Below are 70,172 nucleotides of genomic sequence, written 5' to 3' on the forward strand. Positions count from 1 at the left end.
CGTAACCGAAGAGTGCCTGCCGAAAACAAGCTCAGTCGATGCTGTTGTCCTTTTGGACCAAGGCTCACCATTAGGTGCGGGGGAGCCTCCGGGCTCGGGGTTCAGGAGCCCCAGCAGCAAGACAAACAAAACAACCGCCAAGAACAACCAGCACAAAGGACATTCAACATGCTCTCGCTCTGCCCGGGTTTGCGTTCGTTCGAATGCTTTCTTTTTACCAACAAACAGAAGCCTTTCGAAGAAGAAGAAGCAGCAAATAGGACAGAGCATGAACGGGGCAGGAATTCCACCACTCGGACAAACGAACGCTGGCTATGTGCTGTGCAGCATAGAAAAGTTATTGCCCACCCGCCCGCGTTTTTACATGCATTTTTCGACTAATGCAACCGGAATTCTCACTGGCAGTGAGAGTGTATAGGTGACACAGACAGACAGAGAGAAAGAGAGTAATATCAGACCGAGCATGGATGCCAGAAAGATCCCATCCAAACATTCTGTCGATTATTTTCAACCCAGCTGTTGCGGCTAAAAGCAATCCCCCATTAGGAATTATGAATACTTGCAGCAGCTGCAAATAACCGACCAATCAGAACTGAACTATATACATTTGAGATTACTTTTTAAATGCACTTTTTAGGTTTTAAAAATAAATACAAGAATAGATATCTTAAAGAGCTATAGGCTACATTTCAATCAAGCAATTTAAACGAATTATTTAAAACTTGATATCTAAAAATAAAATCCTTGAAGGTGATGACAACAATGATCAACAAATAATTGACATTCTTTGCCATTACTGGAATTGATGAGTACTCCATAGTTTTACCTCCAACACTCCTGCTCGATTCACATTGCACCTTTTTACTTTTGCAATAGTTTTCAAAATTATGCTATAGGTGCATTATGCATATTAAAGTCTGAAGAAATACTTTAAAAATTAACTTATTCTCATGAAGGAGTGTTCCTGTCTCGCACCAGGCTTTAGCCGATGTCGAAGGCACAAAGGCGGTATGGGACGGCTCGGTGGTGTATTGGTAGCGGCGTCGGCCTTCACAACCCCTGGACTGGTCCAAGATCCCAACCGGACCGTACACAGGGCCGACTATCCTGCTACGGGTTAATAAAATCAAAAACAGCCAGAAATGGCAAGCCTCTGGATCTCTCGAGGTTGTAGTGCCGAGAATGAAGACGTATGTGGGACTTTACTATAAACGAAGAGGGACAATTGCACCTTACGAACACGGATGTTACACAAGTTTCTTATCAAAATTCGGAATTCCTCCAATGATTTGCTGCTATGAAAGATCAACAATCGGGGTTTGCAACAACATGAATGTATTATACGATACCATTTCCCTAATTTCGTAAGCTAAAGAAAATGTAAGGTCTCCCGAGTGTAATGGAACCCCAACCATGGTTGCCATGGCAGCAATTTGCTGAACACTATTCCACAACCCACAAAATGACTGCAAGAGAAAAAAACCCAACCTGACATGTTCCAGTTCTACCGCCACTAGATCGATCGAAAGCGGGGGGGAGACTTTCATTTTTCGTTCCTGAAAAGTTTTCCCACCTTCATGCCACACATCCCCCCCGTCCCCCGTGGAAGGAATGAGGAAGTTTAATTTATAGCACATATAAATGTGATTTTTCCACGTTGAGCGTTGAGCGTTTCATGGTTTTGCAATGCAAAACCCCACTCTCGGATCGCAGAAGTGGCGCAATACACACCGCGGATATCGTCGAACAAGTGGAAACGAGAACAAGCAAACAGGTAAAAACGGGAGAGATAATTATTTGCCACAGATATGCAGATGGAAAACAGAAGTGTGGGTGGCCATCTCAAGGAAGGGATCGCGCACCAGGAGGGTATGTGCCAATCACTACTGTGCCTTTCCAAATTAGAGAGCCAAACAGACAGTGTAAGCGAGACAGTTGACATTGAGCAAGAAAGAGATAGTCTACTTAGGTTTGCTTTTGGCTGAGGGCACGGGATTTAATCATGTTTTCCCGGGCAATGTGGAAAACTGCCCGGGAGGGAAAAATAAGGGAGGGAAGGCGCGAAAACGTGACATAAAACTCGCTGTGTATGAATCATTCCACGCCCACGACCGTCGAGGTTCTTCCTACTCCGGATCACCATAGTCTGGAGTGTGTGCGGGGAAGAACGCACGCAAAGCACTAGATTGATTGACATTTGCCACCAGTTTTCCAAAACAAGAACACATATCTCCTTCCGTCGGGGGCCCACCTACGGATTCCGGGACGAGTCCGCTATCATTTCCACCGCACTATTAGCTCCAGAAGAGAGAGAGAGTTTTCCCAAGAAGCAAACGGCGTTCAGACGTTCAGCTTACATTTGATGCAGGTGAAAAACAGTTGGAAAACGAAGATGAAGCAAGGAAGAATATATCCACGGGACGTGATTTTTCTCACCTCTTCTTACACCTTTTCATTAAGAAATTGAGAAAATTTAAATTACATCTTTCTGCTCCATCCTGCTCGAATAAACAATGCTCAGACCATCAGACCCAGAGTGCCAAGAGCGTTGCAGCTGTTCCGTTCAATTCACACCACCACAGCTATGCACTTCATGCAAATTTCATAGTGGCTCTTCCTTCTGCTTAGTTCGCTCCACCGAAAGTGCTGTTGTTCGTTGCTCATCATAACCATCTTTGGATGAGGGACTGGGAGACCACCCCCGGGAGCTAGGAAGGGTGACGAACTGACGAACCAAACGATCGAACGACCCAACCACACACCGCTTCAATGCTTCTGTGTGTTGGTGGTTGTCCGAATCGAGTCGACGCGTCACATCAAACAACAACGGGTTTGCCCTCCCGCATGGGAACGGGGCGCGAACAGACGACCAACGTGCCAATGCTCGCATAAACCATCGGATTTTGTACGTTTTTTTTTTATTGGTGCCGTCCGTTCCCTCTCACTATGGTGCTCATGTACGTAAACACACCACCAACACGCGACAAACCTTCCACAAGTTCCACCGGGAGCAGAGTTTGGTCCACGTCAGCCTTTGGAGCTCTTGTAAAGGGAGAGAAATGAAAATATTACTTTGATGCAAAAACCTTTATCAAAAGCCCTTCCTAAGTAGATAAATAATCATATTGGTGCAATAGAATTGTGTCGTTATCTCTAATAGCATCAACAATTGCACATGCCATTTTTCAAAATCAGTCAAAAACAGTGTTCCATCAGGAAGATATCATTTTATTCATTCACTTAATATTGAAACGCATGCCCCAAACTGTCGAGATCTTCCGATGGACTTCTCGTTCCACTTTTCCAACGCCTTCCACCATCCATCACGATCGGGGGAAGGTTTCGTTCAGAGTGGTTACTTGGAAGGGTGGGAGTAACCATTTCCATTCGTTCACGCGTCCACGCGCAAATCGAGCATATTTCAGGCTAAACAACGAGTCACTACGTGTCAGAGCCGTGCGGTAGCCGGTGATGGTAAAAGTGAGCCTATCTCGCGACCATCGACCATCGGGTAGAAAAGACAAAAGCCAGATCACCACACCAACACCTTCTTCTGTTGGCCACCACACCTAACCCACCCCCGACGGGCACGTTGGGGGGGTGGTACTCTATCTCTCGTTGACTCATTCATGCCCCATTTTGCTTGTACACTCTTCCGCACGGTCGCGGCCCATGTAACAACGGGGCAAGTTGGCACAATAATGACCACACAACAATATCCTCCACCCTCCTCGGTTTTCTTTGCTTTGCCTTTTCTTCAGTTGGGCCCCGGTCCGTTACGAAACATCATCCGCGTACTAACTGTGGGTTAATGTTTGGGTCCGGGTCACACGCAAAGAAGTCGCTCGGTAGTACATAGGGGTAGCTCGGAGCTAGAAGTAGTGGTGCGAATGGACAAACACTCTAACGAACCTTACCGGTTCGTACCTTCACACTCAAAAGCCAGAATGTGCCACCGGGATTTGCGGGTATTGATCCGAAAAGGCAAACGATGAGTAACTTCCCTTTGTGCCCTACAGCCTATCCGTCACCGCCTTGGACATTTTGGACACGTTTGCTTTTTCATCAATCTTGGGGTATATTACCAGTACAATAAGCTGTACATCGTTGCCAATCGTGGATAAGTGCGTTTCGTTGGTAGTTTTGCACTGCAAGTCGTCAAAAATTGATTAAACGCTGGAATAGGGTGATTTGCACATATTTTATCTTATCAGAGTTCGGTTCTTTGCCTTTAAGGACCCCCATGGTGGCCCACTGTCTGTTCCGGATGCATACGTCAAAATGCAAATAGAGCGATCTGTGATTGCCCAAGTTGCTGCCAACTACGAATGATATTAGATGCATGAAGGGCCTTGCAGAAAAGCGTTTTATAAAGGCATACATATAAGATGCAGTGATAACAGCCAGTCTAATACAATAAGTGATCATGATAGCTTGGTGAATTCTTTTTCTACACATTCTAAGTCATATATAACCTGAAGTTCAATAATTATTAAAGTACTATTCCAAGAAATTACAGACATTCGAAACGTAAAAAATCTACTAAGTATAAACAGATTGAAAACTCCATGGTACTCGAACGAAAATACATCTATTTGATCAATTTCTTCCAGAATTACACCTCAAACGATTGTAATTGCAACGATTTTGCATAAAAAAGCATCACTTTGTGCCCTATTCCAACCAAAAAAATATCGCTCAGCTAGTTAATGGAGTACCAAGTCTCTTGAACTCTTTTTTCGCTACTCTACCACCACCACCAGCCACCCCAGAGCACGATTGTCTTTTGCATGTGGCTGGGCGAAGGAAAGCCTCAAACCAAAAAATAAAAATTTCCGGACACAAACCGATTAAAAAAAAATCACCATCAAAACCCTCCCCGTGTACCAGCGCAAAGGGGTTGGTTCCGACACGGCAACGAAGAGCGTGAAGGAACGATGGGTGACGGTGCTGGCCGCGGTAGAGATGTTGCGCACACACGGTAAAGTTGTTCTGCGACGCGCTAAAACAACAAAACGAACGAACCACCCCGGTGGGGTGGGTAGGACTGAGGGTCGACGAAATCGGGGGACAAGGGCAGAAATAGTGCGGGCGCCTTTTGCCGTGCCGATTCTGGTCGCCGTGTGGATAACGCTTTTACCAGCGGAAGCCCAACGATGGCAACTCGTCGGGCAGAGCAGGCTGGTAGTTGTTGTAGAAGAAGCAAGAAGGCGAGTGTAAAGAATGGCCCACGGAGCGGGGTGTGGGGTAAGACGAAGCATGAAACGCACACGAAAAAATTGGCCATTGCCAAGACACGGTCGAGCAAAAGGGTGGCAAAAGGGATGACAACAGCCCGATGGTGGACGAGGAGCCGGAGGGGAAGGGGTTAAAAGGGGGAGGAAGGAGGAAGCGAGGTATCCCGAAGTGGAGATGAAATGAGTGCGAGAACGTTTAATCGCAGCAAGGCATGAAAAGCTACAGCGAAGAAGCCAGAAAAAGATTGAAAGGGAGAGAGGGACAGAGATAGCAACAGCGAAAAAGGTAGCCAAAGATGTCTCGCGGTCCGTTCGATTGCGTTTTAAAGCAAACAACAACAACAAAAAGACACGGGGTTGCTTTTTAGCGGAACGGGTGGCGAACAACCCGAGTGAGTGAGTGTGTGTGTGTGTGGAAAATGAATGATTTATTTTTACTGCTTTTTCCTACTTGGGCTACACATACTCCACACCACACCTGCGCGCACACACACCCAACACAATGCCCAATTCCACCGGGCGACGACAAACCGACGATGCTGGTGGAACGCGCTTGGTGAGCGGATTTGAACACACGCTGCACCATTTCGTGTCCCTTCGCCGTACGGCCAAGCATTTCGATTCGTTCGCCCATCTTTCCCTAAAAAAACAGCGGGCGAAAGCGAACCACTAAAATCAATCCAAGCAATGCATTTACTTCGTTGACTGCGCGAATCGAAGCAGACTGTACACAAAAGGCGAAAGTAGCGAAAAGCCGTGGCAAAGCTGCTGCAGACAAGAGCTCATCTTCAGCAGCTTGTATTTGTTTGCTTAATTAAACATTCGTCTGTCCTAAAGAAGATTCAAGCGGCAGAGCAAAAGAATAGAAAGCAATAACACTCTTGACACTCTTCTACGTCACTTTCTTAGGTTTCATAATAAAGATACCGCCAGCCTCACTACACACGGATAGCCTTTTCACAGGAGAAGTGAACGATACAAAGTTGTTGTCGAAGTACAAGCAATTGAGTTGGAAATTGCTGAAGGACATTCTACCACAGAACATCCCCCCGCCATAGGAGATGCACAACAAACACTTCCCTCTCGGCTTGATGCATCTCACGAAGGATAATAGTTACAGTTGTAATTCTCATTGAATAATGGCGTGTGATATGGCAACTTCGCGTTATCAATGAATGTTTTGTTTGCCTTCAAGGAAAATAAAACCCCCACCGATTACCGTGAGTCATGAAATGGACAAAACGAGAAGAACGCACGCATACGCACGCAGAGGTTGAAGCGCACCAAACCGTTTATACCTCATACGTGCAGGGGTTCAACTGATGACGGTGGAGACGGCAACGGTAGCAGCATTCGGGAATGTTTTAAAATTACACTGCATCTCTTGTATGTGGTGTGCGTAGACGAAGGACTAATAAAATTCATTATGTAAAATGTATTCACACTCACCTGAGCAACTGCCGTGGTTGTTGCGTGGAAGCTTTTCCTCTCTTTGTAGGACGCATTGGGGGTTGTTTTTCTTCTGAGGCATTGCTCAATGAGGTACATTGACTCAACAACCACCAGTGTAAGTAATATTTTCGTTGTTTTGTTTGTAAACAATGTTTCTGTTTCCGGAACGGCACCAACACCGAGCACCAGCGTATTGCAGATTAAACCCTACCCGAACCCGCAACCCTTTTCGTACAACCTCAAGCCCAACTCAGTTTCCAAAGAAACTCACCCTAAAACACCGACTATTAAGGAAACTTCTTTCGATGCGTAGCAAGTCAACGGTTGTTCAGGTTGCTTCTCGTAATTCGTTCATCTGCTAACAGCGAATGGATGCCGTCTCTGACCACTGTCATGTCACTTGGGAAACGCGAAAATCCACGATAAAATGACACGCACACCATCAGCAACCGCGCGGTACGCGCATCGGTTCGCAGGGTTTGAAACACAAAGAGTACGGTTTGCGGCCCTTTTAACCGGCCCATCATGAGCGCACACACACACCTTACCGCACGCAGTCACGCACACTCTTGCACACAGGGCACGCGCAACATAACTGCGGGCGAGCAATGATTTTGTTTTTGCTGCGACGTCTAGGTACACGGCTGTGTGTATTGGATATTGTGTTCTTTTTTTTGCGCGAAACATTAAAAATTTGACCCTAAAAATAGAACGCCACCACACGCGCTTGTCCCTGTCGATGTTGGGGTCGCGCTGGGCATGATTTTACAGTGCCAAAGTTTGCATGTACCTCACGGTCACGGACGCGCTACCATATTCCCCCTTCCTTGCACTTCTGCGTCTCTTGAGTCCTTCTGCCGTGGGTAGCGTAATTTGGCAACGTTTTGTACGGGGACAGAAACATTCGCGAGCCGTGTTTCAACAACAACAACATGACAACAAAAAACAGGCTAAACTACAGTGATTATATGCGTACAGACACCACCAATGCACATTGGGAAATATAAGCACGAATCGTGTAATGCCTCACCAGTTTACGGTGTCACCAAGGAAACGACAATAGAGTTTTGCTTTTCCTCTCCACACACACACACACACAAACACACAGATACGCACGTTAATCGTGCGTGAATTTTTACACTTTTGCCTTAGCGTGAATCAAATTCGGCCGCACGCATACGCTTTCCGTAATGGTACTACACGGCCAAACAGGCAGAGACCGAATACAGTCTGGCGTCATCAGCGCAGGTCGTGAATGGCATAGCCCAAGCAGCAATTTTTACCTCGCAACAATTCGACCAACCGGTATCTATTCGCTCTAACCGGTATGTCCGTCCTGCTCGCTCCCACAAGGAATGGAAATTTCCCTCCGAAGCATTCTCGAGTTGAGTGGTTTTTCTCACATATCACACTTTTCCACCGTTTAATGAATATGTCCTCCTCGCACAGGTCTTTGTTCTTCGTCACACCAAAGCGAATCGTCCAGCTGAACGTTTTGTGGCCATGAATTAGTGTGTGAGATCCCATGTTATAATGCTTTGGCTCCACAGGATTTGCCTTCTTTAACTAAACTTTTTGAGAGATTGATTTTGAATAACCTCAAGAGATCTGGGCGTTTCTGGCTTTCTGTGATTTCATTAACCCATAGCTGGATAGTCAGTCCTGCGTCCGGGAGGTTTATCCGGTTGGGATTGGGAGACAAGAGATAAAATAGGGAACGGGATGCGGATATATATTCCTACCGGTCTGGCCGTACAAGTCATACGCCTTCAGGTTTTAGTCCCTAATGAGAATAGATTTTGCAATAGCACCATTGATATCTCTGACAGTTTGCTCTGGTGGGACTCCACGTTGGTGTCGCCGGACGGCATGGTCCTTATGTAGGTACAATTAAAGTCAAACCAATCAAATGTACCTTCCAGTGTAGTGATAACAGATTTGTTCTCATAAGTTGTGACGAACAAATTTAACGGTCAATACGTACTATGCATATGCCTTAAAACTTAAAGGTAACAGGATCGGACTAAAAGACAGGCAGCATTACGGTGGAAATGAATGGGTAGAAAAAGTGTGTTTCGACCATTTGGGTGGAGTTTTGTCGAGAGCTCCAAAACTGCGTGAATTTTTGATCCAAAGCTACTTTACAACCATTTTTGGGTGGTCGAAACGCGCTTGCAAACAGAGTCCAAAACTTTCTTTTTGTTCCCTTGGGTTAGAAGAGCAGTGCAAAAGTGCAATGAAAAGTGTGCGTGTGTGCATGGGGTAATCTTTTTTAATTATGTTCGTATGTTGAAGAACATAAAATTTTAATCCATGCACTATAAAATGAGCAACATATAACATAAAACTGTTGTATGGTGCGTTTCTGTTCACATTCGAGAACAGCTGTGATAGAGGCGCAATCCCATTGTGCGAGAGCGTTTCCATCACCGCTGTCGCGAGAGAATTAACATTAAGAGAATGAGCCCGCTCGCGGGAAACCGAACGACCCCTTCTTACTTCCTTCCATACTCACCCTAAAAGCATAACAATCCGGCTAGTGAGCCCGTAAAAAATGATTCGCTGCGGTGCACAGAGCAGGGTTCGGCAACTTTCTGTCGTTTTGCGCAATGTGGTTGGATCGAGTGTATCCAACCACATGTACAGTCAAAATTTTCCGTCATCAGTCGGTTTATATCAGATACTACAAAATAGCAACTGCTTTTTAATGCCGATCTACAATAGATCTAGCGAAAGATCATTGTCAAACAGTAGTCCTGCTCTGGTTACCCAACAACAAACATGTTCGTAAAATTGCCAACAGAATCTCACGATGAAGATCAAGACCTAAGTGATTCAAAATCCAAGACCCTATAAGTTTAGGCAGAATATTCTCGATAAATATAACCTATATCCTAGAATATCCTAGAAAAAGCTGAACGCAACGCTCTGATATTAGACTTATTTTGGGATGATTAAGGATAACGTTTTCTGCGGACCACCTACATTCCTAATAACACTTAGAAGCGATGTACAACCTGACAAAACACACTCACTGTACAGGATCACGAAAAACGTTTCTGGACAGTTGACGTATAGCTTTCTATAGTAACCCCACTGCGCCCAAATATCAAGGCCTCCAATGACCTAAACTCACCACTGGATGCCTCTTTAATTTAAGATCGAATATGTCTGGTCTACCAAATAGTTCAGCTGGATTAGATTATCCTTCTCCATAAACAAACTCATCAAACAGATGAAACGAGCTGGAGAATCGTCCAGGAAAAAAGGCCTTCTATTCGCGAAGATGCAAAGTGGAAAGATAATGCTTGTGAATAACAACCATTTTGTGTAATAGCACGGTTCCAGCTATGCAATTGAACTAGATAGCTTTTTATCAAATGGGGTAACTTAACGCAAACATTTTAAGGCCACGGAAGCATATCGTTGCTCTGTTGAGGGCTTCGAATGCGCGTTTTTAAACGCCCTCTCTCCCCTTATGAAGCGTTGTTTGCTAAACTGAGCTCACGCAACGATAATTAATGGTATGTTTGGCGAACGCGTTTCAAGTGGGGTATTCACTGAAGCATTAAACCCCACATGGAGTTCTCCCCCAGCTGTGTGTGGTCGTCAATGTAACATTGTAGTGGACGCCATTTTACGCTTGATTCTCGTTTCTTTTCATTCGTTATACAGCGCACTTCTCGGCGTGCATAACAATTTCAACCAATCGTGATCAGTTGATCGTTGGCCGTTTCACTCGTTCCTTCGTTCATATACGAGCAAGGTGTATCTACAGCTTACATAACGAGTGAGTAAATAACGGAATGGTGGAAACCGTTTTTGTATGCTTCAGGTGTCAGATTATCCGGATCGCCGTACAGCTGAGCAAGCTCTTGGTTCATCCTTCTCCTCCACACTCTATGCTCCAAAACAACGTCAAAGATGGTCCAGAGGATGCATCGTTCAAACACGTTCAGAGCATTTAAATCATTTGCTCTGATGGTCTAAGACTTTTGGCTTATCCATCTCGATCGTAGTATATGGTGAAGCCCGGAGTATACTCAATTCCCCTGTGCAATGCGTCTCCGGCCTTTGCTACTGATGTCGTTGTCCGAAGTCTGAAGGATTGTCGAAGAGTAAAAATTTGGTAGGTGGTCAGTTCATCTCCATCAAACCCACCAGAACAGCATCTAGGACATTGGCCGGTTCACAAATAGAATACTTAGTTTGTCATACGGAAATGATCTATCACAAACAAAGAGGTACCTATTGGCAGGTTCAGAAACATTTGTGAAGTGAACAAAACACTGAAAGGTGTGATAGGCTCGCCCCGGTTTTAGAGTCAATTCAATGTACACGTGGCTACAAAACATATTTACTCTATGTCTATGGTCAGACACAAAACAACCTATGTGGCTAGCAAACTTATATCAACTATAAACCGTAGTTTTGCTGCCCTGGAATAGACTTCAATAGGACCTAGAAATTATCCAGTAATATACCTCGAGGAACAGACATCTATACACCAACTTCGAATCTTTGCTAACCCCTGCTGTCCATTAGTGATTAAGCTCGCACGCCGACTTGTGGGGCCAAAGGGACCGAATTAGCAAACAAATTAATTTCCAACATTATGTCAATGCAAATCAATTAACCTCTTCGTGCCCTTTTTTATGCCTTCAACGCTATAAAACGAAACGCTTGAAAGCACCACCTACCGATGCTGCTTGCTTGCAAATGCGCATGTTCGTAGCAACACTTCCCCGTTAAACGCCACATCAAATAAAAATACCTTTCCCTTTCGAAGGTGCGCATGTGCCGGCTGCAGGCAGAATGATCGACCAATAACGTTCACCTTCAACGCACATCAGTCACGGATTGAACGGTGACAAGGGACCCAGCGCACATTAAAACAGGCTTGATTTCACCAGATGCATCGATTTTGCACAAAAAACGTGTGTCGTCTCAACCCCTGCCACTTTGAGCTCGCGTAAATATAATTACACAATCAAAATGAATACACTTATCGTTACTTTGGTTACTCTATCTGGTAGCTCATATCATAGGATTCGCGTACACTTAGGCCCACAGAAAATCCACGATGTCAGACAACATTTCGTACAAGTTGGTCCTGCCCTGGACGCGTCCACAAAGCACGCGCCTTCTCTGTCTATGTGAATGACCTAAACGGACATTACAATCCGGGTTGCCCGGTGTCATTCTCATGACGTGTTCAGGCCACCGGAATGTGATGAGTCTAATCCGCTGCACGACAGTGAGTTAATCGTACAGCTCGAAGAGATCTTCATAGCAGCGGTTCCTCCATTGTTCTTCCATACATACGAACAGATTCAGATCTTTCTATATGCGGACGAAGCGTTCGCTTGGGGCCCCGACAATAAGGGGTCACCGAGCACCACGTGGTTCCAGAAAGCATTACAATTCAATTGTATTTTTTCGAAGATACGCGGAAATCCGCTTATCTCGAATATCCTCGTATCTTCTCTAAAGCATCGTTTATATGTCTTATTAAAGGATTGAATACAGGAAGTCTCCGAGATACGCGGTTCCTCGTATACGCGTATGCGGAGATACGCGACTTTTGTAAATTTGACAATGAGTTAGCTTTTAGCACGAAATCTAAACAAAAAGTTAAAAAATGGGTCGAAAATACCTTCCTTTCTAATATATAATGTTGGTTTAATTTGATTTTAATGAATCTTTTCAAAAAGTCGCCTAATTCGCTGAATAAATTAAGTGCAGAGAAAGAAGTCGTCCCTGTGATTGTGAATCTTTGAATTGTGTGTTCTTTTCTAAAAAAAAAATCGGTGAATTAGGGAAAAATCTTTTACCATGAATGAATCACGCGTAGAGCAAATGTCACTGTCTCCCCAACCCGCGTTCGAACGATACAGCCTGACGAAGAATGTAGCTCGAAAAGTTTAAAATAAAAAAAAAGCTCACTGTCTGGCTGAGACGCTCCGCGGAAGTAAAAAAAAATCGAATGTTTCCTCAATCTGAGAGGAATCAGATTTCTCTACGTTGACACGGTTTGTCTTGCTACACCAACCACCAGTAGCACCACCGAGCACCGCCGGGCAAAACGGAAGCGACCGGTAGCAGCACACACCCCACCGGCGCCACATGCAAAGAATCGGACGTTCTGTGTATCGCAACACGATCGTCTGCTGGTCGAGACGTTAAAGTTCGTTCCACGCTGAAATGATGAATCATATTTGCAATACACCCGACAATAGCTGGACGCGAAACGGAAACGAAAAAGAGTGTCTGCTCTCGATCACAACAATAAACCGCTGAGCCACATACCAAAAAATACGGTTTTTTCTTTTTGTCGAACGTTCAGCTACAAAAAAATAACACTAGAATAAAAACATTGCGCAATGTGTTTGAGTAAATATTCCAACAAAGTGGCGATTTTTTATATGGCTGATGCATAACTTTACATTGCTAAAACAATCCTTACATGTATGATAAAAACTTTCTTTGGGCTAGACATGGCTTTCCTTCCCATCGCTGCCGAAGTTAAACGTTAATTATTGTAAGCGTTAGACTCAAATGCGCGTAATCCGCGATCATTCTCATCGGTTGTTTCCGATCTGGTGGCAATTGGAGCTTGAGATCTTCACAGGAACGAACGTCACGAATGCTCTCCGAACTTCACGGTGGTGTCACTTCACAATACTTCACATTCCTCCATCGTCAGCATCGTTGCTGGAATGCTCTCCTTTCATGATATCCATAATGTTTATCCACCGGATGCGAAACTGTTCCAGCAACCCAAAGTACTTGTTTACATTCGGTCCCAACATCACTAACGCTTTATCGATGCGATCGATAAGTTTTTTCAACTCGTACCACGTGTCCAGGGAAAACATTCCAGAAGCTGCCGCTTCTCGTACAGCGATCAAGCCGAGATCCATATCATCGATGATGGCGAGCATGCAAATATCCTGTAATTTCACAAACAACAATTAGTACCACATTCAATCAAACAAATGGCTACCTTTAAAAACGGCAAACGGCTTACCACATCGCGTTCGGTAATGTGCAACATGTTGCTGCTTCGTCGTACGTTATGCAAATAATGTGCCCGACGATCGGTTCAATACGATCGGCTTGAATCGGACGATACTTACTAGTAAACTGACACACGCACAGGGCAATCTGTACGGTACAACGATATTGAGACACGGTACGGTGGGGATATTTAAGGGACCCTCCCCTTAAAAAGGTGAAGAGGGGACTGTGGTAGGAGCGGGGAATGTAAGAATTCCTTCGCAGGGTCCCTTGTTGCAATTTTTGGATCTCCACTAACACACGGAATAGCTTATCGCGTTTATTGGTTCGTTGTTGTTGCGTTTTCTGCACAAAGCAGCCAGAGACAGTGAAGGGCCGGTTACGCATCAGCATTGTAGACAAAGATGGAACGAAACTTCACTAAACTTAACACACGTATACTAAGAGGCAACAGTTTTACCGGCGCTTTATCCTTGACCTGTTTAGCGGTTACAACCCTCTCTACTTCATTCGTATACAGTGCTCGTGCACTGGTGGTGTTGGTTAGCTTCCGTCCCTGTCGTGATTTATGTTTTATGTGTGATGTTCTGGAAAGTTGTTAGCAATTTGAATTCAGATATATATTTTAATGAGTTTTGTACATTTTTACGGACTGCGCTTTTTTGACAGTATTGACCCATACTCCGTGTAACATAGCTATAAGACTTACGAAAACCCCATGCTGTGCTAAAGTGCTTAACATAACTAGAAGGAGAAAAAAATTTTTGTTCGAAATTTACTAAAAATGCTGAAGAGGTAGATAAAAGCAGATTTATTGCCCGCTTCCGTTACAGTCACGGTGAAGATCACGTTTGGTTCAGCGGAATTTGAATATGTATCCGCTGCAATGATAATGGCAGTAGTTTCGGCTAAATAGATTGAATGTGTCATATAGGAAGTTTTATAGAACATTTTCATGTGGTTGAGAAAATGCCACAGCCAGCGCTGTCAGAAGAACGGAACCTACCACATTCGAGCATTTTGAAGAGAAGAGTACTGTTGCTTTCAGATTTTTTTTAGAATAATACAATGTTTAGTGAAGGTGAGTTTAGAGTCGATAGAGCCTATGTAATAATCCCAAATTTTGTTATGCCATGTACTATTGGAATGGTGTATTTATTAAATAGTAGCTTGGGCTGCGATCAATTGTTTTTATTCTTGGTTTTAAGTATCTGAAGAGTTAGCATTTGCTGGCGACAAAATCTCCCGCCAAATATGAACCGATCTGGAACAACAACAAAATACAAATTTGCAATAGAACATTTATTTTTATATTGATGATGTAAGCCACCTGTAGGTTAGCTCAAGTCACTCGTACTTCGGATCGCGCGATCAAAAGGAAAATATGCGGAGCGACCAAAGGAAGAGAGTGAGAAAGCATTGAGAGCAGAGCGTGAACGATTTTCCCGGAGAGGGCGAAACACATATGAAAGAGAGAGGAGAAAAGACTGTCATTTGTTGTGTAGAGACGACAGACAGACGGAGATCAAAAGAGGAAGAAAAAGTAAAGCGTTTGGAAAACCGCGACACATCTCTGTTGCTGTGCACACAGTGGAAATGGGAAACGACTGTGAATGGTAGACCGCAATCTATCAATGCAATCTAGTGTGTCGGGGAAATGGCGTCTGTTTACACCGGCCCCCGAGCAAATGATTCCCCCCTCCCTGGTAGCATGGGTTTGCGTTATATCAACAACATTCAATGCATGGACATCAAACAATTTAAACAAAATTTAAGAATGCCTTTTATTGACCATTCAAACCACTAATCCCGATGTGTACAAACGTTCCGATCTTTGTATGACATTCTCCAGGAATGTTTTGGCCCTTTCCCACATGGGTCGAAGCTGTTCCAGGCTGTTCATTAGCGCCTCCAGCTCCGGTGGATCATTGGAGTTGATCAGCGCGGTTAAATTTGTCCAGGTGTCCGTAACGTACTGGATGTTGATCCGCATAAACTCCCATGATTGTTGCCGTAAGTACAGCGCCAAAGTATCAAAGGATCCCCAGTGTTGGTAGTATGAGTACATCCACCCGATGTGTGCGTGCAGGCGCTCCGCTTCATCCAGCACGTGAAGATATCGCGACTCCTAAATACAAACACCCAGCCTCATAATTCCAACCGTGGTGAGCAAAGCAGATCAACGAGTACTTACAATATCGTCCGGTTGGCTTTCGCTCATCGTTGCCAGATTGAAACTCGAAATCAGACCGACGCTTCAAAGCGCGGAAATGCGACTGTCGCATTGTCGCGTTTAGGGCATGGAATGTGGAATTTGCAATAGTGTGCGTGACTCCAAAGGGCTGTCGGCTCCCCGCCGCTCCCCACCTCAAGCGATATGTTATTTTTGGGTTTTGCAGCAATGAAAATCGTGGAGGGGGTTGTTAGAAAGTGGGCGGAGTATGATTTAAGGGGTAGAAAAACGCTTCAAACTCATTGATCGCTCATTCAACCACATTTTTGTGATTGCAATATTCAAGGGGAAAATGGGTAAATAAAATTATTTAACCTTGTTTTTAGTTTAGTACCACGTTCAACTTGATTTATTCACGCAGCAGAAAAATAGTATAAACCAATTTGAGTGATATTCATCAAAAAGAATTTTGTGTGTTCGGAAAGCGCAATTGTGTATTAATAAAATCCTGGAGGATTGCAAATAAACAAATTGTTGTCTAATCTTAAGGCTGCAATTTCGTGCATTTCCAAGTTTATTAAATTTACGCTATTCTTCTGAAAAATTAATGTTTTTGCAACAGTTTCAGGTGAATGAGTTTATTAGTTGTGTTTTAAGTGTTATGCCTGTCGTTATGTCACAATTTTCTTGAACAAAATCATAATTTTTTTCCTCGATAGTATTGTTGTTTTGTGTTCTAAATTGTGCACCATTTATTTGAAAGAAACAACTCGCCACTCGGTTGAAGTGTAGATAATTGATTTGATTTGATTTGAAATTTAAAACCAACTTTATGCATAAAATAAAGAGCAAGTGAAATCCATTCGTTCATAGTGCAACGAACTATGGGATTAGCTGTCTGTCAACATATGGCCGTGGAATGGCACCTGTCAAAAGGGCTGTCAGTGTTCGGAAGGTTGCCGCTGTTTGCCGCTCGGTGGGCTTCGGTCAATGGAAAATTGAAGTTGTGCTCGCACCCATCCCTTTCCCATACTGGTACGTTTTCGGTTCATTATCCAAACGACCCGATAATAATAAACACGCTTGCAAACTTTGTTCCGCCGACTGTGCAAACCTCTGTGCCTGTTTGAAATCATTGCAAGTGTGCTTCGCGTGTGAGTTTGTTTGCTTAAACCCAGTGCACCCAGTGTGTTGAATCCGTTGTAATAGGCAAGGAAAAATCGAACGTGTGGAAAACGTAAAGTGTGTGCTGCCTGTTATTGCACCCCACAAACTCCCATCAGTTGTTTTCCGTCCAGCACGAGCACGTAGCTTCATAATCTTCCCCAAAACGCCCCGTAAATAGAAGCAACAGGAAGTGTACAACGCGGGTTTAACGGGCAACTAAGAGCGGAAAGAAAATTCTTCCTTCCGCAAACCGGAAACAGAGCGGTGGTGAGTAAAACCCCCGGTCACATGTGTGCTTGAAAAAAGGCAGCATTCGCAGCGAAGAAAACTTTTCCCAGGTTCACCTTCTTGTTCTTCTACGTCCGGTACAAACACCCACCCGCCACATGTTGCGCTGCATGTTTTTGAGTGGGGGAAGACTGATTTTGGCACTGTCTACTATTCTCACACCAAATTTATGGTCTACCAGTCAGCATAGCTACCCAGTAGAGAAACGATAAAACAAAATCGCACCCATACTCGCAGTAGGCCGTGATGTTGCTATGTTGCCGGGTTTTGTTTTTTTTCCTGATGTGTGTATATCGTTTCTCGTCAGATGACTCACGTGTGTCGTGCTGGTTGAGATATAGAGCGAACAGAAAACCAGAACAGAGAGACGGATCAAATTTAAGCCCCAAACGACAACAGCAACATAGAAACATATTGAAACCTTAAGATCGTGGAAAGAATACTCTCATCAATGGGGTTTCAGGTATGCAGATCATGTTGCAGATTTATGCTAAATGCGAAGAATAAAACCAAACACCGGTGAAAAGCTAAGAAAATATAAACGACCGTACAGCGGCAACATTGTGAAATATGCTACGGAGAGCTAATCGTAAAGAAATGTTATGATCGAACGTGAAGCACGTGAAGCAGTTTTCCTATCCGGGCTGGAAAAAGCAAGAGAAAGCTATATTGACAGTCCGGGCGTAATATGTGACTGATTACACATTCTGCACATCAACACGAGCGTCCCGCCGGGCACCGCATTTCTCTCTATTCCGTACCGAAAGCGGACCGCTACCATGTACGTGAAAATCATCCGATCCGATAAAAAAGGTCACAGAAGAGGCATACACGCACACACGCACGCACGCAAAAATGTGCGCACCAAACACGTGAACGCGCTGGCCGCGATGGCGCTACAAGTGGTTTGGTGTGCAAACAACCACCCTTTCCTATGTTGGATCGGCGAACACGAACGCGCTCTGCAATCTTCTCCCCCCAAACTATCCAATTTTATTTAGATTTTTCATTCAAGAATTACATTGTCGGGTTGAAATTTGAACGCCGGCCACGAACTGTGGGAAGGGTACTACGGAGATGGAAATAATGTCCACACGAAAATTTACCATAAAACACGCATTTTGAACAAATCGTTGTGAAAAGGGAACGCGACAACTATGAAACTCATACCACCGGAACCCGCATATTCGTGTGGCGTGGTTGTCGTTTTTAAAGGCTGTTGATTGTTCAGTTGATTAAAATGTAGCGTACTAAACATTGCACGTGTCAACACCTGCCCTAACCGACTAATGAGATGTGTTTTTATTGTTGCCCGTTGCATTGGAAAATGATTCATACTTTTCAAGCGTTCACAAAACAAAACACACGATCGGATGATCTATCTTTCCGGTGATTTTTGTGTCCCCATAGCAACGGTGGGGTATGCAAGATTGTGTCCAATTGATTGGGTTCAATTTGTTGGAATTTAATCGGTCAATGTAAATGGTATGTAGCTGGCGCTAGCTTTAAGGTTGGCTAAATCAAGGGCCCTATGGCTATTTTTATCTACCACCCCTATCTCCATCACGCGATCGGTAAGCCGCAGAACAGAAAATGTGAATTATTGGTGCATTAAATGCTTATCTAAATGTCTGCTGGTCGACAAAACTGAAAGTAGAGCAGTAATGACTCGACATGACTCGAATAGCTTTTATATATAGAACTAATCAAAATTTTTCCCCCTGTTCAGATTATTATAAGCTAGACTAAGCAGGGAACTATGCAAGAATTTTTGCTGTTTGTCCAGTTTGTCTAAAGCGATTTAATTTCCATCAAATTGCCTCTAATCGTACTGCCGCCGTGTTCGCTGGAACTATTTGCATTAATAATGATAACGTGCTTCAACCGTCCTGACTTATTTAACGGACCTTGATATATATAATCACTGTTTAAGTGAGAACATTCTCCCGTCAGTTTGTGGGGGCGCCCAATAAAGAGTTTATGCAAGGGAACAGGTTTATTAAACAAAGAATTCGAAATAATAGAGTATAATTTTCAAACGACAGAAGGTAATCGAGAGTGACATGCTCATACGAACTGGCCATGTTTTCAGTGGTTTCAAGTTCCATGTTTCACTGCCGTGGCAGAGTCACCTCAGCTGCATGTAATACATACGCTATACTGGCCAAATGTCCATCAAACAAGCTCGTACCGTGTGTTAGGCGGGTGAAAAATGAAACCAACGGTGGCATCTATTAGATACCACGCGGCAATAGGGGCTACCTTTTGACTACCCTTATTGCAACTCGTTTCGCTTGGTGGCCGTAGGTTATCTTGAGTACAGTATGTGTTCCCGCGTTGTACCTTTGGCTATGGTGTGCACACACTTTTCAATCGCACCCAGTATCTATTACACGCTAGAGTCTATTACACTGTGACACATTGACTTGTCCCATCCAGTGAGACACGGCTTGGGAATTTTTTTCGTTAAAAATTACCTTCAAATCGATGATGGGCTCTCAGAATACAGAAAGAAGTTATAGAGTGACCATATTTAAGGAAAATAAGAAGCATTGTAGTTTCACACTTCCTGGAAGTGTGGAAGCATTTTTAATCGTTGAGCAAGCATTTCAGAGCCTTGGAGAGCTTCGACCTATGGCTGAAGTGCCTTGCGATAACATCGATGCGCCACTTATACTTGGCCAAATGAGCTTTAACATTAATAGTCCGACTACGTAACCGAGGTAAATTTTGAGACGGCAACTCAAATAACTCAATATATCTATAACGTAAATATTATGTTGCTTTTTAAACATTAAATCGGTTACAACGTTGTAAATTTGTCAACTTACGAATTATAAGTATGACTTGAGCTACTAAAATTTCGCATTTATGCCCACATTATCTGGTCCTCTTTATTTCACTTAGTCTTATATTCACCCAAACAGTTGATAAGACGAGATAAGAAAAAGGTGTGACTAACGTCGCAAGTTCGTCGTGTGATACCTTTCGGTGTATTCTTTGACTTATTATTATTTAAACTCTGATTCTGACAGACTGATTTGCTGCCGTGCACGCGCCTTAGATAATCTCGTCTAAGTAACGATACGTCACCAAAGACTTCTTATGAAATATGTCTATAATCAATCCAATTAACACCTAGTATGAAGTCTTATCGTGTCTCTCTTGTTGCGGTCTTATCATTCCTCCAGTAAGCAGATAAGCAGTTTAATCACACGCATTAAGCTTGAGGCTACAATTGTGCAATCAATTTGCACCGTGATTCACGGTTTGTTTTATGATCGAGCGTTGGTATGTGCAGATGCAGCGCAATGCACAACGTTTGGCGAACATAAGCGAGATAAGATATCTTCTTTGCCCAGGTATCCAAAGTTTTGTGGCACGTGTCCATCTCGGCTGTCTTTCGGTAGGCGAAGACTTCGCTCTCGACACAACACATTTAGCGGCTAATTGCAACACACTTTTCATTCGCTTTTGCTGTTATTCTGTTAAACCATTGGAGGATTGCACCAAACGGACGGTGTGCTACGGTAGTAATAGTTGCTAATGTGCTAAAAAAGCGACCAATTGGCGTGGGATGTGTGAAACGATGTAGGGCATTAAATCATCAGCCAAAACATACAGTCCCTTTACCATCTTAGCATCAGCTTCAGAAACGTGAAGACTTAAGGATTAGATTGAGGATCAATGCGACGAAAACAAAGTACCTGCTTGAATTATGCCCTATCAGCCAGGTGAGCGTTACAGTAGTTTTTCTCGTGACCGTGTTTCCTGAAAACAGATTGGTGACCTGTGGAAGAAAAGTCCTCAATATGACGGGAGGTCCCGGTGGAGTTACCAACATACCACTATCATGGCGCAAAGACTAACTATCTGATTTATTTTAAAAAGTCTTGTAAGCCACCCCTAGCTGGCAATGACCTAGTAGATCGTTACGCCAAGAAGAGGAAGTTAAAAATCGTCTATATATGTTCTACGGGAACACGACGCTTCTGTTGAGTTTTTATGCATTTTGACCCGTGTGTGGGACGTACGTCGCGATGCTAAAAACACATCTTCAACAGGTGTTTTTCTCTCTTCTATTTAAAACATGTCCAATGCCTCGTACAGTCTCAAAACAACATTTGATGACGAATTGTCTCGAGTGTGTGCCCGGTTGTTGAGTGATTCTTTCGTACGGCCATCCAAAACATGACATACACCAAACAGCGTGCTTGGGATAGTTCATTACTGATGTGTTCATGGTTTCTTTTTCTCTGTTCCGTTGCGTGTTTTACGTGCTCAAGTACATTTAAATCTTTGCCATTGGGTATGCAAATAGTTAATAATGTCGTATTTCTTTTTTCTTCTTTATTTTTGCAGAATCTCACGTGTGCATAACATTGTCTTCTGCTTAAGACATCTTAAATTCTAACATACACACAGACACACAATGCCAGTACAAGAGGAATGTTCAGTGATACCGGATGTACCACGAGGACCACTGTGTGCATATCGTTCGAAGGCTCAGTTCAACTGGAAAGAATTTCGGCTAGTGCTAGAGGATAAAGAGCTGGTGAAAATAAAAGTAAGTTAGAAATGATCGCGATCGATGCTTCTCAAATTCACCACTAATCTCTTTCTCCTTCTTTTGTAGTATGACATATGGAGGCGATTGGAATCGGAACCGTTGTTCTCACCAGTTACGGCGACATTGTCCGTCGATCAGCAAAAAGAACGCGCAGCAAGGCAGGTGAATCGAATCGCCGACCTGGAGCTCGCACCACCAGAGATCTATTCAAAGCCGTACAAATATCGTGTGCGTTATTTGATGAGCATTAATGAAGCGCTCCACGCGGTATGTCCAAGCTTGTCCGTCAAAATTGCACTCGGCGTTGGGCTGTTCACGAACTCGTTGCTTGCGATGGGTACCGAGCGTCACCAGGACGTGTACAATAAGGCGTGGAACCGGGAGATCATCACGTGCTTAGCGATCACGGAGGTATCGCACGGTAGCAACACGAAACGATGTCGCACAACCGCAACGTACGATCCAACCACACAAGAGTTCATTATACACACGCCCGACTTTGAGGCGGCTAAATGCTGGATCGGCAATCTGGGCAAAACTGCCTCAATAGCGCTACTGTTCGCTATTCTCTACACCGCCGATGGGGAAAATCATGGCCTGCAAGGCTTTCTCGTACCGATACGCGATCCGAAAACGTTACTGCCCTACCCGGGCGTGACGGTGGGCGATATTGGCGAAAAGATCGGCCTGAATGGGATCGACAATGGATTCGTGATGTTCAACAACTATCGTATACCGCGAGAGAATTTGCTGAACCGCACCGGCGATGTGACACCGGAGGGTGTGTACGAGAGCACGTTCAGCGAACCGGGCAAAATTCTGGGCGCGGTGCTCGAATCTTTCTCCGCCGGACGGTTGGGTATCATGCAGGAATCGTCCAACACGCTGTCCCATGCGGCCGTCATTGCGGTGAGGTATGCCGCGCTGAGGAAACAGTTCGGAACGGACCGGAATGGACCGGAGCAATCGATCATCGAGTATCAGTTGCATGTAAGTTGGGGGAAGTCGTGTGGAAGGTCAGTTGAGAACTAACCTTTTTGTAACACGTTTATTGTTGCAGCAATGGCGCATATTTCCCTACCTGGCTGCGGCCTGCGTACTTAAGGTGTCGGTGTTTGCCATGACTGAGATCTATCTGGAGACGGTACAGAAATCTCAAGCCGAATCGAACGGATTCGAGCTGCTGACCCAGATCGTTTCGGAGATACACGCGCTGGTATCATCGTCGAAACCACTCGTGACGTGGACGGCACGTGATGCGATTCAAGAATCGCGCGAAGCTTGCGGCGGTCACGGTTATCTGCGGGCGGCCAATTTGGGCGAGCTGCGCAACAATCACGATCCTAGCTGTACTTACGAGGGAGACAATAATGTGTTGGGCCAGCAGGCTTCCAATTGGCTTATCCGGCAGTGGAAGAATGCGCAGGTAGAGAGTCCGGTTGGAACGGCCAGCTTTATCACACGAAGGAACGCAATATTGAACAGTGATTTTGAGACTTTGCTGCGTAAGGGAATTCACATCGAAAGCTCAGACTGTAAGTTTTATTTCGCGCTGTGTTTTGTGGGATACATTTTCTAATCTTTGTTGCCTTTATGCAGTCGTCAGTCAGTGTTACGAATGGCTCATGTGTTGGCTGCTTAAGGAAAGTGTTGCAAAAATGGAGGAAGCCAGCAAGGTTGGGTTGGATACGTTTACGGCACGTAACAACTGTCAAGTCTATCGGGCGCGGGATTTAAGCCGCGCGTACGCGGAGTATTACGCACTGGAGAGTTTTAGGTGAGAGAAATGTTTCTGTTTTGTTGTGAAAGCACTGAAGTGTTGTTACAAATGTAATAATTATGCCATTCCTGTTTGTAGATCCAGATGTGCTCGTGGTGACGTGAAGGAGCAACTGCGCCCGGTACTCTTCCAGGTGTATTTGATCTACGGTATGTGGTGTCTTGATCGACACATGACTACCTTCTACGCTGGTTCCTTCGCCAAGGGTTCACAGTTTGCGGACGAGGTACGCGGTACGCTGCTGCGAATGTGTGGCGCCCTGAAGGATTCCGCCGTAGTCATTGCCGATGCACTGGCTCCACCAGACTGGGTGCTAAACTCAGTAATCGCCAAATCCGATGGACGATTGTACGAGAACATTCAGTCGGTATTTATGACCAATCCGGGTGCGCTGGAACGAGCCTCCTGGTGGAAGGACGTGATACCGTCCAAGCTGAAGAGTAAACTGTAGAGCGTTTGTGCAACAAAAAAACACACAAAAAATCTCGCAAAAGGGATAGATACGTGTGTGGAAAACGGAACAGGTATCAGACAGGGTTTTAGAGGCTGATCGATGATCATCGATGCCGCTTCGGAAAGCAACATAATTTACGGGTTTTTTTGTGTGTATGTTTTAGAGTATATGTTTTAGCCGTGTTTTTTTTTAAATATCGCTCGATGAGGACGAGCCATTATCATCGTATTGTATAATGGAAAAAGAAAACACACACACACCACCCACAGTATAAGTGCAATCCTGACGTGGCGTTCCTCAAATGCAGGCGAACCACCGTCATATATATCGTGTGAACGCGCGACCCGAGGGTATATAACAAAAAGTGTGTAAATTCCCGTACGTAGATGTTGCCTGTTAATCGTGTTTTTATGCTGCATGGTGAGGATCAGCATCACACAAAAGGTTCGCACTCGCGTGCAGTATTATTGTGCGTATGGCGTATAAGATGTTTGTTAGAGAAGCACGTAACTATGTTCGTTTCGTTCGTAATTAATGTTGGTACTTCGATCGACGGTTGACCGATTGCGTATTCTAGTTGTTAGTGAACGTTCCCCCGCCCCACTAGTACTCATTAAAGTGTTTCTCTCTCTCTTACTGTTAGAAAGTCGCGGTCAAACCGATAATTCTGGAAACCTGTTTTAAATTTCTGTACTCCTCTTGTTCTTGTTTGTAGTCCTGTGTTTGATGTAATCTCTTGATCGTTAATTTTAACCCCGAAAAAAATGGAGGTCCCCCAGAGCCTCACCAGCAGGACAAATCAATTCGTGAAAAAGAAAATGTGTCTTATCTATATTCCTATATCTACATCTCGCGAATAGTCAAAATCAGCCTAGCTAGAGAATGTGTAACACAATTGTCTATTGAAACAAAATACATGATTTTTATAGTGAATGTGTATTTACGATCGTTGTAAGTCCCGTTTAGTGGCCCAACGGTTCACGTTAACCTGTGAGGGGTGGCACACAATGTTGGTGAGAATTTTGAACTGTTCTTAGGCATCCTGCCCTACTGCGCCGCCTGTTTTGTTCTTACCTACTCCCGCTGTCGTTTCGAACGATCTGTTGTAGCGTGGTATTTTATATAATTGAACCCCACCTCTTCGGTGTACGTAATGGAGAGATCCGCGATAGGAATAGTGTGTATGTGATGTTTCTCCTGGATATAATCAAACGAAACCTCTCCCCGCTGTATGTGCCCCCATTTACCGTCGATGTATGAAAACAGAGTGTCATATATGTGTTTTTGATGGGGCCCGGTAAGGTTAAAGCCAGGATAGGTTAGGTCGCTGTAGCAGAAAGGTGCCACGTTGCGTAGGAAATGTTTATCTACATGCGAAATATATACACATTCTTATATACACCAACCCCAAACCTAGATGGAAACAAACATGAATACATGCATATAGCGCGCGTTTCTTGAACGCATCCTTGAGCATTGTTGTTAAGAGAGATTGTCCTTTGAGAAATTTTCGTTCAACAAAAATTGTTTATAAAAGCGAATCATTGATCAGAATTGCATGCATTTATTGATCGTATTTAGGTATATCATTTATCGTAACCAAAAAATGCCATAAATGTCCGTGTGTCTCCGGGGAGGGGTTTTACATTTTTACGTTCAAAATGACCTAACGAATGGTGGCGTTGCGCGTACGGATATGATACTTGAAAATGTTTATAAACAAAACACTACAATGATATTAGGAAAAAACGCTAAAAAAAATAAGGAACCTAAACGCTTCACATGACGGCACACTGTTCATCGTTTTTGTTTGGAACTCGTCCGATCGACGATGCTGACGGTGACCTGTTCACGCCGGATGTTGAATACACCGCTAACCGGCCGCCACTCTCCTCGTGGAAGTATTTGTCCTTCGGTGGCTTCATCATGCGGTGCCGTTCGACAATCGCCATCTCATCGCCCTCTTCGTTCTGCAGCACGGTCGCCATCGTATCCGTTACCGTCCACAAGGCGTTCTTCATTACCAGATCGGTCGGTGGATCCGGTTTCCGGTTCGCCACGTTTGCCCACACCGTCACTATACCGTTGCCCTCGATTTTGGCCGACTTCGGGAACCGATAGCATACCTCGGTCGCATCCGTCGGCCGACGAATCAGCTGCCAGCCGTCCAGCTTGTACTCCTGTTTCGATTTGTTTGCGATGCGCACGAACCGACCGTCGGGATCACACTCCGTCACCTCGATGTCACCCTTGGCCGATGCCACCACCGAATAGTCCAACGATTCGTCCAGATTGTTGCGCTTGCGTTTAAGCGAGGGCGTACGGAACAGCCGTGAGCTGGAGGTGAACGCAGCGGCACCGGCAGCCGAACTGGAGCTGGTCACGTTCGGCGTAATGTTGAGACGCGTCTCTTCCGTCGACAGTAGCTTATCGTACGCCGCTATTTCCATGTCGAGCGAAATCTTGATATCCATCAGATCCTGATAATCTTTCAACTGAACGTCCATCTCGGTGCGCATCTGATCATGCTGCTTTTGGAATTTGGCTTTTTCCTCGTCATACCGCGCACGTTCGCTTACCAACCGCTCCTCTAGCGCTTGGATGCGCCCCTCGAACAGGTTGCCCATTTCGTCCCGATTCAGGCGCAGCTGTTGCTCGTACTGATCGCGCAACTCCTGAAGCGTCTGCTGCAGCTTCGTCTCGTACTGCTCCATGAGAAAGCCATCGATTTCACTGATCTCACTCTGGCGGCGTAGTTTACTTTCGCTAAGTTCCTGGCTGTGTACCTGCTCCTTGAAGGTGAGCTCCTCGCGCAAGCTTTGGATATTGTTTTCCAAATCGACCCGTATCAGCGTTTCGTGCTCGAAATCTTTCCGTACCGCTTCGAACGAACGGCGCAGCTTGTCCGTTTCTTTGTCCGCTTCCCGGAGCTCATCCTGCAGCTTCTTCCGCTCGGAGCAGACACTGTTGAAGTTGGCGGTCAACTCGATGCACCGGGCCTCATTCGTACGCGCCTCCCTTTCCAGCTCGCTGACCTCCTTCGTGCGCCGGTTCAGCTTGGTTCGCAGTAGGTCATTTTCCTCCAAGGTGCGCTTTGACTCTATTTCCATCTTCGCCTTCTCGCGTGCCGTTTCGTCTAGCAGTTTGCGTGCGTCCGCCAGCTCGTGTTCATATATGGCCTTCAACCCGGACACTTCCCGGGCCGCCGTATCCTGCATCGTGGACAGTTCAAGCGATAGGCGGGAGTTTTCCTGCTCCAGAAAACGTACCCGATCGATGTAGCAGGCCAACCGATCGTTCAGATTCATGAGACTGTTTTTTTCATGCAGTCGACTGTGGCGCGTCGGGCTGAGAGCCGTTTCCATCGATTCCGATGCGCTTGACACGGTCGATGCGGATGAGGACACGGACTGGGCACCGCTGGGCGTGTTGGCCGTCGTGGAGGACGGTTTTACGGATGGCTTCTTCGTCTTCTGAGACATTTTTCTGCTGACTGTTGGACGCAACAATGAATTCTCTTCCTGCCAAAGGCGTACAATGCGATTAATCCCTCATTAATCGGGCCAACGTCAGAACGGAAAGTTTTACGGAATAAAGTGAATATTTTACTTACTCAGCTGTGGATGAGGTTTTAAATACTTTCGAAGAATTGTTTTTCGTTCAAACACTCTTGTGGCTGTGACTTTGAAGGATGTGGCAGGCACAGGACGCAACTAAATGGCACAGGACGCACCTCGGCGAGAACGGAATTTATGCGAACAATGCACACCAGTGTCTGTGTCTTTTTCACAACGGTTCACCATGGCGGGCTTATTTGCTTTACAGCAGATTTAGTGCAATGGCGGAATTCGGTGCTATCCAGGACATTTTCAGTGCGCCAGTGATCGTCAACGGAATAGAAGATTGATCTAAAGCGTTTCTTTTCAAGTTTTGAAGCAATTTTCGTAGTGATGTAATTTATTTAAACGCATTGAATATCAATTCCAACATCTCAACAGTGATTGTGCTCTTTTCGTTTCAAAAAGGATATTTTAAGGACAGCTTCGTAAGCGACGACCACTGTGCGGACGTTGTGCTCTAATTAGTTTAGTTCTGGTTCGAAATAGTGTTGGGCATTGTGATCCGGATCGGATACTGGAATTAGATCCTTGTTCCAATTGGATCCAGGATCCAATTTTTAAACTAGAATCGTCCGGAATTCAGCCTAAATTTTGTGCTATAAACGTGCTTAGATGTCCAATTTTCAAAACTGTGGACTATCTGCATATATTCTGATTACTGCGGAAATGTAGTTGTAATTATTATTATCAAACTTATTTAGATAAATATCTTGTTTTCTTCATTTAGAAATTGATTTAGAAAGAATTGCTGAATTGCTTAGGTTGAATCGAATCCCACATGGGAGCGATCATTCTTCCTGCTTCGTATCTATTGATTGCAACACATTTTTTATACTCTACTTTTATTTTTGAACAACACGAACCTATTCAGTGCTTCTCCAACATGCTATGACAACACACATGCACGGCACGATTGCATCAGTTGCACTAGACGTGCGCAATCACAACCACGATCTACCATCAGCCCCATTGCAAAATTATAAGCGAATCCTTTTACAGACGCAAATGATGATCATTTTCCCATCGTCGATCGTGGCCGACGTTTGACGACGTACCTAATTAACCTTGAGTCGTTCCAAAACCCTCCCCCACGTGCTGGTGTATTTCTACGAAACGGTTCAAATACCACCCCTGCACCATCCAGTGACCAAAGCGGGGTTGGGTTAGTTTAAAAGTTTTATTAAACCCCTGGATGGTGCTGGATAATGGATGGGCGCTTGTTGTTCGTTCGGCTCGACGCATACCTCGGACGCGTTTGGTTGCAGATCGCTGATTTCATTACGAGCTTTGGCGGTGATTTGAAGTGCCGCCGGAGTATCATCCGGCGAAGCTCGGATCTTGGTAGTTTTTGTGCAAGTTTTACTCGCATTGCAATAGCGAAAATATGCGTTACGGAAGATTAATAGGCTGCGTGCTGATGGTGACGAGTGTGGCAGCGAGCGGCGAGGAACCGAAAACGTTTCCTGGGTAAGTGGTGGCTGTGGGAAACAAAATGTAGTAAACGGTGCCTGTAGAGATTTATAGTGTGTGATTCCTTTGGTCTTTTTGTTTTGGTAACCATTTATCGCAGAGCGTCGCTTGTATTGCCAGCCGTTCTGCCAATTCTTGGCACGATCATACCCTCCCTTCTACCGGGTGTTTTTCCACCGGGAACGGGTGGTGGTGTAGCCCTGCCGGGAGTTTCCGTGTCCCATTCGACATCTATCGCCACGTCAGTACACAACAGACCGATCGCTATAAGGTGAGCGATATAACAGCTAGAGAGTGCTTTTTATGTAACATAAAATGTGTTCTTATCTAATCCGTAGCCATAGTGGATCGGTTTCGACGAACGGCAACACGGATGCTGGTTCTGCTGCATCTGCTGGATCAACGCATGGTTCTGTAACCGCCGAAAGCAGTTCGGGTACAAGCCGCAAAACAGGATACTCCAAAACACCATTGCTGAGCAGGCGCTGGAGCAAGTTTTTCAAAAAACTCGGCTAACATTTTTTTGTAGCTACAGTTGGGATGAGAACGAATGTTGAGAAAATGGAAAATAAATAATACCTTCATGAAAAAAAAATCTACAACTATATTCAATGCGATAAAACAGTAATAAGGGAACATCCATTTATTACGTAACGCTATTAAGGTGGTGAGGAGGATAGTACCTGTGTTATATAACACAACATAAGATGTATTTATAATTCTGCTTCATGGCGTATTTATGAAAAATTAATTTATTTTAAGAATTTGCATATAAATTCTTTGTTATTTATCTACTTGTTTCTTTATGGATTTGTTGAAGTACGATGCAATTTAACCCATTGCATCCCAGGGATACGACATCTTAATAGAAATGTCATGAAATTTTGTAGGTCTTCTAGAAATGACCCAAAATAGTGGGCTAGGACTTGGAATATTTTCTTTATTTGCTTTGAATGTTGTTCAAAAACATATTCTAAAGCTTGTCTATAAACATTTTGTAACACATTTAATAAGTAATTAGCATAAGTTAAATTACTAATAATTTTTGGTGTTTGTTTTAAATGGGGTGTAACGTGTTGAGCAATTGGTTAAGAAGAAAATTGCATGACCGTTTTTTAAACAAGGGTGGTGGAGAGCTGACGAATTGTTACGTAATAATTGATTGTGCCCTTAAAATGAATTGGTCACCTATAAAACAGTTCTTGAGCTACATCATAATTCCACCATAAAGGTGAACGCATAACCATAATTTTTGCTGCCTGAGCTGCTTTCATGAATTTAAACTCAAAAATTCAACTCATCTTATATTCTCATCTTTTCCACGTCTCCACAAAATTAGCCATTGTTTAGGTTGTCGGGGAAATCCCAATGTGAAATCCGGACAACCGTGCGATTGAAGAATCGTGAAAGCGACGATCAACAGAGAATAGGATACATCCGGGATCAATGCAGTCAATGCAAAATTTGTATAAAGTTTCTTGTTCTGTACTTTACTGCACACAAAGCACACGAATTGAAACAGATTAACACTAATACGCTTAATGTACTGATATACTTACCCTCTTGGGAAGGGTGTCGTCCAAAAGCCGGTAGGAAGAACTCAATGCCACGCACGACGGCTAACCCACCCGAAACACCCTTCGGAAGGTGAATGACTGTTTTGTAGTTGTTTTTCAAAACAAACCGGGTATGTCCTTCGCCCTTAAACACCGCCACCACCAACACTAGTGAGCTCCTCGATCGTGCTGGGCTCTATGCGTAGTACGCAATGAAGTTCAATGTCACTGGTGGTATTTTGTGACGGCACTGTTAAGCAAGGATCAGTTATTATTAAAATCTTCCCCAGAAGTAAACTAACTTTATTTTCATTAACTCTTTAAAAATCAATAATGACAATTAAAAGCAGTTTTGCAGTAGCGGCAGCAGTAGTTTTTGGATGTATATTCATCATAACAGCCGTAGGAACCGTAAGACGTACCGGCGCAGATTTCGGTTTGCAGATATGAGGGACGTATTATGCAGAAAGATGAACCGGACACCCATCCGGAACCGGTTTATGATATAGCGCGTTTTTTTCTCTCTCGCGGGTGCGAGATCGTTGCTTATAAATGCGTTTTGTTTAGTGTTGCGTTGTGCACGTTTATCTACTTCGTTTCTGCGAGCGCCGGCTGAATCTTCCGCCTGTGCTCGCGATCGCGTCTTTGCGCTCTTCGCGATCACCGTTCGTATAAAACAACATCCTCGGTCGCGGTTGCGTTCCATTCGCGCACTTGACTTCCGAACAGATCGTGGTTCGCGTGTTCTTCTGATTGAGTGTGTGTATTTGTGCTGGGTTCTTTTTCTGTACATTTGAACAGAGAATTTATTCGATCGCTGCTAAATTTGTGAGCTGCAGTGTAAGTGGATGAATGTGATTATGCGATAGTAGATGGAAGTATTATCTGCAATCGTTGCGAAAAAAGATTGTTACATTGACACACCAGGACTGAATGTAATCGGTGCGATTGACCGCGGCGTAGCAGAGTGCAGTCATGCAGATGGTTTAGCATACAGAGATGTGATGTTTTTTTTTTTGACTGAAAACGAATACCACGCGAGATAATCTCTCAATTCGCGAACGAAATGGACGATCAGCTTCCTAGCAAGAACTGTTGTGCTGTGCACGAGAAGTGACAAACTTCATTAAACGAACTGTTATGGTGTATGCTCACCTCACCCTTATCAGTAACGCTTCGACGAAGGTTTTCGGATGAGCCGACGACAACGCCGACGACGAATAACCTTGTGGGTTGTGCCTGGTGTCAATTAGTGTGTTGCTCCGGTGCTAATGCCGGCTATTCGACCAGTTGAATCTACTGCCGGTCTTGACCATGAAAACGACACGATCTGATCTGAAATTTGTGCGTCGTGGTGTGGTAGTGCCGGCATATTTACCAGACCTCCCCAAACCTCACACAGTAGTCGAGTCTTGGCGACCTCATATTCAAATAAACCTCACATTGGATGTAGAACGCGTCCGCCGGGCCAAGTCCGCGTACACTGTTGAACCGGTTTCATTTTTTCGGCAACCGCCCTTAACACACACCTGAGCCTGTGAGTTTCTTCTTTAACGATGGGGAAGTACAACGACGATGCTATCCAGAAACTGGTTTGCTTGTGATACTCTGGCTAGGAGCTGGTTGTTGACTGTTGACCGATGAAGTTTGTGTAGTTGAATACATTCCTAGACACGCAGGAAGGAATTATTAGCTTGCTTGGTTTGTTATTGTTAGTAACTTGGAAGAGTTGAAGCGACGAACGTGACTGTGGTTTAATGTGTTTACGGACAATGCAAATAGGACACTCTGTTGTGTTGTCTGATCTTTCGTTGGTGCAATTTGGTTAACCATGGACATGAATCTAAATGAAATTTAAATTAATGAACAAAACTAAAGCATCTTCATCGTTGCTGAGTCAGCAGCCACCAGATATAGGATTAAAAAATATTGTTGGTTTAGTTAAAGTATGTTAAAATATTTTGTGTGTCATTTGTTCCATGATCCACGATCTTTATCTCTATCTTCATGAAAACGTGAGACATTTTGTTGAGTTTAAGTGTTTGATACTTTTAAATGGGATTATCAACATCTTACGAACTATGTGACATTTTGTGCTTATCTGTTATTGGTTTGGGGCCAGACTGTGTGGTCTGCCACTTATTTTCGGTACCATGAGCGGTTTAGCGTCTACCGTGTGTTTTTTATTATTTGCAACGAATGACTAATTCTTCCCCTTCTCGTAACCGGTTCGCTCGGGCGAAACGATTCTGCGCATGAGGTTATTTTTAAATGCGTTCCTCAGTTTCTGCTCAGCTGTTGACCATTCTGGTGTATATTTTTTTGTTCGGGGGTGATATCATACGTAATCTGAGGTAAAACGCCTTTAAAAAGACGGTTTACTGTCCGTGTAGTGCGATCGAAAGCTTTCAGTGAGATGAATCCCGCTGGCAACGATAGGCAAAGAAGGTTGGTTTCATGGAGCGTGAAGATAAAGGTGCTTTGGGACATTGTGGGTTTTGATCGGTTCTGTCCATTTTTGGGGTCCAACTGCCCCCCAATAAGGTTGGAATTTGGACGGAGAAAGTAGTTTTTAGCAACGCGCATGTGGCACTACCGTACGGCACACACTGTGCTGATCAGTTTTCTTGCTAACCGGATCTTCGGTCTGTTACCGGTAACGTCTAACGAAAGCAGTTTTTGTTCCTTTTTGGTGTTTTTTTTGGGGGGGAAGGATGTTATAAAAAGTCACGCAGCTAATGATTTTAACATTCGAATATATTTCGCTCGTTTTTGGTTCCTTCTCATTCGTCCACTCTTGTAGGTAATTAAGCAAAATGAAGTTTCTCATACTGTGCACGTTAGTAGCTGGTGCCGCTGCAGGTAAGGATACGACACCAAGTTTGAGGTGTCATGTATGGAAGAATATTCCGATACTAATAATAGCTTACCGCGTTGCAACTATTTCAGGATACTCCAGCTCGAACTATCGGGACGGAAAAGCGACAGGTCTCTATAATCAAGTCTCCGTTGGAACCGATTATGCTGACAAGTTCCCCCATGGTAACACAGGTTATAACGGCGGCTACACGACACACTTCACTACACCGAACGGTGCTGGTGTGGCGGTCGGTGCCGGCACCGGTAGCTTTGGGCCCGGATTTGGCGGCTACCCCAGCCCGACGGTTGACTTCAGCAACTTCTTCCAGGGCATTCAGGCGAACTTTGCCAAGTAATACCAAATGTTAACGATTCTTTGCTCTATGATTGTGTATGAAGCTTATAGGTGATGGTTGGGTGTCTGGTCAGGTCTGTAAGCTATCGTTAGGGTTCTCAGATATGCATCCATGGGTAGTCTTTCGTTAGACTTCTCGGATATGCATCCTATTAACATTTGCACTTGCTTACCCAATGCACCTGCATTAAGAAACTCGAGCACCATATTTGAAAGATTCTTGAAAGCAAAGCACAAAGTAGGAATATCTTGCACATTATAAGCTGGTTGAATGGATGATGGAATTGTTTCCCTCATCCGATTGTTTCGTGAAGGAATATTGATGTTTTATTGCCGCTTTTGAGCTAGTAAATTCTCGCACCACCTTGGCACTGAAGCACTAAAAAAAGAACACTAGATTGAATGCTTTTACAGTGGGTTTGATTGTTTCGCTTAGTTGCGCAAAACCAGCAAACCAGCTATAAAGCTTCGCTAATTGACACTGCCGCTGAAACGATCGCAACAAAAAGGTACTGCGTATATCAGTTTCAGCAGCTTTTATTGTAGCTTTTGCTTTGTTGTTTTGGACTCTTAAGTGATGGTTTTGAACCCTATCCCAAAATCGCTTAAAAAAATTGTTTAAACCGCCGCAATGGCAAAACAAAACATCGCGTATACGATCGCGATCGGCTCTCTGTCTCTCATAGCACGATGACGCAATCCAATTCTGGACCGGGAGCGATGGCATCAGCGTCAGCATCACTGCTGAATCCCGGCTGGGGAAGACCAGCGCATCGGCAGAACAAGTAATTGGAAGCCACACGGATCTGTGTGGCGTCGTTGTGGTTGTTTGTTTGTGTTTGTACATACGGGAGCAACAGATTGCGCACCGATCACCGCGCAGCATATGCATGCACAACTCATCAATTTTGGGAACCCTGGTCACCTTGAGTTAACCTTTTCCATCCCCGTTGTATTTGGACGAGTATGATCGATCGACACGATCGATCCAGGGCGTGAGTGAGGAACCCGAGAATTGGAATCGTTTCGTGAGAGTTTAAGAAGATCTTCATCTATATCTACCAACTGAAGGACAAGTGAAAAGTTTATCGCTTCCCTGAGAATCTCGATCAGCCATGGAAACGTTTCATTCCAGACTCCGATAGGAATCCACACTGGACCGAGTGATATAAATCGTTTCATGACTAATGTACAGTTCAAATCCATTGTAACTACCATTGTGCGATGCAATTCCATCCATACTAGCGATATAGTTCCTCGTCATCTCGTCTCAATGGTTAACCACATTCAAAAAAATCTTTCCAAGTGTTTCTCACACTAATGTTTTGTAGAACGTGTGATGTGTTAGCGCTCTAGTTGGTGTTATATTTGCTTTAGTTTGGAAACTCTATTAACAACTGTTTTCTCCACCATCTCCTTCCGCTCCAGCTTGTACCAACAGCAGTTTGCTCTGCAGCAGGCTCTGTTCCAGCAGCAGCAGGCCGCCTTTAATGGTGCGTTCGGAGCTGGCGGTTTCGCAGGTGCCGGTGCTGGGGCTGGCGCTTTCCCAGTGTACGGACCCGGCTTTGCCGGTGGTAGCAACTACGTGAACACACGTTATCCCGCCGGTAACTTTGGTTCGCCGAATGTGGCCAGCTCTTCTGCCTCCTTTGGACCGGGTGGATTCCATCAGACGGCTTCGATCTATCCAAACAATCCGGTATGTGTGGAGTTTGATGTTGAGCAAGCATGTTCTTGAAGATGTCCCATTATAATACGGAATATGTTTTGTGTATCTTTGTAGGCTGTACCCAATGTGGACACTCGCTTCGGAGGATCGGAACAGTCGACCAGCTTCCAGAATGGCAAACCAGGTAAAGAAACAGATTGGGTTGGATTCTTTTTAAGCTGATATACCAAGTTTGGACCTAACCCTCTTACGCAGAGGTGACTATCTAGGTGCTGAGTACATAAAGTCAAAGAAAGCCAGAAATGCCAGGCCTTGTGTCTAAGTGAGAGGTTATAGTCCCGCATTTTGATGCTGATTCAAAACAAAATTTCACTGCAGTTCGGTTTGTTTACATCGTGGAAAGTACTGCGCATTTTTCCCAGAAATAGATAACGCTATATTCACATCATCACAATAGTCATAAGCATCGGAATTCCCAAACAGTCGACGATTGATTGCACATTCACAAAAATTCTGACGCTATGAACCATCTGCTTCCACTTGCAGGATTCGTCGGTGTGTCCAGCTTCTCGTCCTCCTCCAACATCAATGGCCAGACGCACCGTGAAGCAGTAACGACGGTGAACGATAATGGCAAAGTGACGACCCATCGTGTACACTCCTAAACTGCGTCTTACGCATCACCGACCGACATGCGACATGCCCAACGTTCACAACGAAACGCCTAAACATTGCGAAACGGGACTGGAAGTAGATTTAGAGTAAACAATCACCACTACCCCCTGAGTGTGCTGCTTCCTGCAGGGGTGCGCATTAAATCACAAACAGAAAACAGAAACCTTCTCAGGATCGGACGGAGCGTGTTGCGAATGCTGCTGTGGCTGTGCACGAGGAGTAGCGAGGAAGCTCGTAGCGATAGTCCACCGGACAATAAACGTGTGTTGCGATCAAGGCGTACTTACGGCTAACAATTTTATTTTTAATACATTTTGGAACCTTTTTATTAATAATTTAATGCATTCGCCGCTGTACGGTGGCTTTGCGAATAAAGCAGAAGAGATATAAGCAAGCTGAATTGGAGGCAGCGTTTCTTTGTTTTGTTATAAGGATTAAACATTGCAAGGCCAGTGTCCATCAGCCACAGGGCGTTGTCCCATTCATCTCCCGACCTTGGCAACGGCTCGTATGAATGGTACTGCTTGACCTAGACCGACTTTGCGTTTACTGACATCGGGTTGTGTGTGTCTCCTGCTAGGAGCTACTTCCGCCCGACTAGCTGATAATGGAAGTAATACGATCGAAGCTTCCTCAAAATTCCACTACCAATGAAATCGGAAGGCTACAAAGCACCGGATCGTGGTGGAATCGCAATGCTGTATCAGCTAAAGATCATCATACCCTGTGTGCCTCCTAGTGGCCCACGTCCTGCCGAAGCCTGATAACGGATGTCAATCGATATGAGTTGAGGTCATCCTGCCGAAGCTAGCGAGTGTAAACATGCGAAGCAACTAGATCGTGCCGTTCGGTACTCCATCGTGCCCTATAACATCACGCACCAGTTCTATAAAAGTTTCAGTTCTCGTCGAATAGCTCAACCGAGTGGAGCACCCAGAAGTATTAACTGCAATTTATAAACACAAGTTATAAGCTCCACAGTAGGGAGCGTGGAATCGTGTCAAACCTTGTCTTGCTTAATATATTGAGAATAGAATAATAGTAAGGCAGTGGAACACATTTTGCAAATCAAAGCAACATGTGGAAAAGTGTCGTGTGGATAACCCTGTTACTTGGATACAGCTACGCAGGTAAACTGTTTCAACTGAGGTGATTGTGTAAATGATCGTCATTATTTAAAATGTATTAAAAAAGCTGTAGAATATTTGAAAAACAGTTTTATTCTCGTGTGCCTCGTGTTGGTTAGCGTTCGTCGAATGTTGCTGCCGTAAAAACATGGTGCCGAACGTCATAGTCATATTTTTAGTCTTATCGCAATGGGAGTGAACTACGAACCACCGCCTATCTCCTGGTATGGCAGGTTCTAGAATCGGTGTAGTGATAGAGTAAAGTTCTTGGAATTCGATTCCACATCCAATCAACTTTACTAATGCTGCATTTTTTTTTTTGCTGTAAATGTTTCCACACACAGGCGTCGCATCTTGGAGTGAGGATATCTCAGTGCATAACAAGTAAGTGTAGCTTTAGTGCGGATTTTATGTCCTTTTAGCAGTGGTGCAGCCAAGATTTAATGTTTCGTTGTTCATTCCGTTCTGCTCTTGCATGCTTTGCTTGGTTCTATCTGGTTCCCTCTTATCTCCCTAAAGTGCGGCCGTTACTGGAATGTAAGTATTTGGTAAACGTGAGCTCACCAAACCAAAGACCAATAATAAAACGCTATAAACATTACTTGACGTCCCTTGATAATTGTATCTCTTCTTTCGTTAATAATTCTCAACTTAGACACTACTCCCAGCATGAGTCATCGGTGAATGCTGCCCGAAAAGCGGCAGCGGAGCGTTTGCAGACTGCGGCCCTGGTGGCCGGTGGCGGTACTACTGGACCATGTGATATTCACTGCTACAACAGCTACACTGCCGATGGTGCAAGTGATGTGGAAACGGTTGGGCAGGGCATTGTAGGCTTTACATCAACCGGAACCGCATCAGGTGCCGTCGGATCGTCTCAGAAATATTCGGCAAGTTCATCGCGAATGTCAGAATCGTCGGTACAGAATGTGCACGGTCCGGTTGTTTATCCAGCTGTTTCATCGACGTCAGGTGTACGATCTAGCTATTCTAGCTCATCTTCCTCCCGGCATAGCTCGGGATCGGCACAACCTGCTGCAGCGGCACTGTACAGTGCCGACCATGGACGGACCCAGGCGAATTTCGCACAGCCACTGCTGTATACCGTTTCGGCACCACAAACCCACGCTTCCCAGAGTAGTTACGAACGATCGAGTAACGAACGATCGGTAGTCAGTCGGCCAGTGGTTGCCAATGTAGTCTACACTGCGGCTCCTGCAGGCGGGTCATCTAGCAATAGCTTTAATGCACGTTCCAGTTTCTCTGCTGCCTCGAACGAACAGCAGCTGGTACAACCGGTCACCTATCCGGCAGCTAACAGTGAATATTCCGGACGACACATCGCTCAGCACGACCATCAGTATAGACAATATCCGTCGAAAGCGTACGTCATGTACGCGAAACCGATCAGTTCCTCCGTGCAGTACTACGCACCGTCAAGATCACGAACCGAGGAGAGCGCCTCTTCAACGTCATACGATTCTTCCGGACGAGTGGTGAACTTAAACCACGTCTACACCCCGATACACTCCGAGCGTGTCGACGAACAGAGAACGCAACAGCGTGCCGATTCGGTGCAAACTGTCCAGCGCCAATCGGATCTCTACCCAGCTCGATCGTCTTTCGATTTTCAGGAAAAGGTAAACCAAGAGCAGGACGAGGACGTAGTTGATGGTGTAACGACCGACCGTACCGAAAGACTGGTTGCTCCAACGATTCCGACATCCTCCTCGTCTTCCTCGCAGCGCCGTGCTGAGCAACAAAGTTCCTACGTTCGTACGGGTTCATACGTACCCAATACGGGTTCTACCACCCGGTACAGTACAGCCCAAACAGCTGACTCGCAGCGCCGTCAAACATATCAGTCCTCTCCAACGTACGTCGCTGCCGTTCCTGTGTCGGGGGCCGGCTCCACGTCGAATTATGAAAGCGCCTCTGAATCGCAACACCAGCAGCAACGACACTCCCAAAACTCGCTCAACGTTCCGCTCGTAGTCCAGCCAGTTCCCGCAGGCAGTGCTACCTCCTCATCTAGTCGGTACGCATCCTCACAGCAGGAACATCGCTCAAGTGCTGGCGGACCTGGCTACTACGCTCCAGCCGGCTCTTCATCATACGGTTCGCAGTACGTTGATACCGCTGCCCTCAGCTCCTCGCACAACAATCGCTATAAGGCTGGCAGCGCTGGAAGCTTTGTCCACTATCCCATCACGCACGATGAATTCGGTCGTCAGTTCGGGGCGATAGGCCGCGCAGGTGGGTACGGTGCGGATACTGATCTTCGGGACATTATGAGCGAGTCGGAATCGCTGGCCCGGATGCAGGCTCAGAACGTGCACAACGGTGCTGTGACGGGCAGTGGTACATTCGATACGGATACGCGATTCGGCGGAGAATCGGACAGTTTGGGCACGATGCCCGGTGGCTTCCAGCGTACCAAATCCTGGTCCAGCAGTTCCAAGTGGGCTTCAGAACAGCGCGTAAGTAGAACTAGTTCTATGTGGTCGATAAGGAGTAGCTCAGAGTCTTATTTTGCCTTTCCACAGTATGGTGAGGACGGTAAACCGAAAACGTCCAGCATGCTCTCGACGGCGGAGAGCGAGAGGCATAATATAAACGGTAAAACGACCGGATATAAGGCGGCCACCACGACCGTAGAGGATGATGGCAAGGTCAGCACGTACAGTCTGCACACCACGTAGTGGAAGTTCCCGGGAAACTCGATCGTTTCGTTGGATTCGATTCAAGGAGCTCACATTGTTTACGATGCGGGGTGTTTACGTTGATTTCTTTAAGCATTAACTTATGTAGTCTATAAGACATTTGATCAATAAAACTCGAACTCATTTTTAAACGTTGGCGGTTTTACTTTACTATATGCTAAAATAAGTTTGAGAAATGAGACGTCAGAAATCATTATTCCCTAAACGATAACCTCAATCTATTGATATGGGAAATCGAAACCTGCTAGACGAGTCTAAAGACGATCAGCAGATATAAAATAACTTGGGTATTCGGTGTAGTCGCAATACCTTAATGCAATATCCCTACACATGGAGTGAATGCTTCTGGAAATTGGATGATTTATACATGAAAAACGCGTGGAAAAACTTTAAAAGGATCCTCCAGAGAACCTCGGGTTTGGGGAACGAACTCCAGCATGAAGTTCGACCTGTCGGGTGCTTGATATTAAAAACGTTCCCAGGACACTCACCGAATTGGTTTTCTAGACAGGAGATATAACAACTTACCTGTAGTCTCAACAATGCACAGTGCAAAAATACGCTATAAATCGAAGGAATAATTAGAACTGACCAAATGAAGAGATGCAAACTTATTCCATGTTTGAGGCCACACGTATGGCGTAGAAGTTTCATTCTCCGAAGTTATTTTCTGCATCCGCGTCTAACTCCCCCAGTTTTTATCATCTCAATCAGCCAATGCACTTTCCATCTCATCCATGATCCTGAACTTATGCAGCCTTAACACGAGTAACACGAGTTGATTCAGCCACCATCCTTCGTAGTTGATAAGCGTTGCCTCTTAAAACCTTGACTTGTTGGAAAAATGCATACAATCCTGATTACTGGCAGCGACTGTTTACTTTTACGTCCAACGTGATAAGTAGGTCACAGGCAGTCCAAATCAAGTCTGAAGCGAAGATCAGTCGAAGATTGAACGTAATACGGTACGGAGTGGTATTCTCGTAGCTACAAGCATTCCTTGAAGTTGTGACGATAATGAAACGTTTGCTGTTGGTTGTGGTGGTAATTGTGTTACTTGGTTCCATTACAGGATGTAAGTAGTCTCCACAAGGGGTGGTTCTATTCGCGGATGGTAATGTGCGACTCTTTTTACGTTCCATTACAGCACCACTTCTTGATTGGGGGAAAAAGGATGGAGATAGCTTGCTTGGGTAGGTTCTAGAACTGCGTTAAATTACACATCATGCCATTCAAACCTAACAGGAGCTCTTTTAATCCAAAAGCAAAGTGGCAACAATCAAACAAACCGTTTACGAAAAGAAACGTGAGTTCTTGAACGGCGTTAACGAGAAAGTTTCAAAGATGCTCTGGATTCCACCGTGGCCATCCTCGACGACGGTAGAAACACCGGTCAGTGGTTTACCGCAGCATGATCCAGTACCCGAAACTCCTAGCATCTGGTGGTGGCAAACAACGGAACAACCTCATGCCAACACCGATGCTGCAACGACATCTACGCAAGCCTCGATCATCTCCACGACACAATCTTCAGCAACTTCTCCTACGGTTAGAACTCCATCGAACAATGATCGTCTGGTGTTTACCGTAGCCGACACAAACGAACTGGAACTGCCGAACGTTTTCATGGTAAGTGCAACGCGAAGCGGACTATTGCAAAGCTGACCTTAACCTCACGTACTTCACTCTCTTCAGTATGCTCGAAGCAGCTTTATCCCGCAGGAATTGCGACTCACAGATTCAACGGAGTACATTGGCCCTGTGGTAGGAGGGGGTCCGCCAGTACCAGATCATCTATCCGACCGGCTAGTAGTAGCGTAGTGTAAGCCAAACTATTACGTAATAAAATCGTACACTTTATTCACCGATTTTCGGTCCGCATTTCACGCACACTCGGGCTTTCCTTCGATGCACTAACGCTTTCGTCCGATTCTGACGAGCTTTTCGATTCTATCTGATGGCGCGGCTCAGGGTTAAGCGTAAATCCGGGCAGGGGTAAGGCCGTTACCGTGACAGCGTGATTACATCCCACCAGTCCGAGCACTTCCATCTCCTCCATCTGATCCATATCGGTCGAAGCGGGCGCTGCAAGTTGATGAGAGGAAGGGCGAAAATTATTATGTCTCGCAGCTAAGGTTACAAACAGTTCGGGTTTAAAACATTACCGGCACTTGCAGACTTGTTAGACAAACAAAGTACGCTCACTAGCAGCAGCAAACACAACGTTCGTCGCATGGTGGATGAAGTTTTCCAAACAACTGTTGACGATTCCAGCACCAAACCGTTGCTTCCCGTGTTGTGATCGAACGTGGAGTGATTTGCATCTGCGTCGTGCGAACCGCGCTGTGATCCGTCTTATCAATTTATTGGAGGTCGGGCAATGGTACACTATTCGTACATCTGTGTGTGTCACCGTGTTCGGACAACGGCTTAGAAAACCCTTCCCAGTGCTTGATCGTGTGTTGGTGTGATGGAGCTTCTCACCAGTGTTGCACCAACGAGCAAGGGAGGTGACACGGGAAGATGCAGGTGACATAATACTACGGGATCGGCAGGTTTGTGATGATCACGCCAAAGGGGAGGATGTTCTCCCCGAAAAGGGAATGCATCGGTGTAGTGTGTGTGTGTATGTGTGACAGAGAAAAAAATCCCAAGGGAAACTTAAGGTAGTAAAAAAGTGTGTCAACTTTTATTGATCATATACAAAATAAAAATGATGTTCGGCGTTGCTTTCCCTTAGCTTAGGGAACGGGAAATGCAACGTTCGTTTCTTACAGCTAGTCTTAGAGCGATTCCGGTGGTGATGGTGGGTGGTGGATCGATGGATGATCCCCCCGAAGACACCGAAGGCATGCCGCTACGAGCGGATCGAACGATAGTGCTGCTGGTGCGAGAGGACGGCTGGAATGTCTACTTTGTCGTCCACGGTGTTGCGTGGTGGCGGATGTGCGGTGGGATGAAGCGTGCCCGTCGGGGGCAGGACGGGATTGGTTGGGGCACGTGCGGCCCAGGGCTGATAGATGCTGCAGTAGCACGGTTTCCAGTCACCCGCGTGGTGATGTTCCGCCGACTGCGGGTGATGATGGCCCACATTGTAGGGAACGTAACCCTTGTAGTACGGGGGTGAACGATGCTGCCCTACGATGTGAGATGGAGATGAAGGAGGGAAAATCAGAAACAACACAACCAAACGTGAAACGAAGCACGCGTTTCGTGAGGTATACAGCATGATCGCTATCACGACTGACAGCTTTAAGATGGGAGCTGGTAGCGTGTACGCTTACGTGGAATGGAATATTTTTTGTTTGCAGGATTGTTGGAGAAATTTCCAGCAAAAAGGAAGCTTCCTCGCGCAAATAGTGAGATTCAAGTACCTGAATAATCATAATCCACCCGGCGAAGGTAAGGTCTCTCGGTGGTCCAGACGGCCGTCACCGTGTGCGATGGATAATGCGAATTCCACCCATCATATTCTCCACTAATACGGTTACGATCATCACCTCCCGGTCCGTAAAAGCTCGTCGCAGTAGGCCGTTGGCTGAGCGTTACCCCAGGTCTCGGGCCATGGGCAGTACCTCGCGATGGGGTCGGTTTAGGTTTTTTCGTCGAAACTCCAGCCATACCCTTGAACACCGGTATGCTCGCATTCGCATCGTCCTCATCGGCTGTCTTCCCATTGCCGGTCCGGTCCTTTTTGCCGGTTTCACTGGTCCCATCAGGTCTACCGGACCCGTTACGATCCTTCTTCCCATCACGATCACCGGTTCGCGTATCGTTGGCAGACTCTTCCGATATTTCGATCGTTATATCCGTTCGCACACCGACCGACGGCCGTTCGACCGATTCCGACCCGGAACTTCCCGAGCTACCCGAACTCGACTCATCACTTTTCGTTTCCGGCTGGGGGACGCGCTTAAGCTTCTGCGTGTCCACCGTCACCTGAATCTTTGGGTAGTTTTTGTACACACTCACGAACCCACTGTTGGTTTCATCGTTCAAATCATCCGCCTCGGAAAAGTCCACCTTCCCCGTGGGTGTAACGGCAAGGCTTTGTGCAACGGTGGCCAAAACCACGAGACAGATGCATATGTGCTGCATCTTTCTGCTGAGCGTCATTTTGATTCACCACCAGCGTTCAATCACCGCGAAACGAAAGATCAGTATCGATGCGCCTTTCCAAGCACAGCACAGTGAGGTACGGTGAGCAACTTAACTAATGATATCTACGCGCCGTAAGCGACGAACCACGACTGCGGCTGATGTTGAGTTTCGCGTGCAAAGAACATCCGCGGTCATTCTCTGACCACGAATAGGTGTCTTTTTTTTTTGTTCACTACTGCCACTGTTGTTGCGTATTGTAGATGAATGGCGTGGGGGATGAATTAAAGCATAGAATGGGGAATGGAATAAACTAACGGGTGGGAAGGAGATTTTGAACGTCTTGTATGAAAAATTCGTTACAGTTAATGTTTTGTTTTTGTTCTATCGAACCAAAATGAACTGTTATAACTCACCAACAAAAAAGGAACCAATTCAAATACTTCCTTAATTAAATTGTCAGTAAGGTTTTAAAGCTTTAAAGCGAAAACATGAGATTTTAATTGAATTTATTTATTAATAGGCTCAAAATTTGGAGTTTTTATACAATAGATTCTATTTATTCATCATTTTATATGTTTGATGGTTAATAATATGATCGATTCTTCAATGCTACCTAATTGAATAGCTCGAGATCGAGTAATTTCTAATAGAACTACTTATCTACTACACTATCACTATTCAAACAAAATCACAAAAATTGCTTCGAGTAATGTTGGTTGCTCACTTTGTAGCCCATCTTATTAATGACACAAATTGGTATTCATAAATCACACTAAGTGGCCGTCACTTTCCCAGCCTCCCAGCGCGACCTACCACGGTCAGACGAGAAGCTTCTTGCCCGTGAACGAATTTTCCACCCGTTATTCAAAAACAACGAGCGTTCAACACATCGTAAATTTGCAAACCGAAAACGGTTTGCATAAGTGGTTTGCAGGCAGGCAGGTAGGCAGGCATCAAGAATAAGTCGCAGTAGCCGTTCGATTCACCTGAGTGGCTGGCACCGTGGCAAAGAACGTTTGTGTAGCGAGTAAAGATAAAATCAATCGAATTCTAAGATGTCAACACAACGATGGCTCCCCCTCCCTGGGGTTGGTGTTGGGTGTCTAGCAGCAACAGGAATGGGAAGGAAATTGCGTGAAATTCTCGCTCGACAAGCAAGTTAACACGTGGGAATAAATCACCGCATTTCGGTTTTTAGCGATCCCACAACCGATCGCTCGATCGCGTAGAACGGACGGGTGACATTCAATTGCTTTCAAACGTCTAGCCCAACACACCGGGCGGCATTGACGGTTTGGCATCACAAACACGTCAGTGGTTCGGCCACCGGCCTTTACGGATAGCGATAGCGATGGCCAAGGTCAGGGGTGATGGAATTTATGGTCAATTGTCATTGTTTCGCGTAACCGGCGGTGTAGCGGTCGTTAACAAACGACTCCACAATCGCAATCGAAAGTCGTCACCCGGTCGCCAGGTTGAAGATGCCACGAAAATGATGCTGATTTTCTCATGCGCGATGGTTTCGTGAGCGGGTCTAATAACTTTGTTCGCAGATTGGAAGATAATTCGTCTACTAAATGAACGCTGAAGGAAGGCTTCGGTAGTATACGTCTACGTCTTTATAGGTATTATTTTAAGGTATAGTAACGATGATAATTATACAGCTGTAATGCTCCAAAGTTTGGAAAAGAATATCTTAATCGTTTACTCTTTCATCTACACTCAGCTTCACACTCATCTCACACGACGACCTTGAACGAAATGAATCAGTGGAGTTGAATTATACCACCACCTAATTCATTGGTCATTAATATGAACGTTATACTTACATCCGGTGGAAGCGATTGCAATCCACGGCGGAATCGGGCAACGAAAACAAAACACACACGCGCACGACGCAAAACTTCCTCCCCGAGTGCCAACTAAGCGCGGACAGAATCGCTTCAACCGTGGCAGATCCACGTAAAGATCTGTTCCCATCCATCATAACAACGCCCGATTGCGAAGTCATTACGGTAAGGTGCTCACCACATTGTCAGCTTTTTTCGCTCGTGGTAGAGCACAAAAGAAAAAAAACCCAGCGAAGCTCGGGAAGATTTCGTTTTCCATTTATATTTCCCTTGCCAATAAATCCAGTAGAAACAAAAAAAAACGGAATAGTAAGTCACTAAACCGACAACATCCGGTAGACCGACGTCCAGGGTGTGGAAACAACTCAACCAGAACCGGATACTTCGCCCACGGTTCAGCTGGGTGGGTCTGTTTGTGCTTTACTGTTCCTTTACCGTCCGAATGGTGGGAATGTGGTCAAGCTTACCTCTGAAAGCTTCAACAGAAATAATTCATCTGTCTTCAGACGGATAGATTTGCCAAAATTTCTGCAGCCAGCGGGCCAGCGATCGCGTGAGAGTTCGTCGACGCCCTTTCGCGAACCTTGACCGGATTTTTTTTTTAAAAGTTGACAGCTCGTTACGTTGGTGGAGGTTTCAATCATAATGGTGCTTTAATTTGGTTAATTAAAGGCAGTGATCTTCAGATTAGCAGCAGTACAGTGGTCCATTTTTGCCAATCGTGGCGCTGGGTGGATGGGAGTGGCATTATATAAGGGTTACGCTAACCTTGAAGGTTAAACTCTTGTGTGAGTTGAAAGTAAATGGCAAATATTATTTCTAATAGATGGATTTCTTAAACAGCTTTAGACATTCTTAGAACTTTTCCTAATATCGGAATGATAAGGACAGAGCCTTCCCAATAATTCTAGACAGGAAGTTACGCTCTGTCCCTCACATTAAGGGTAAGAATTATCACCTTCGTTTCAATGGACGTCCTTGTTAATAGCTTGAAAAGGTCCAAACACCGAGAGATGTAATGAAGCGTCTCTATTTCGAAGTAAATCAAGCCCGAAATGGTAGCAAATGGTCACCCAGAAGTGACGATAGGACAGCAAACATAAACTACCACCCCAAAACAAGAACCCCTCCAGCTCTGTTCTTCTCATCCCATCCTAGGTCGGCCAGATAAGTTCATTGTGCGTCAACAAAACACAATAAACGATGGATAACAATTGCTTTCTGGCGCTTCATGCTTCGGGAGCGATAGACGCAGAGGCTCGAATTCTGGAGTTTCCATCTCGAAATGTTCAAACCACAAAAGCCACAGTGCGACGGTACATCACAAAAGTCCTTCGCTCAGGGGTTGCTCGCAAAACAAAAACGTATCCTGATGCCATTTACAGACGCGGCTGTCCACCCTCACGCAATATCCCGGGCGCTCGTGGCTACGTTATTAAAACCCAGCAAAGGAAGGGGTTTTTGGTTTGGTCAGATTTGAAATTTTGTTTTTTACTTTCCCTTTCACGATTAAGACAGCGAGCTGGGAAAACAAAACCCAGGAGAATGGGGTGTTATCCGGTTTGGGCACGGGAGAAGGAAAAACAAGGTCCAGGAAAATTGCCCATTGCGTCGTGCTATTGTAGGATCCCTTTCCAACCAATGAGATTTAGGGTAAGTGTTTGTGGGGATTTTGTGTATGCATTCACATTGCTGCGCACTTCAAATTCACACCCGGAACATAATTCATGGAAAATGGTTTTTATCATTAGGTTGTAAAGTATCCGCTCCGGGGAGAAGGTCGGCTTTTTTTTGGGGGGAAAAATAGAGCAATTGGGAAACAAGGGATTTAAACGAACTGAAGGCACAGAACGGTAACGAAGCGGGCAGATTTCCACGCAGCCACTTCGCTACACACTGGCGACGACGCTGTGGATTTACGCTCCGACGCCTTCGAATGCTTCTCAGAGGGGAATGTGGATAGTTGTTTGTTCTTTTTCCGCATTTCCTTTACATTTTCCCGCATTCGTGGTGTACGCGGGGCTTAGAACACGAATAGAATGGTCCGCGTGACTGTATCCCGATCGAACGTAAATAGAACCATCGCTAGAGCAAGAATGAAGGTCCTTGCAACATCGATGCGAAGCAAGTTGCAAGTGCTTTCCATAGATTATGATTTTTAATCTGGGAAATTATTTATTCATACACTTTGCGTTTCGAACCGCTTTACATCCCGAAAGGCGCACTTTACGCTTGCTTGAGCCTGAACACCTTTTACATCTTACAACCAGCCTGGTTTGGATTAAAGTGGTTTTGACTTTATGAAGATCGCACACGAAGCTATCCGGGCTTGTTGAACAAAAGGTATCTCGAGGCCTGGTTTCACACCCCTGCAGGACTGACTGCAATCATTTGCATAATGACTGGAAACCTGTTACTGACTCCAGTCACCGATGCGACTGAGGTGTAAGTGAAAAACACCAGGAAATCCCAGGAAAACCCAGGAAAAGTAAAACAGATATAAAGAAAAGTAGGATTATCACCGTCACCGTCTGCGTTTTTGAGGAGGGGACACGGGCAGGAATCGAAATAATCGTCCTTAAGAGGATAGAACCACCTTTTTTACGACTGTACCAACTGTCGAGTTTCCCTTCCGTTCTTAACCCTTAGGGGGAAAACAGCAGTTTCGATTGCGAAACCAGACATAACAGACATTTTCCACACCATCGGGAAATCATTCGGTTGCAGCAAGGGGCTTCCGAAAGCGAGAACATATTAAAAACGCAGACAAAAAAAAATGACTGAAACATGCAACTTATCTCAAGATAAGGGAAACAATTCCGCACTAGACACCCACCGATTGGCAGTAAGGTTTGTGAGTAGCAGTAGTGAAACATCTTTATCAAACTCAAAGACGCATAGTGTCCATTTTTGATAGGGAGATGAAGTTGTAACGCAACATCAAGTGCGTCGTTGGTCATATTTTATCTTACCCTTAACACTCCCGCGGGATTGTTTGAAGCCCATTAAAGTGTTGCCACATTGCGCTGGTGGATGGCTTAATTGGGAATCCGGAACCGGTCCGGGGGTAGTTTATTGTGAATGCGAGGAAAATCGATTCGATCGAGAGGAGGAAGCTATTATGCGCCATTTGTATGCAGTGGTATGTATGAGGTACGCCTGATAAGGGTAGAATGGTAGGATGTTGATCAACGATTGAAAAGTTGATTTGTTTTTCAGTGTAATGATTTAACGGAATAATAAAAACAATGTTTAAATAAGCTAATCAATGCATCTGCAACTGTTTCGAAGGGAAACTCGGTGGTTGTGATGCGGATTGCATACCTGTAGGCGTGTTCGAATATTTTTCGAACATGAATTTAAATTTTCTGAGGGTTTATTTTATTTTGATTTTACTCTTCATTATATATTTTAAATAAATACACAAGATACAAAAATTAGGTAAATAGTAATTAAAAAATCTGAACTTGTTCTTCTAGAGTTCACCAACAACTAGAACAAGAGCATACCCTTGCGAACGGTATAATTAATCTTGCGTGTCGTCAAACACAGTAAATGACGCGTATAGAACCTTCACGACTGCAACAGCACGAAAATCGACTCCCAAAAACGATTTCCAATCATTATCACCATGTTTCGGTCGTACCAGCCCCGTAACGAGCGTTAAATTTTTCCTTTCCGGTACGCTACGAAGGTTTCCAATGAACTGTGACAAGTTTAGTTAAGCACAAACCGGGAACGGGGAGCGACGAAACTACGTTCGTGGGTATTTTTTTTTTCAATTGCTAACCCAACCACCGAAGGAAGTGACAGTATTTGTGTAGCCTGAAATTGATTTTACCACAGACGAATTTTTATTCTTAAATTCGATTTTACCGCTTTCCACACGTACTATTTTCATTTCAGCTTGTCAAACACAAACCCAACCGAGAAGTCCTGGTCAACAATCAATGGTCGCATGTTTGACTTGCTTGACATACTGCTGTCGATCAAGCACCGGCACCAGCCCCGCGCACAGTGACATAATTTAATTCGGCACCATTAAAAAGCAATTTCCTTGAAGCTTTCAAAAAGGGAATACGAAAATCTCCGCCCTGGGAGCGACTTCTAATCGTACAGTAATCCGGTGGGACCGCAAAAAGCAGTGAGATTTAAAACGATTTCAAAGTCCACAGCAGCACCCGAAAAATTCCTTCGCAATCTGGCTGGCTGGTTGGTGGAAAAATTGAATTAAAATGTTGACAGAACGTTTTTCGCAGCCCCTAGGAAGTGGTTATCGTCACCGTGCGGAAGCGTAATATTATTTATATATTTCCCCCGCCTGTGTGTTCGCGCTTCGGGAGGAATCAGGGAGTGAACATTGCTATCCGTTGCAGTTGTTGCAAAAAAGCCCCGACATTCGAATAGAGTCACGTTCAGGGTTTCATTTCCTCGTTAGGGCATCCATCGAGGTCGGTATGGTCGATATGTTTTTTTTTATTCTGTTGGTGTCCTTCGTGTCCTCCCCTGTTGCCTATCCATTTTTGCCATAACGTCACACCAAAGGTTACGTATGAGGGAGAGCTGGCGAGCCCAGCCGTACAGGACACTAGGACCGTACACAGGCAGGCATCTGTTCCCGGGACAACAAATGTGCGTGTTCAATCATACGTACGCTACCTCAGCAAAATTCTCCACGTCGCACAACGGCAGCAAACCGACATTCCCGACATTATGAAAATTCATATGTTTTCCCTGTAACGAGCAGACGATGGCTGGCTACCCCCGGTGGGCGAGTGGATATTACACGTACTGAAGCTAGGAAGGTACAACCCGTTTCAGTGCGATCGTGTATACAAAAAAAAAATACCAGCCGCTTTGTGACGTCTCAATGTTGAACGAATAATGACATGGAGCAATATGTGGAATGCAAGGTTTTGGGTAGTGAGACAGTACAGCTTCCTTCTTTTATTGAGTCGAATTGCAATGCGGGCATTGCATTGCTGTTGAAACTCTCGGCCGGCTAACATTATTGTGTTAAGGAATCCTGGAGAACTAATTCTACCTATCGTTTTTTATTGGAAGGTGGTGTACAGTCAACAAAACTCAAAAGAAATTAAATGACTTTTACTTTTTCTTGTACCTTTAGGTTTGTGGTTTATGTGGAACAAATTTCGTATCAAAATACAAACAGGTAATGAAGAAACAGCTTCCAAGAAATACCTAATCTAGCATACGAATTTTCTAAAGATTTTTCTCCACATCCCAATGAAGTTGAAGCTGGAGTTGTCAGAAATACCTGATACGAATGTCATACCAACACACCAACAGATGAAGAAGACTCAGTTCCGAGGAGTTTACTTATGATTTAATACACATTTTCTCATGGAATCTCGCAAATTCTTAACGAAATTGAAGCTGAAGGAGGCAGGAATACCTGACACTAATTTCATATCAATATACTAACAGATAATGAAGATTCAGTTTCGTGGAATAAAATGATGTTTAAATAAGGAATTTCTAAACAATTATCGCATGCTTTAATACAGTTGAAGCTCAAAATGTTAGAAATATCTGTTATTAATTTCGAATCAATATATCATCAGATGCTGATGATTCAGCTCTGAAGAATGATTTTTTTTGTATTGAATGCCTTAAGATTTCTCACAATTTCTATGTTATTAGACGTGATTTTCTTCTAAAGAATCCCTATGTCTAACATATTGTACTTGTTTTTATACTAATTTAGAGGTTTATTACATACATTTTGTTTACAAACATTCAAAATTGCATACTGGAGATAGTTTTCCTCTTTGGAAATCTTTAAAATGATCTTAAGAGTACATCTTTTTCTAGAAATTTCCTTCTTTTGCGTTACTGAATTTCAAAACAAAAAATTGAATAGAAGCACTAATGGAAAAAAAAAATTTTAAATAATTTTCTAAGCTTGTGCTATTCAACTGTCATCCATGCATTCATCTGACGAGAGCATTACGAAGCACCCTCATTCGCTATTTTACACCGATCATATGCAAAACCATCTTTACCGCCTTTTGGAAATCTTTCCCATACGATTCATATTATTTTGGGCCCTTGAAATTATGACTTCGTTCGCGTGCTTACCAGACCACGACACGGTGGCTGCATCCGGCAGAAAAGTGGTCGGAAAATTGATCAAGTAAAAATACTAGGGAGGGAAAATTCCCGTGCGAGCAATGCACCCGTTTTTTACAACCGGCACAACAGGCTACCCATTTTGCAATCGAAGCCAAAATCCTTGGGGAATGCGGGCTCGCAACGGCAAACGTGAAAACGAAGCGTATTAACGTAAAATGGAAGGTGGGGTGAGGGATTTTTTTTTACTTCAAAAGACATTCCTAACGAACAATCTCGTTGTTCGTACTCGGACCGTCAGCATCCAATGTGTAGTGTTATCCCTGTTTCGGAAAGGATGCATACACCGCCGCACCGGGTAAGTGGCGCCTGTAGTTGTGCAACCTTTTTGCAGCTCTGCTTTCGGTCTTAAGCAGCGTGGTTGAAGGTGGTGATGGCATATTCATAAGTTGTAGAAAAGAGTTCTCATTTTTATTCAAATTTCTTGCTTTCGGGATATATTTTGTGTGTGTGTGTACGTTAACCTGTCTCTTGCAGACGGAAGTTAAATGGTCTCGGCTGTGCTGTAGGAGAAGAAACGGAATTAAAAAAGTACATCTGCTTAATGCGAGACCTTTTGCACGTTGAACCACGGTGGAAGGTGTCCTGTTTGAATAGCTGATGGTCTGCTGAAGACGATGAGTTATTCCTAGTGCCGCAGTGCAAGCCCTCGCCAATCTGTTCACGTTTTTCGGACCAACAATCGCCCCACCAAAAGCAATCTTTGCAAAGCAGCACCAAAGTTATGCTTAATCTTTTGTAGCACACACAATGGACACAATCCATTCAGGGCCGTAGGTTCAAGGGAATGGAAATTAAAACTACGGTTCGCTAAATGCTGGGTTTGCTGTTTTGTCTTTATTTCAAATCCCTGTCAGTAAACTCGGCAACGGGCGTCTTTCACAGCAACAGAAAAACCCAGCAGGTTCTTTGTGGATATTACGATGCCCATTACGAGTTGGGCCACCTTCATCAGGGGTGAAAGATAATGAACTGCTCTGGAAAGAACGAAATGAAAATTATAAATCCTTTTATTGAAATCCTTTGCCCACAGAAGTGCAAGGAGTACATTGACACGAGTTTTCTCACTTGCCACTCCTGGGATAGTTCCGTAAAGCGGAGCTGCATCTACCGGTTCGGTCGCATAAGGTCCTTTACCCGTTGCATCCATCGCGAGCATCAACGGTCCTTGCATCGAATCATAAATCAACATCAAATTAACGATACCAGTCTACGACCGGTTACCCCACAGACCCGAGGTTTCTGCATAATGAACGACCGGGTACTTCCTGTCTCTCTCTCTCTCTCTCTCTCTCTCTCCACCTTCTGATATCCCGTTGACGGTGGACAGATTTTTCCCATTTTCCAGCAAGCGTTTTTTGCTCGACAAACTCCGATGACTGATGGCCCAGAGACAGGGGGAGCCATTGACGCAACCCCGTAGCACATCTCCAATAGATGGTCGTTTGTGGTCAGATTTTTACTCGCTCCCGAAAAGATGGCGGCTAAGTGCCAGTGCATCTAGTCCCGCGCCATTTTCCTGCATCCCCGAGGGAAATGTTTGTATGAAAAGATATTCAAAATGCGGAAAAATGACAAATTTATACGGAGTTTCCATCGTCCCGTGATGCACTTTCGGCCTGAGTGCATACATGCATGCATGAAGCAGCAGCAAAGATAGAGCGCGCGCGTTCGTTTGCTAGAGTATTGTTGTACGTCAGACATTCAGATCACCCAACCACCGTTTGTGGGGTTCTGCACATGTCGTAAATCATAGTAGCAGCCACCATTGATTGAAAAAGTACACATAGCAACCACACGTGGGCCATCACCAAGGAAATAAGGGTGATGGCGCGAAAATGATTCGCTTCATTTACTGCGTTGATGATTAATGTGTTTGGTTCGTTCCTTTTTAAATTACTATTTTTTTTCGACATTTCAGCATTTTTTTCCCTGCTGAAAGGTTTTATAGATATTGACACTGCACCTGAGAAACTCGGAATTATTCATATCAATATGAATCATCGCTCATAAGGTGATAAGTGTAATTGTGCGATTTGGATTATATAGGGTTAAAATTTAACTAAAACTCATTTTCTATGTAAGCAATAAGGAATGGGCCATCATTTATCATACCAACAAAAGGGCGAATGTAATAAAATTAATGTTTCACCTTTATCACGGTCTCAACCGTCCTATGTCCCAACTCGTATTCCAAAGATGCATGCACAAAGATAAACACCGGAAGGTATGCAATCCGCCACACAAAAGCTACATTCATTCCCACCTTGCAAGACATTTCCATTCCAAGGATGCACCCTTGAAACAAATTTCAGGAGTCATTAACACTACTAATAATAGTGCGTTGTCACACGAGATAAACGGCTGAGGTTCCGTGGGAGGAAGTGAGCCGTAACAGAATTGCCACCGGTTCAGGATGAGTTGTTTGCAACCTTCTCGAAAGGGTCGCATCATCCCGACGGTCACTGAAGACACTGGAGCAGGGTGAAATGGTGTGCATCTACGATAAATTAAACATATAGACTATCGTAAACGACTGTTCCTTTGCGTGGTTGTGTGTGTGTGTGATTAGATCTGCATTTTCCTACTGGTATGGCTTATCCACTAAATCCCTTCCATCCGGCTAGTGCCGGGTTCCATTCGGAATTGCTTCTCCATTTATTCATTTCGAGGCCGAGGCGAGAAGCAATATTGAAGACACTCCAAAAATAAATGCTAGACAAATAGCTATAATGAATCAGCAAAGATAGCAGCGGCCAAATGTCCGTACGGTGCTGGGGCAGTCGCAATGAAAATGTGTCATGTCCAGGTCCCTTCCACCCAGCACCAGAAGCCGAAAGACGTTAGTCGGGTTCTAATGAGCAACCCTTATAAGTTGCCCTAGTCCAACATACGAGCTGCAAGGCACTGGCACTCGCGTGAGGGAGCAAGCGAGTTGACAATATAACGCACATCCTTATCGGTCATTTGGCCGCTTGTCGTGACCGTAATCCAAACAAGGGCAACAGTGCAACTGGACCAGGGTGGCCTGAAGTGGTCCCGAATAAACATCATTTCTTTGGTGCGTTTGGAACGCCATACCGGGCGGGAACAGGGTTGGCGACATATACGCCAGATAAATATATCCTTTTCTCGCCTCGTCCACGCCACCCCACCAGGCAGTGGGCCGCAGGGACAAATTTGAGTGGTAAAATGGGACTCTCGCTCTGAACGGAGCAGCAGCTTTCTGCGCCGCAGGACGATGTACGCTTTTGGCGTGCAGATGGAACGCGTTCAACCCTTGTGTATGTGTTAGCCTTCATCCTTCCAAAGTGCGTCCTGCGGGCATTCAATCGGAGTAAATTCATCCCCGAGGTCATGCAACTCACGATTGTGCTAGGTTAGGTTTCGAGCGAGCGAGCTTGAAGGTAAAACTAATTGGACCGAAATGAAGTGTCCGCCCCGTGTTACGGCGTTTGGTGCGTTTTCGTGGGGTGATGTTATTATTATCATCGTATCGAGTGTTGAAAGGGCACCTGAAGTTTGGCGTTTTGGTATATTTTGGGAAATTTTCGGACGCTCCGGTTTTGGGTGGACCGCACGGAAGGAAATGTGGAATAAACGAGGAGGGTCAGTTCTGATTTTGATATCTTTATCAAAAAGAGGTCCAGTGATGAAGGGCCTTACGATGGCTGTCGGTGCCGAAAGTTGGGTTTTAATTCGATTGGTTCAATAAATTATCCTTACGTCACACCGTACGTTAAGGGTGTGCACGATTTGTAGTGCAGGTTGCCTGGACTGAAACCCCTGGACAAATCTCACCCTCCAATGAACAGTGACAACAGGGAGAGAAATTATACAGAGAAACAATAGCAGCACGTTGATTAGATATGGGTTTTTCTACTTGTTTCCCCCCCCCTTATTGTCCTAACACAACATTTAGCCTTGGACGATACTGTTGGCCATCGATAAACGGTTGGAAAATCGAACACAACACAGCGCTGTTGTGATGTTGCAAACGGGAATTGAGGATGCACTGCTCGGCAATGCGCACCTTTCCTATCCAAGGTGCGGGTGAATGAAATTATCCAGAGAAGTGGTGAGTAGATAATGGTAGGATTGGCTGCTTTATTTTCTCTTTATGGCCGCTATCCGATGGACTGTTTAATGACACCATCTGTCACGGTCAGTAAAAAGGACACTGCAGAAGCACCCTTAAAATTATGAACCGATAATCTGGGCCGCTAGCAGTAGAGACAATATCGTTGTGAATTATGTAATATGAAAGAGATTTTATGAGAAAATGAAAGAGTTTTTAACATAGGAAAGCTGTAAAGTGAGAATATAAATAAGAAGGCACAAAACAGAAAAACAAAACAAAAATAAAAGAAAAAACAAGTGAGACCGATCGAAAGATGGAAATAGAAATTATTTCAATTATTCATTAAATCGATTTAGAGAAAGACTCTAATTTCATTCCCTTACTTTTTGTCTTTTTTCTACTTTATTATTCGAATTTTTAGTTCATTTTATCAAAGTTTAATATTGCTTTCAAACATTAATGTCATTCTTGATATCTTGTTGGAATGTTATCCCTTTTCTATTTTTCCTCTTAAGTATATTGTTGTGTTATTACATGTAAATTTTTTATCTGTGTTTTGAGTTTGTAGATACTTTTTTAGGGGGTTAGCATTTGCTCAGAATTTACTACACGCGGAGGCGGTTCGGATGAGTAGCGATGAGTTGTGTCAACGCGACCATATCGTGTACTTTTTTTCATTAGGCACTGTCAAAGTGCGTATCGGGAGAGAATCTTCTTGCGCCTGGAGAGTGTTGTTGGGAGCGTGTGGGACGAACTGCATCGATACGCAGCGTCACATGCGTGCATGATCCTAATTCTGCTTGTACGTACGACTTGTTTTTGTCATCGTACTGAGTGTGTGTTGACCTTATCGTGCTCATCAATTGTTTTACGTTATCTCTCTTGATCGTTGATCTCAATCGTAACAATACGATCGGTAGTGCCTCAGTCAATTTCGGGCGGTCGTGGCAGAATGTTGCGAATTTTAATTGATGTGATGTGACAGTGATTGTTTCGGATAATGGTTGTATCGAGTGATTTCTTTTTGGCATACTAGTGGCATACTAGGCATAGTGTTTGGCGAAGTGTTTGCAATCTTTGCAAATCAAATCAAGTGTTTTGTTGCTCGTAATCCCGGATGTGATGTGTTGCGCAAATTCTCTATTATACGCTTCCTTAGCGACAAGGGAGCACGTGGTCTAATATTGCGTGTAGATGTGTCGCAGTGTTGTGTTCGTTCCGGTAGTAGTGCTGTGTGTCGGTGTTGGTGCGTGGCAGCTTCGCCATTTGCTTATGATCCATCGCATCAGTGTTAAACGCATCGATGCGATTGCGTATTCAATCAATGTTAAGGTTGAATTAGCCGGTGTGTTTTTTAGCTAGTGTTGTATTTCGGTGTTGGTGCGTTACAGCTTCGCCATGTGCGCATAATCAATCGCATCAGTGTCAACGCATCAACGCAGATGTGTTGCGGAACAGTGTTGTGTTCGTTCCGGTAGCAGTGCTGTGCGTCGGTGTCGGTGCGTTGCAGTTTCGCCATGTGCTCGCGCCTTAATCTATCGCGTCAGTGTTGAACCTGTTTGAACCTGTTAAACGACACTGCTTAACATATCAGCGATTTTGTTCTGTTCGCCAGGAACGTGATCTATCGTAAGTACTTGCTTTTTGACCATGCTTAAACGCTAACGCTGAAATACGATCTTGAGATGTTCCTTGTGTTGTTCAGGGTTAGTGGAAGCAATACATATTTCGTCTATGTATGGGAACACAAAAATCGAGGTCTCCAAAAATTGCGTGTAAATGTCGTTGCAGTGTTTGCCCTGTACTTCATAAGCCAAACGTCATGAAGATAAATTCGTAATGGCCGAACGGCGTCTTTATAGCCATTTTCGGTATATCTTCTCTCGCCACTGGTATCTGGTGACACGCTCTCTGGAGATCGATACATGTAAAAATGAGAGCGCCACTGAGAATGTTACTCACGTGCTAAATGTTCGGAACAGGATAACGATCGGCAATTGTTACGGCGTTAAGGTTTCGGTACTCTCCACAAGGTCTCCAAGAGCCATTAGATTTTTTTAACCATGTGCAATGGGAAATGGGCCCAGTTACTTTTCGACGGTCGGCAAAGACCTTGCTTTACGAGAAAAAGAAATTCCGCTTTTGTTTCCTTCATTTCATCTTAAGGCAACCTGCGTGGACAGCTGAACACAGGTGCGCCTGTTGTTAATACTTGATGTTCGACCTTGCGACAGGGTTTTCTCAATGGATTGACCTTCGTAATATCGTTAAGTTCGGCCAATATTTCTGCGAAAGGATTTTCGGGCCAGAAAGCTCTAATGGTAGGTCTATCCGCTAGTCTTGACGATCGTTTTCGGCGCTTTTAGTACGTCGGAGGAAGTTTCGTCGGTAGTCATCGTTATCACGTGTACAATTACACGGTAGCGTAAGATCACTTCGCGAAAACGGTTTTCTTGTTAAATCATCGGGGACACCAGTTTGGGGGTCAGCACTTGCACAGAACTTACTACACGTGGAGGCGGTTCGGATGCGGAAAATCGACTTACTCGTACAGCGTTCAGGTTGTAAGAGAGCTTTTATGAATCCTGGTTGTTTCTTGGCGCTTAAGAACAATTCCCTTATCCTCGTTTTTTGCACTCCTCTGGTCTTTTTTGCACTCCTTTTCCATTTGAATTTCTATTTCGTGTGCTTATAGTCAGGGTTGTTTTTCTGTTTCTACGTATATTTCAACTGTGTATTGCGTTACTTTCTTAATATTTTTACATGTGTTTTTTTTCAGATTCATGAAATTAAGATAAATTTTAGCATTCATTTACGATTACTTTTTAGTTTGTTTATCCAAAATTTTAACAATTTTTTGTTCAATGTCGGTAACAGTTTTTGAAAAAAGGCATGGTTTTGGCATAACACAATTTATTTTTCCACAACAAGTTCGTATTAAAAATCTACAACCACCACCAACTTAGCCCAGTTGACGTTAATAGTGACGTTACTTAATCGATTTAAAGCAGCAAAGAGAAAATGGGAAATTCGATGAATATTTCCCGGAAAACCCGAACGACGAGGAAAATAGTGTTTGGTGTTGTGTTAATTTCAGTGAAAAATCACGTTCGCAATGCGAGCGAAGACGCGAACGTGTACAGCGTCATTTGTGGTGACAGTTTTTCCATGGTCCAATTATCGCCGGAACACTCGGTGGATCCACTGTCAAATGGTTGCGTTTCCACACCACTAAACTAATGATCTTCGATTACCGAGGATATATTCTTCGATTAGAAGCGTTTCCTCCGCCTTGGAAGCTATTGCTGCCTCGGGTTTTAAATTGCTCGGTGTGAAACAGAAATGGTGCCCAGTACTTGGTTAGGGGTTGGGCTTCTAAACAGCCACAAAAAGCATCCTTCATTGCAGCGAGTGACACTCCTTCGCCGCTTCGGTTTGTTTTTCCTCCAATCTTTACAGTGTCGTTTATCGGATCGCGTTCGATAAGGATTTTTTTTTTCTTCATCACGCTAACAAAACAACCCCCGCACGCGATGCTGACGTTCCCACTGGGGCATTTCATTGCTTTTGCTCACAACTTCACCGACGCTGCGACAGGAGTTTACGGAATTGCTGTTTGCACTGTTAGCGTTTGCTGGTAGCAGTGGAAAAAAAGCAGAACGGCAAACATTTGACATCCCTCGAGCGCAGCGCGTTGAAGCGTGGAAATGATTCCGAGTGTCGGTCGGGTAAAGCTTACTGGGAAGGAAGTGCTCGAGGCGGTGCGCATTGATTTGGAGAAAATTTCCACTTTTATTTCCTTCCCCAGTTTCCGGTGCGTCTACGGACCGCGGCAAAACACGGAAGAAGCACGGAGCTGATGAGCTGGTGAGCTACTGAAAATGAGCTCATTTCGAGGAACGTGCAGAACGGATGGGTTGGGTTTTGCGCCCCTCATGAGACGGACATCGAACATTCCGTAAACTGGGCGCTCGGACGGAACTCAGGAAGGATGGAAAATTGCTTTTTCCTGAACGCAAACCAAAATGAACTGACATCGATACGTTCCTGCGTCCCGGAAAGGACGGAAGGTTGCAAGGTGAAAGGCCATACCTTTCGCCGTTACTTCCACCGTTCCACTTTTCCACCTTTCGTCCTTGGAACCATCGAAGCAGCTTGTTCGCATGGGGACGCCTGATGATGATGGTGATGATCATTGGGAAATGTGCGGTCGTTGTGGTTGCGTGCTGAAGTGTTGTCTCGTCTAGTACGCTGTACGCGGACGGGCACGGGGATCGGGCAGGTTCGTGGCGGTGGCAAATGTTACAGCAGGTGCCACTGATTGTGACTGTGATGTGTTCGCACGGTTCGTTAGTTTCCCGTGTAGTTTCCGGTGAATGGTGTTGGCATTCAGCACGAAATAATGCTGTACTTGTTTCGGGAAAGCGGTCCACAATCGGGCAAATTCCTGGCAGCAGTTGTCGTGGCACAACTAACTAAATGAAGCATCGCGCCGGCGAACATCATTCACGAAGGAAATGTTTTGGATTTACGGTCGTGTGTATTAGTCGTAAAAAACAGAAGAATGTTTTATGTCGAATGTGTAGTTTATACTAAAAAAAAGTTGTCTAATCAACTATGAAATGAAAACTAATGAGAATTATATCAAAATGGGATGTCGAGGTCAAGTTTATCGTTTGCAATTGATTAATTAGTACATACATTTAAAAATTGTATTGAAACCTAATATAACAAAGCTGTCAGTTTTCAGGAGGACGCATTCTTTGGCCTTAAGTCTAACAATATAATATTTTTCTACAAATTTTAATATTTTCCACCCACAAATAAATATCCAACGTTAAACCATTTGTATGTGTTAATTTACAATTGTTATTTCCTAACATCGATAAAATATCTGACTTATTAATTAATTTTAATTAGTTCACACTTCAAAGATGTTAATTTATTTTAAAAACTGATTAATATTTGTTGTTCTTCCATAACAGCTTCCTTAACATTATGAACAGTTAAAGTAAATAAATTTAGTAACGGTCAGGCTAAAATAAGCCAGCATATCAGTTGTATGTCAAATAAGGATACTGTATTTAAATACATAAAAAAAACAAACCACAGTTTCCTTTTACCTATCGTTTGGGTTCATCAGTAGAAAGCTCCCTTAGAAACTGACAGCATAAATAATTGAGCTCAACTGACAGCATGTGCCAGTTCAAGGTTGCAATTGTAAACAAAGCGGAAAATGTGGAAATGAAAACATACTTCATTTCCATACATACTTCAACATACTTCATTCAGAGAGAGAGAGTAACAGAAAGAGAGAATGCAAGTAAAAGAAATGACGAGAGTAGCTTTAATCAGTTTTTGTATTGTTTTCCACGCGGAATTACAATGGAAGCCATTGAATGCATTTTTGCCACCTACACTTACTACTCATAAAAACCAATGAAGGATTCGAAATTAAATGGATTCCGCAAAAGGGTAGATATAAGATAGTAATAAATCAGTTTTGACATCTTTCCCATTTTCCATCTTTCCAACACCAAACACTTAGTGCAATGTTTTTCCTGGAAAGCAATCACCATTGGCGAATAGAAAATCACACTGATGGTGATGGTTGCATTTGATGAATGATCAATTAGCATTCCGACGAGGAGCATAAATCGGGAAAATGGCAAAGTTCACATCAGCTGCCCTACTGCACGCACACACCCATCCCCAAGCCTCAAATCGGGACATATTTCATCGCCATTCGCATCGTAGCGTGTTTGTGGCTGGAGCGCAACATTTTAAATTGAAATTAAAAGCATCCTGGCATGCAGCTGCAGCACAGGGAGGCAACCCGGAAGTCATGGTTGAAGTTCAATGACGTTGATTATGAATATTATGCCCGTGGATAGGTATTTGCTAAAAAAAAAAACGAGGGAAGAATAACGATGATAACGATAATTATACGCACCCGCCTGATGGTGGTGTTAGGATGCCGGTGACAATTATTGTATCATCATGTTTTCCCTGCCTTGGAGGCGAGAAAGAAGCACTAAATGGTTTAGGAAAATGATCCCTAACGAGAAACCGAGCGGAAGGATTCATTACCTTCCCGAGTACCCCGAGTGTGTGTGCGCACGGTCGCGGTGAAAAGATTCATGTGCGTTATTCCGTACCGGAGCGATGCATTATCGCCATCGTTTGGGTGTTATTAGCGCAATTTAATTTCCCTCGATCACTGTCGTACTGACGGTTTGGGGCCTGGGTTGACACATTCGTGCCCCACCGTTTGGGAAAGAAAGGAGCGCGCGTCGACAGGCGGCTGTCATTACTTGCTGAGACATTTTCCCCGCGAGACCCAATAATCCGACGGAACGTTATGCTGATGATGACACAACCGGAAGCACCCGTCCCGCGTGTCTGCGTTATTATGATGATGTTGCAGTTTCCCATCGAAAAAAAAGTGTATCATCCCAGTGAAACCATGACATTCGAAATCCAGCCTCAGAACACATTTACGTAGGGGCCATTGGGAGGGCATGGAGCTACCCATGGTGGTGCTGATGATGCTACGTGAAAAATCTTGTTGTGCAGTTTCCCGAACGACACAAGGTTAGTAGTGCATTTTCCTTCGCCTCCCAAACGCTCCACCCCAACCCTTCCTGACCGATCAAGTGAACGCAAGGAACCGCATAAACGTCACGCGGTGGAGAGCATTTGTGCATAATTTTTGTTTACCTCCTGACATCCGGTGCTTGTTGTTGTTGTTGTTGTTGCAAAAGAAGGGTTTTCGAAACCATTGTCCCGCTTTTGGAAAGATTGAAATTGCACATTGTTCCACGTCCGCACGCTGGTTGGGCGACACGTTAAGCACGTCGCTTCAAAAATTCGTTTGATGTTTCGCTGACAAGCCACTTCACCGGAAAGGAAAGCGTTGCAACAATGGCGCCGGATGATTGTGCACCAGGATAGGGCATGGTGTGGTCTTTTATCCTTTGGCTAAGGGTATGCCGAACGAGCGAGCGTTACATTGCTGCGGATGATCCACTAAAAACTGTATGTTGAAAAAACGAGAGCCAATTAGGTTGGTTAAAATAATGGAAAACCCTTTGATCAAAACTACTTACTACTGACAGTGTTGTGTTGGGTGGGTTGTGTGTAATAGACGCCCGTATTGAACAATAACATCAAAAAACGCATACGAAACAAAAGCAAAAACTTGCATTTAAAAACATTTTTACAAATTAGTATGCACACGTCAACCGGCGTCTTACGATGGAAAATAAAATAATGAGCGCTCATTGGGGCAACTGATAACTGCAAAAGGGTGCAAATAACACTACAGGGTTTACCGGATTATTGCCAGATGAAATTGTCAGGTGTGCTTCAGACGACACCACAAGTGCATCAGGCATAAAACGATCGAAGTAAATGATTGCACTTTTGTGGCATATAATAGTGCAATACATTGTTTATCAAAACAATGCAACTTACTTTAGAAATACAAAACTTACTGATAAAAAAATTTATAAGTAATAATTCTACACTAAACTTTACGTAAGTTCATATTATTTTACGAAAAAAGTAGTAAATATGTGTACTATCACCAAGTAGCTGTCAAGATGCCATGCGCGTTTATACACTTTCGTTTGTAGTTCACTAATACCTCCTTACTGTCATCGTGTTTTCATGTGCTAGCGTCTTATTAGCGCCTAATGCTCGTACTGTTTCACATTATACCGTTTAACTTTTATCTGATACGCATCTTTGAGCATTATTTTCTAGTCGTGAATCATCTGCGAACCCTGCATTTGTCCCACTTATCAGCTTAAAAAAATGGGTTTTGTTTGCCGAATGGAAAAGCAGCCACATTGTCCCTTGATTTGCGTGATGCTGCATGTAAATGCACCGGAGAAAAATTGGGGAGAAAACATCGTAATGGAAGACTCATTTCGGCCCCATCGGTTCACTCGGGTGCATTCCGGGCTCATTATTCAACGGAAACCAGCCGTATAAAGATGTCGTTTGGCGTTGCCAGTACACATAAAATATGCCCAGAATATACGTACGCACACAGTAAACGAAAAACAAAACGGCAAAAAAGATCCCACAGCATAGTAATTAATCCGCATGATCCATAGGAACGTGCTCTAGCATCAGTAGCAGCAGCATCAACCCTTCAGGCCGTTCTCACTTTGATTTGGTTGATTTTGCATTACACGCAATTGCACTTGAGCAAAAGCAGAGCACGAAATAAGCGTGTGCATTGTGCCTGCGGATGCTTATGGTAGGTAAATAACAAGCGGGCAAGATTTATTTACCGTTCTTTTAAATATTTACCCACCGAAATAGCGTTCCCATTTTTCGACGCGTTTTATTCTACATTCACAGTTGCACTTGCACTTATCACAGTCAAATCTCCTCTGTTCGCTCGGTTCGGATAGTGGATGGCATAGATTATGCTCCAATGCGCATCGAGAAAGTGGCGCAAAGAGGTAATTGCACAAGCCGGTGCATTAAATCAACTCTTTTTACAGCGCTTACACCGAAAACAGCATGTTGTGCTCGTTCTTGGGCACACCTTCACGACCAGCCGACCTACCAGAAGGTGGCCATAAGCCCATAGGTTCCACCACCTGCGTCTAATAGTTGTCGGTTTGTGCTAGAACACGGAAAAACTTTACCCCATTAAAATGCGCCACCCGCCCGAAAGTGTAATAAAATTCGCTTCTCTACCAGTTTTCGGGTGCCACCTTACGCCGGTAAGCGATGGAACGAATGGTGCAAAAAGAAAGGACCGGTTAGGGTATGGTGTATCGAGGTGCAAAAACGGAAAAGCAAAACAAAAACAGTTAACAGTAACTGTGAGATCGAACGCACCCGATGGAGGGAGAGGCGTGCTGGTGGTATTTAATTATTTATTTATGAACTTTGTTTAGCATAAATTTTCCAACCTTTCCCCCCGTGGTGCACCTTGCGCGTTACCGGTGGGGTTTTAACATAATTCCCATGATCACTGTGTGGGGAGGAACTCGTTTTACGCAATGGTTAAGCGGTTGTTTTGCGAGCAGGGATGATTTTTCTCCAACTACTCGGGTACCCTGGCTTGTTGGACAACAAGTGCGTGGTATCAGTACAAGCTCTTCCACCAGATTACTAAAACAGTTTTATTGGACCGTCGGTAAGGAAGGCAAATTGTCCAGGAGAAATGGTAAACGGGGGGGGGGGCTTTGAACATCATTACTTAATAACCTTTGGGTGCACTGGGTAAGGAAAAATAAAAGCTGGAAAGACTGGTTTATGCAAGCTGTAAATTAATTTTTATTCTGATTGTATAATTACGTTAATTTTAAATGGAAATATTAAGTCAGCTTAGGTCCGTTGTTGAAGCTTATGATCTAACAATTTTAAATCAATAAACCGCTGTTCGATTTAGTTTTGTATAATAGTCCAGTTACTGGAAAAAAATAATTTAAAAAATCGGAAGCGAAGGCTCTGAGTGGAGCCAATGTTGTGGCCTTAATGATGAGGAAGCATTTCAGGATCACTTCAGGAGTGATGCAGGAACTCTTTACGAAATGCTCCAGGAGCGCTGCAGGACCTCTGGAGGAGTGCTTGAAGAGTGCTGCGAAAGTGCTGCAGGATCGCTGATAAAGCGCTGCAGGATCGCTAAAAGAGCACGGCAAGATCGTTTCAAGATCTGTGCAGGAGCTCAAAATGGAGCGATATAGAAGCGATGTAGTAACATTTAAAGGCATCTCCAAGTGCGCTACAGGAGCTCTGGTAGAGTGCCTAAAGAAGAGCTGCAGGATCGCTTAAAGAGCTTTATAGGTGCGCTGCAGGCTCGATGCATTATTTTTGCTTTGGAATGCTGCAATAAAAATCCTCAAATTTCTCAACTAATGTTTTAAATAATGTCTATTTCAAACACTCTCGAAAATGTATACTTGTAAAAATATTCGCTAACCAAAATTTAAAGCAGTTTTACTTTAAACACTCATGAAGTTCCTATTTTATTTCAAGGTCTTGGGCGTATATCTTCCTTTAATGGCTTAACAGTAAACAAAATTTGACAGAGAAATAAACTAAATATGTTTTGCTACATTCAAACCCCAGACTGTACGGCTAATCACCACTAAACGGTTGAGTTGTTCGATCGAATACCACAATAATGAAACTAAAAGACAGAAATTATTGCACAAATACCAACCTTAAATCCTGCAATCTCCGCCGGCCCGTGCCATTTCCACTCGACGGAAGAATAAACACAGGACACGCGCTATTCACACGCAAAAGCCGCCGTGCCACCGAACCTTGAAGAGCGCGTGAGTGAACATGCTGGTTGGGGTTGTGTTTTTGCCAACCGGTTCGATATCGATCTCGGGAAAACTATAATTTAATTGGTATTAATGAACAGAATCGTTTCGTTTTCCGCATTCCACACAGGGGGGGTTATGGCCGTGGTGAGCGAAACGGGTGCAGTGAGTTTTGTCTGGTGCCTGGTCCTGCCACGTTCATGCGTACTTTTTCCGAACCGAAACGGGTAGGCTTTTCGCCAGCCTGCTAAATCGTTGTCGATGTCGATCAACGACAAGAAGTACGATGTGTACCGACCCCCCCCAGCCTGTACCGATATTGCGCCTCTGTTGGATCCGTTCTAACTTTAGTGACTACCCACCGGGTGCACCATTTTGCATATTTGCAGTCGTGCCGTGCCGTAAACTGCCCGCTTTGATGCGTAAATCGTCGCCTGGAGTGGAAACGCATTGCGAGTTTGACTTTGGTCGTTCAATAAAAAAAAAAGAACGGAATGGGTAAAAAGTGAAACCGATTCGTTCGACTGCTTAGTGGCGCTTCAACGGAAACGACATTTGTTCTCGTCATTGATGCAGGCATTGCCGTTGGGTTTAAAAGCGCCATCCCTTAATACAATGACACAATCGTCATTTGGAATCGCTCTAGTAGTCCCCTAGTAGTAGTGGCATAGTACGTGTGGCGTTGGTGGCTTGCATGTGCACGTCCGTATCGGACCGTCGCCATCGGTTTGCTCAGGGAGGTAAAAAAAAGCCTCCCGATAGCACCACACCAGAGCTTGTGTGCGTTTTGTTATGCACAAATCCTGCCTTCCATCCGTTCCGCTGTTAGGAGGCAAAATGGTACCAGTCTCGCAGTCGGTGTTGGGTTCGTCGTCTTCCTCGTGGGGCCTATAAAGAGCGAACGGAAGCAGAATTGGCAATGATTTGATATATTGCGAATGATCGATCAATTAGCAAAGCATTTTCCATTTGTACCCCCTACTGGGCGGTGGTACGTAGGAGGAGAATTCGCCCTCCGTAAAGTTGTAGTGGTTTAATAAAGCTAATAAGTTAAATGCACCGTTGCACACGCGAGGGACCATCGATGGCGTTTATGTGTAGCAAATAATGCATGCCGACTCGAGCTGGAGCTGTTCTATAGCCTGTTCTAGATGTACCCCTTGCTCTTGCCTATTGCTTTTAATGCTGCTGCAATATGACGATCGATCGGCATTGAAGCATCGATAAGCTATAAAAATGACTAGAACATGCATGTGTTGAGTTTGCTGATGAAAAATAAACTTCGCTACCTTTAAAATAATTTAAGTCTTTAATATGTGTGCATCTCTTTAAAACCCATCTGTAGTTACTTTTCTTGCTGCCCAACTTCAAAGACGGAAATTTCCTTTAAAAAAAAACCAACAAAGCGTGACATTAGAACGAGCTACCACTGAAAAGAAAGCTACTACTGACCAACATTCTCCAGCCGAGCCCACGTCTGTCACACTGAGGCGAATCGTTTTTCTATGCCACCGAGAATGTTTCCCAGTCTTGAAGCGTTTATTTTGCACTTTGCTTTTGATGCTCGAGTTCGTTCCCGGAGCTGTTTAATGTGGACTCAATGTTTTATTTTGTTTTTTTTTTATGTTTCTACGCTGAAAGTTGCAGTTTAGCATCCCGGTCCTAGGCACAGCCATCGAAAGCGCACAAAAATTTGAATGCGATACATCCACTAGCTGAACGGTGGAAGATCCACAGCACCACGAGCTTTTTCGCTAGTGGTTAAAATGTCAACGTCAGTCAGACGGCAATCGGAGTGGGTGAAAAGTGTCCGTCCTGCCTTTTTTTTCGAACTTCCCTATTCAAGCAAATAGCAACGAGAAGTGGCTGGTGTCAAGTGTGAGGATAGTTTTAGTTTCTAACTTCAATCCTATAGATCGGCTTGTTTTTTTTTGTTAAAAGGGAATGGAGTTTCCCTCCGTAAATAAGTGGTGAAAATAGAAAAATATGCACGAGCAATAGACAACCAGGACACTTTGGGTGAACTTTTGTCCAAAATTTTCGAATGCAAGTTACTCAAGGAGTCACAAAACATGGAGACGTTTCAGCGACGAATGTGTCCTAATGGATGCATATTTAAATATATACTCGCTCGTTTTCAAACAATGCACCCATGCATGGCGACTGTCATGCAGGTGATTCTTTTAACGGAAGCAATGAGCGTTAATGAGCAACACGCATTAATGCAGCGCCATTGGTAAATGAGCTCCGAAAACGGCAGCGAACATTCCGCTCTAATACCTTCGCGCCCCAGCTTGGTTGACTGTAATCTAAATGATTAACATTGCAAAAACCTCTCTCAAAAAAATCACACCACTAGCTTCCGCACAAAAGGACGTGTTCTTGTGTTTAATGCTCAAGCCGTGCATGTGCTTTTCGGAAAGGCACGGTTTGCTCAACATTTGCAACCGCATCGTCCCGGCGTGAGGAAGTCATTTTTTGAGCCGTCCCGGTGCATAACAGTTGCAAATGAGCGTCTATTTAGGTGCTGGTTGTTGCGATGCAATGCAAATTCATGCGCCATTCTTCACACTTACTCACACGTCTCCAAACAAACCACATTAACCGAACGGATACAAGGCTGGAGGATACCGTCCGGCAACGGAGGTTATGCCTCGTGTACATCGTTAAAGGAAAACGGGTATAATATGGCCACACTGGTTGGATGTTCTTTTGTAGAACGCTAGTCTAGTGATATCACCACTAGCTCACCTGGATCACACCAGGTTGTTCGACTTTCTTCACGAAGAATTAGTTCAGACGTTATCCTCCGTGGTCCGCGGTCGTTCTTCCCGCTGAGGCTCGGTTTGAAACTAATATTTTTGCACAAATATTTGCACGCCCCAGAAGGTTTTTTTTCATGCTCCAAAGCGAGCAAGAACCTAAAATGACAACCGTAGCGATGCAGCTCGAATGCATTTAGCAGGGGGATGGACGTGTGCATCTGGCAGCAAATGGGCAACGGCTGCTCTTCGTGAGTCCCTTGCCTGACGCCGAGAACCGCGGTGTTGGGTAATTTTGATAAAAGCTTCCATGGCGGGCGCAGTTTCTAAAGAGCCCTTTTCATTTGCATCGTCACGTTCGTCATCGGTTGGCGTTGTCGGGAGACGGCGCATCTTCCCGCAGTCGTGATCCGAGCAAGACGCATTATGTGAAGGAAAAGAGTGAGAGTTTCCTTTTCACCACACACCAAGTGTGCTTTTGGGAGTTTGGCTAGAAGAATGGCAGGCAAACAAAAGCTGAAACGTCCTATAAGGTTTCATCGTGAGGTAGGGAATCTGTTGAGCTTCATCCAAACCGTCCCAAAACTTGTCCACCGGAAACACATTAGTGAATGTGAAACAGTTCGGCTGAAGAAACACTTTAAAGCATAGTAATATTTGCCAGGAACTGGAGCAGTAGGACTGCTGGTACGGTTCTGAATGAGAATACTGGAACAGATCTCTGTCTTTAGC

At 44.5% G+C, this 70,172-nt stretch overlaps 7 protein-coding genes and 1 pseudogene across 8 annotated transcripts; 5 read left to right on the forward strand and 3 right to left on the reverse strand.

The window, feature by feature from the left end:
- Window positions 1-15,504: 15,504 nt before the first annotated feature.
- On the reverse strand, window positions 15,505-15,930 carry LOC128305998 (uncharacterized). The gene is made up of 2 exons (XM_053043661.1): window positions 15,904-15,930; window positions 15,505-15,837 (listed from the first exon to the last, which is right to left on the reverse strand). Exons 1-2 carry the CDS (start codon window positions 15,928-15,930, stop codon window positions 15,505-15,507), a joined length of 360 nt encoding a protein of 119 aa, XP_052899621.1.
- Window positions 15,931-16,849: 919 nt separating this feature from the next.
- On the forward strand, window positions 16,850-26,787 carry LOC128301187 (peroxisomal acyl-coenzyme A oxidase 3). The gene is made up of 6 exons (XM_053037541.1): window positions 16,850-17,316; window positions 21,700-21,904; window positions 21,974-22,897; window positions 22,968-23,461; window positions 23,514-23,684; window positions 23,766-26,787. Exons 2-6 carry the CDS (start codon window positions 21,770-21,772, stop codon window positions 24,136-24,138), a joined length of 2,097 nt encoding a protein of 698 aa, XP_052893501.1. The 5' UTR covers window positions 16,850-17,316; window positions 21,700-21,769; the 3' UTR covers window positions 24,139-26,787.
- LOC128301188 (lamin Dm0-like) lies at window positions 25,691-28,060 on the reverse strand. Its single transcript, XM_053037542.1, has 2 exons — window positions 27,755-28,060; window positions 25,691-27,662 (listed from the first exon to the last, which is right to left on the reverse strand). Exon 2 carries the CDS (start codon window positions 27,621-27,623, stop codon window positions 25,920-25,922), a length of 1,704 nt encoding a protein of 567 aa, XP_052893502.1. The 5' UTR covers window positions 27,624-27,662; window positions 27,755-28,060; the 3' UTR covers window positions 25,691-25,919.
- A 906-nt stretch (window positions 28,061-28,966) lies between these two features.
- On the forward strand, window positions 28,967-29,777 carry LOC128304761 (uncharacterized; annotated as a pseudogene).
- A 1,628-nt stretch (window positions 29,778-31,405) lies between these two features.
- Window positions 31,406-36,735, forward strand: LOC128302522 (keratin, type II cytoskeletal 3). 2 transcript variants are annotated; one of them, XM_053039362.1, is made up of 7 exons: window positions 31,406-31,627; window positions 33,591-33,649; window positions 33,737-33,775; window positions 33,839-33,998; window positions 35,430-35,700; window positions 35,785-35,854; window positions 36,217-36,735. In XM_053039362.1, exons 2-7 carry the CDS (start codon window positions 33,604-33,606, stop codon window positions 36,333-36,335), a joined length of 705 nt encoding a protein of 234 aa, XP_052895322.1. In that variant the 5' UTR covers window positions 31,406-31,627; window positions 33,591-33,603; the 3' UTR covers window positions 36,336-36,735. The 2 variants fall into 2 exon arrangements, with proteins under 2 accessions (XP_052895322.1, XP_052895321.1); XM_053039361.1 differs by having other exon boundaries at window positions 33,737-33,998.
- Window positions 36,736-37,423: 688 nt separating this feature from the next.
- Window positions 37,424-40,238, forward strand: LOC128303897 (uncharacterized). The gene is made up of 5 exons (XM_053040981.1): window positions 37,424-37,475; window positions 37,817-37,856; window positions 37,992-38,009; window positions 38,128-39,952; window positions 40,019-40,238. The coding sequence occupies exons 1-5, from the start codon at window positions 37,424-37,426 to the stop codon at window positions 40,172-40,174; spliced, it is 2,091 nt and encodes a 696-aa protein (XP_052896941.1). The 3' UTR covers window positions 40,175-40,238.
- A 974-nt stretch (window positions 40,239-41,212) lies between these two features.
- On the forward strand, window positions 41,213-42,045 carry LOC128304765 (uncharacterized). The gene is made up of 4 exons (XM_053041993.1): window positions 41,213-41,270; window positions 41,343-41,388; window positions 41,461-41,824; window positions 41,891-42,045. Exons 1-4 carry the CDS (start codon window positions 41,213-41,215, stop codon window positions 42,014-42,016), a joined length of 594 nt encoding a protein of 197 aa, XP_052897953.1. The 3' UTR covers window positions 42,017-42,045.
- A 1,007-nt stretch (window positions 42,046-43,052) lies between these two features.
- On the reverse strand, window positions 43,053-44,311 carry LOC128304946 (uncharacterized). The gene is made up of 2 exons (XM_053042197.1): window positions 43,570-44,311; window positions 43,053-43,333 (listed from the first exon to the last, which is right to left on the reverse strand). Exons 1-2 carry the CDS (start codon window positions 44,309-44,311, stop codon window positions 43,053-43,055), a joined length of 1,023 nt encoding a protein of 340 aa, XP_052898157.1.
- Between the last annotated feature and the right edge of the window lie 25,861 nt (window positions 44,312-70,172).

This window comes from Anopheles moucheti, chromosome 3 (assembly GCF_943734755.1).
Source record: "Anopheles moucheti chromosome 3, idAnoMoucSN_F20_07, whole genome shotgun sequence".
NCBI classification, from domain to species: domain Eukaryota; kingdom Metazoa; phylum Arthropoda; class Insecta; order Diptera; family Culicidae; genus Anopheles; species Anopheles moucheti.

Excerpts from the sequence above, each read along its gene's own strand:
- LOC128304946 (XM_053042197.1), bottom strand. The coding sequence starts at position 44,311 with ATGACGCTCAGCAGAAAGATGCAGCACATATGCATCTGTCTCGTGGTT. Across the intron at positions 43,334-43,569 it reads GGTGGATTATGATTATTCAG|GGCAGCATCGTTCACCCCCG; the intron begins GTACTTGAATCT and ends CTCACATCGTAG.
- LOC128304765 (XM_053041993.1), top strand. The coding sequence starts at position 41,213 with ATGAAACGTTTGCTGTTGGTTGTGGTGGTAATTGTGTTACTTGGTTCC. Across the intron at positions 41,271-41,342 it reads ACTTGGTTCCATTACAGGAT|CACCACTTCTTGATTGGGGG; the intron begins GTAAGTAGTCTC and ends GTTCCATTACAG. Across the intron at positions 41,825-41,890 it reads AACTGCCGAACGTTTTCATG|TATGCTCGAAGCAGCTTTAT; the intron begins GTAAGTGCAACG and ends CACTCTCTTCAG.
- LOC128303897 (XM_053040981.1), top strand. The coding sequence starts at position 37,424 with ATGTGGAAAAGTGTCGTGTGGATAACCCTGTTACTTGGATACAGCTAC. Across the intron at positions 37,476-37,816 it reads ACTTGGATACAGCTACGCAG|GCGTCGCATCTTGGAGTGAG; the intron begins GTAAACTGTTTC and ends TTCCACACACAG. Across the intron at positions 39,953-40,018 it reads AGTGGGCTTCAGAACAGCGC|TATGGTGAGGACGGTAAACC; the intron begins GTAAGTAGAACT and ends GCCTTTCCACAG.
- LOC128301187 (XM_053037541.1), top strand. The coding sequence starts at position 21,770 with ATGCCAGTACAAGAGGAATGTTCAGTGATACCGGATGTACCACGAGGA. Across the intron at positions 21,905-21,973 it reads AAGAGCTGGTGAAAATAAAA|TATGACATATGGAGGCGATT; the intron begins GTAAGTTAGAAA and ends CTTCTTTTGTAG. Across the intron at positions 23,462-23,513 it reads TGTAAGTTTTATTTCGCGCT|TCAGTGTTACGAATGGCTCA; the intron begins GTGTTTTGTGGG and ends TGCAGTCGTCAG.
- LOC128302522 (XM_053039361.1), top strand. The coding sequence starts at position 33,604 with ATGAAGTTTCTCATACTGTGCACGTTAGTAGCTGGTGCCGCTGCAG. Across the intron at positions 35,701-35,784 it reads CGATCTATCCAAACAATCCG|GCTGTACCCAATGTGGACAC; the intron begins GTATGTGTGGAG and ends GTATCTTTGTAG. Across the intron at positions 35,855-36,216 it reads CTTCCAGAATGGCAAACCAG|GATTCGTCGGTGTGTCCAGC; the intron begins GTAAAGAAACAG and ends TTCCACTTGCAG.
- LOC128305998 (XM_053043661.1), bottom strand. The coding sequence starts at position 15,930 with ATGAGCGAAAGCCAACCGGACGATATT. Across the intron at positions 15,838-15,903 it reads AAAGCCAACCGGACGATATT|GAGTCGCGATATCTTCACGT; the intron begins GTAAGTACTCGT and ends GTTTGTATTTAG.
- LOC128301188 (XM_053037542.1), bottom strand. The coding sequence starts at position 27,623 with ATGTCTCAGAAGACGAAGAAGCCATCCGTAAAACCGTCCTCCACGACG.